The following is a 72,089-nucleotide window of genomic DNA, read 5'->3' as shown; positions in this document are numbered from 1 at the left end:
TCTAATAGAACTTCATTGTTTGCTGCCTCTTAGCTCATGCAGCTTTTCTGCTTATATACACTTGTCCTAACAGCAAGCTCCAGCAGCAACAGAGGGCAGCAGCCAGAAGTTACTCACTCATATATTGCCTTACCCTTTTTCAGCACTCCGGGTTTATACTAAGCTGAATGAAACATAATCTTAATAACTGAATCATGCAGTGCAAGATAATGTGAGGAGCAGGAACAAAGGGAGAAAAAACCCCGTCTGCATCTGGCTGACAAACTTCAGACCATGCTGGCCTAGTGTCTTTCATCATTGCAGAATCATACAGCAACTTCTCAGCCCTTTATAAGCATGCAGGCTTGTATTTGTGGTTGCAAAGAAAATCCTTTCAAGTGCAAACAGCATGTAGCTCCTTGCTGCATGTCTCTCAGAGGTACAAGCTGTCTCTATGCTTGCTGCCAGGGTGTTAGCTCTGAATCTTAGCACTGACACATAGCCAGAAGTACGGACATCTCTAAGAAGTGCATGCTAGCTGTACCTCTCAATTCTGGCCCTCAAGCTCTTCCAAACAAAACTGAACAAAGTGTGACATCTATTAGACTTGAAACATCCATAGGCCCTCACTGAGGAAAAACGTGTATGCCTGTGTATGTACTTTCCCAGCTGTGCATTTGTTTTTCAGAAGTGCTGAACATCCATAGTACAGGGAGGCTTCCCTCCAGGGTACAGCAAAGTGGGGGTTGCTCAGAAGGCTTTTGCTTCCTCATGAGCACCAGCCAAGTGCAGCATATGCTGCAGGCCAGGAGACAGCGAGCAGATGCTCCATGGCATGCTGCTCTGTCACCGACACTGTCGCTGTCCCAGAGCTCCTGTGACTGAGCTTTAGCAGGAGCAGCAGGTTCTCAGCATCCCCAAGCATCCAGGCACCTCGGTGGTCATGAGTGGCACTTGCTGGTAAAGAGGTGCACAGGCATCATTTCAGAATAGAGCTTTCACGGAGCTGCTTTTGGCACATCCGCAGTATAGCTTTCACCATGGGCAGCGGTCGAGCCTGAGACCATGATTTTGGGAAGAGAATCAATGAGATCTAGAAGGCAAGAAACCAAAACCTGTAGGACAGCTGATTGGTGTTCTGTTGACGTGCAATTTCATCAACGAGCGAGAGCAAAATACCGCTCTGTGTCACAGCAGGCTTGGATTGGGTTATGTTCATACTACCCCATAGAAAGCATTAATAATATTCCTGATCCGTTTCCACAGATGGTGTGTGAATCTGGTCTAAAACCTCATGCATTGGGAACAACTGATTTTTGGGCTAGATTTAAAACTGCATTCTGCCTTTTTGCATGTCTCAAACTCTCCTGCTGACGGTTGTTTAAAATGAAGGTGAGCCCAGTGTTTCTGGAGTTTTCTTGTGGGTGCTGCACTTAAGTCTCAGGTGTTTCTGTGCCCAGACTTCCCATGCTGTTTTTTTCAGAGGTGTCCACTTGTCCTTGGTGAGTTAAACAATCTTCTTCCCATCACCCCACTGAGTGTTTGGGATTTCTGGTGAAAGAGGGAGCAGCAATGTCAGTTACTATTATTAGAGTGACATTTTTATGTTTACTGACATTTCCTTCGGTTTATCAGTGTCCCAGAGCCAAGTCAAACAACCCCACCTCCTCTTGCCTTTCTTGCTGCTGACAGCTCTCCCTGGTTCACCTTGTGGTCACACATTTCCAGGCAGTGCTGTGCTTTAGCTTTGTGGGACAGTCATGCTCTAAGCCCCTGTTAGAGGAGCCACCCGGGCAGCTCCTCCACCCTGAACGCAGGATGCGCAGCCTCAATATTCCTCTTTCTCATCACTGTGTCCAGCTGTGGTTGGACTTTACCTTGCAGCTAGAGGAGCAGTCAGAAGATGTTTGCACCATCACAGCCATCCTTCTCAAAACATGCCTCCCTTACCACTCAACTGGAAGACACAGGGTCCTTGGGTGGTACAGGACAGCAAAGCTGACCTGAGAGTTCATTTAATGATGTCTACTTCTACTTCTTGGCAACATCTGAGACACTGACCCTTTCTCCCATCACAGGGGTGGAAAACCAGCCAGATTCCACCAGCCACATAGAATCATTTTAATTGGAAGAAACCCTCAGGATTACCTAGTCCAACCCTTAACCTTACACTCTAAGAGCCTCATCTGCACACCTTCTAAACACCTCCAGGGATGGTGATTCAACCACTTCCCTGGGCAACCTGTTACAATGCCTGACAAGCAGGCACATGTCAAAACTCATGCAGCACAACCTGGATGTTTGCACCCTGGCTTCCAGTGACCCAGCTGGATTAATCTGGTCTGACTGAAACATGAACTACTATTGGCACCCCGTGATTAAATTATTTCATAGCCTCACCTACATGTGCATGTTGCACAGAGGGAGAACTCCCAAATGTCCCAGATCTAGAGCCCCCAGCTTCCTTTGCCATGATTTACTCTCATGTATTTATTTTCTTACTATAAATGAGAATGTAGCCTTTGAAGCTGGATGTAGAAGAGTTATTTTCTATTGGATCCTATAGGACTTTTCTGTAGGAGGAACAATAAGGCACTGTACAAAACATGTAATTAGTTATATCACTCTGATTTATGTTGAAAACACATGTCTTAGTTGTAGCTACAGGAACTATAAAAGACAGTCTGAAATACTCTCAAGGCTTCCTTTCTTTCATGAGAATAAATGTTTCACAACAAAAATAAAAACCATGTATTTGCTTATATTTCACTGTGCATTTTCTAGAGAAGGAAGGAAGGTAGCATAAGATATTGTGCAAGAGGAAGCAAATGTATGCAGCTCTGGTTGTTGTCCAGAATTGTATTTTGTGCCAAATGGAAGGTTATTCTCTCCAGGACAACATTTTTTTGATTAAAAATACTGTACTGTACAAAACTATTAAAAAAAAAAAAAGGCTAATTAAAAAAAAAATCTATCTATATTTACTTCATTACTTTCTTTTACTTTTCCCTGTCCTGAACCTATTACTTGAGTCTTTATGGAGAAGTCCTATGCAACTGTTAAAAAATCTGTAGGAACCATTACAAGTGACTCTAATGTTAATACATAATACAGAGTGAGATGCATTTAATATCTTGTAAACCAATATCTTGTTACCTTCCACAATGTTATGGAAAGGCACATCTGTATTGAGCATTTAACCTCCATTGAAGCTCACAGAAATGTCTGAGGATTGGTGGTAGATTACTGATCATGACTCAGGAGACCTGTTCTTCCTCTAGGTTTTTTTCTCTAGGTTTTCACCAAGTCCTCATTGTCAGGCTTAAATTTGATTTAGCTGGACTATGGACAGGTTATCTAGAAAAGAAAACAAATCCTTTAGTAATGTTATTATACAGCTGTTACATGAGCAGGATCGATGGAGATGGCTGGAGAAGCAGAGGCAAGGGCAAAGTACAGAAATGGATGATGGGTAAGGAGAACATGACGCAGCAAGGCAAAATGCAAGAGGGAAATGGGGAGCCCAGGAGAAAAGTGCTGCCTTGGGCTGCTGAGTCTGCATTTGCCCACAGAGGGAAACCAGCGCCATGCTGGTAATGTATTTGTGATTCACTTGCAGACTCCGTCATGCTAGAAATGGTGCTGAGATGAGGCAGGCATGATTGACACTCTCTGTGAATACTGTGCCAGGGCTGGGGGTGGGTTAAGCAGCCACAGAGTAGTTAGGGAAAGAGGGTTGCACTGCTGTATGGCTGCCCCTGTAACAGGAGTTCCAGAGTGTGCATCATATACAGAGTGGGATGAACGTGGGGCAGGGGGGAAAATATAGTCCCTGCAAAACCACACTGGGACATGCTGTAAAGGTATAGATCCACAGAGACCTCATATATGTCAAGATGAAGGAGTGGGGCATCACTGAGCTTTGCATGGTGGGCAGCGAAATGCAGCTCACCTTGTGCCTTCCCGTGTTCAGCAAAGAGGACCTCCAGAGTGGGGAGCTCTGGGGCAGGGGAAGGCCACCTTGTCAAGTGCAGTCCTGCTCTGCCTTCATTTCTCCTTCTCTGAAAGAGATGCAAGAGAGGAAACAAAACGATGAATGTGAGGGAAACTACTTAGCTGTCAGGAAAACTTGGCCATTTGGCACAACGAAGATGGAGGTCAGTGTTACCGGAGCACCAACACACAGCCAAGTCATCACCAACCTTTGATGTTATGGTGGTGTGAACTCCAAAGGGGGGTGAGGCAGCCCCACTGGCAAGCCAGGACAAGAACTTTCCCATGGGAACTTGCAGAAGGGAAGGCTACAGCTGCTAGGGCCAGGGGTACAGCAGTAATCCAGCCTCAAGGTGACAAAGGCCTGGAGGAAAATCTTGGAATAAGAGGAGAGAGGAAAGGTTAAATCCTTAAAACAGTCTGGAGAACAAGGGGGTGTGCTAGGTCAAGGGCTGAGCCCTAACTGGCCCCAGGATTTGGGTCTTGCAGGCAGGATGGGCTCTGCTGTTTGTGGGGGGATGTGGGAGGACAGGGAGAGAAGTGGTGCAGAGGAGGTTGAGGGGTCCAGTGGTGGCCAGGTTGGGTGTCAGTCAGTATCAGCAAGGAGATGTCAGATGTCAATGTGAAATTAAGCTGCTGCAGGCCCAAGTAAATTTACCTTTGTTTAAAACTTAGGGTGGTGGCTTCACAGCTCCAGGAGTGCAACCAGAAAGCAGATGGTCCAGGTTGGCCCTTGGCCAACTCCTGTTCCCCATCTGAAGCCAAAGGCACATCTCCCTCTGTCTTCACTGGCAATCAGGGGTTTACTTCCAAGGAGGAAGAAGTGGAGTGCTTGGCTGCAGACAGACAGGCGTGCTGGGTGGTGCTGGAGGTGAACCTTTCACCCTCCCTGCCGCACTCCCCTCCCACCCACCCATGGGCTGGTGTTGGAGCTGCTCCTGGCTGAGCCCATGTAAGGTGCTGTCACTGTGACTTCAGCCGATGAGGTAGGAGGAGGCAGCAGGGGAGCAAGAGCAAACACAGCTTGAATAATAAGTCAGAGCTGTGAATGTGCATTTGCTCTTAGGTAACAGCCACAAAAGGCAGAGCCCCCTCTAAGGCTTTCTCTTGAGAAAACCACAAAAAGGGGACAGGCAAATTTGCATGGCTGCAGTTTCACTTTAGGATTTGCCATCATTAATTTGGGTGCAGCTACTTAGCCCACCTGCTGCAAATGGTCAGCGTTGTCCCACTTGCTGCCCGCCACAGGACAGGCAGAGGATGGGGCTACACTATGACTGTGACATTTTGATGAGGCATCATGGCATCTCTTCTCACCCTCTTACAGGATCTAGTCACTAAACATCTGGGTTTTCTGCCCAAGTGGCAAACAAGTCTTTGAATGTCCATTACTCCTATCTAAAGAGACAGTATTGCTTTTTCTGTCTTTAATCTCAGGAAGAAAGGAAACAATTACATGGTCCAAAGTTTTAAATAATAGCCCATAACTCAGATGGCCTTCTCAGTGATTGCAGCTAGTGTCACAGCCCTCTAGAAATACCCTCAAACACTTCATACACCACCAATCCACTTAGACGAGAAACAGGGCATCTGTTTAATTTTTACATCTCTCTATATAATATTATTTCTTGCATTTTTAATTCAAAGAACACACACAAGCCTCAGCTAGTTTCTTAAAAAGGCAACAACATCAAGTGGAGGCCAGAAGATAACCTTGCCAAGATGCTCCGTTATTACGAAAACTTCACATGCAACTCCTTCAAGGGCAAGAGACATGAGAGCACCTTTTGCTCTTGAGGGGCTGCAGCAGGGGTTAAAAAGAAGTCAATCAATGCACTGAGTTATAAATGGGCTTAGTAGAGGAGCTGGTTACGATCATGCAGGTGAGCCAGTCGCAGTAAACTCATCATTGCAAAACTGGACTGTCTGCAGAGTGGGACCTTCATCAGAGGTAACTCATTAATCAGTGCCTGCAGTCGGCTGGTACTCTATGTGCCTTCCACTGTGTGCTGGTCTGCTCACTGAGCAGGGATCTGCTCTTTCACATGCAGACACTATTCATGGGGCAATGGAAGATGTTTTTGCTCTTTAGAGAGACACCTGTTCTGTCTCTTGCACCCTGACTGTTTCCTGTAGTGATTATATTGCAGCCCTTTGTACTATTTTGAGCACTGCAATAATTTAGAGCCATGGTTGAATCTGGTACCTCGGTCAGGAAATACTGTTTTTTTATTAATTTCCATTGTGTAAATCTCTAAGCCTCCATTTTGCTGTTTGTACATATGACATCTTCAGTACAGAGGTGCATGCATAAGGAATATATGTGTACATATGCATCTCTATGTTCAAACAACCGAGACTTATATAATAACCCTAAGCAACCACTTAATCTAATGTTGCAAGCTTTTTTTTGTGTGTCTCTTTGTTTCTGTATTAGTGTTCTTTATGTACATGATATACACTAGATCTTTCCTGCCAGCTCTTCAAAGCCTGGAAACTGTGTCTGCTCCTATCCGCAAAAAAAAGCACCTACCATGTTTAAGAATCCCATGCCAACAAATAAATCAAATAACAGCTTGCACCAGAGATCTAGGACTCTCTACAATCTTTTTTATCTTCAAGTGAATGATGTGGTGGAGAAAGCTGCTGAGCTTGCAGCTGTGAAGATTGAAGCCCTTTATTTACCCACTGAACAGATAAAGCAAGGGTGACAGCAGAGCAAACTTCCCCACATTGCCCCATGCAGACAAGGGCAAACCCCTTCCAGTTACAATTCAATGTCCCAGTTCCGTCTTTGGTATCGTGCCAGCTGTGACAGCGGCTTTTTGTGACAGCAGCTTCTTATCACCAAGATCTGGCTACAAAAGAGTCTCTGTCCCAAAGGTCAACAAACAGATGTGCACAGAAAGGAAATTTTACAAATGTTTGAGTAGTTCCTGATGTTTAATGGTACCCGAGGGTTGCACCATTGGTGTCAAGCACATATTCCCTTTCTGACAGCAGCATGAGAGGATTAACCGTGCGAGGGCCACATGCAGCACCCTGACTGCAACAGGGCAACGTGATTAATGTCAGACTGTGCTTATTGAACATGTTGACCTGGATGCAACCACCAGCTCAGTAAGTCCCACAGTCACTGTGGCTGTGGCCTGGACACGTCACTTGCATAGACTATTTGTGTCCTCCATGTCTTCCCAAGGCACCTGTGCTTGGCCAGGTCATGGCCAGGAGATGGGGCTGGCTGTCCCTCTGCCCTGACCCAGGTCTGCTCTGCCCTGCAGGGAACAAGCTGGTGTGTCAAACCACTTCCATAATCTACAGAGCAACTTCCACTACTTCACGCTGAGTATAGCGAGGAGACACCTGGCTTCCTTTGCCTGTAATGCTTTTGGTGCAGTGACCTTGCTAAATCCAGCCCTCCAGATTGGCACAGGGTGTCTCGGTCAAGCTCGGGCAGTGTTGTGGCTTCACACCTGGAAGCACAATGCATGTTTGAGTGTTCCAGTGTGCAGGGAGGGACGGTACAGGGAGTTCAGACCTGGTTTCCAGCCAGCAGAGCAATAACATCAAGGCCAGTAAACAGAAGAGCGGCTGATAGAGAACAGACCTTTATTGAATAAAAGCATTTTGCAGAGAAAAACTGAATGATTTCAGTAAATTAGATGCAAGAACCTGCACAGTAAAAACAAAAACAACAACAAAAAGAAAATTGCTGAAGAACATTAATTTCCAGAGGAATGAAATTCTCCTTTTTGCCCTCTGATGATCAATGGTAAAGCCACAGTGTATTTCAGTGGGAACAGCAAAGCACACTTGAAGACCTTCCTGAGGTAAAACAATGATCTTTAACAATTTGCACTGCAGCAGCAGGAAAGGTCGCCCACTCTTTGTGCAGGCTGGGGATAATGTGAGGGTAGGTCAGGTACAGGTCATGGATTCTTCTTTAAACAGATCCAGCAGTCCCTATACCCTGCAAAACTGGTGGTGAATAACAGCCAAAATATCATATCTGTTATTCCAGCTCATACGTTCTAGTGAGCAAATACATGCATAATCTTCCTTCTCTGTCAGCTCTACAGTCTGTTCACCCCAAAGCCTGATTTTGTGGGTTCAGGAAATTTCCCACATTTGAGATGTACTCCAAACTCACCAGCATCAATGGGATTTTGGAGCTGATTTCAGCTTCGAATTAATGAGCTTTCTATTACAGATTGCTTCTGGTTCTTCTCTTCCGTTCATTTTAAAATGCCAGCGAAGTCAAGAACCAAAGCTAAGCTAACAAAAGGTTGAAATTTACCATTCTTACTGGATTTGCAATCCTTCTGAGAAGATTCATTGCAATTGTGCTGTATCTTTTCTGCATAATAACACATCTCACAGCTGCATATTGTGCTGTCTGACTATGGGACCATATAGTGGAGTCCACCCTCTCAGGCTTAACAAATTTATTCACAGAAAAAGATAAATCATGTGCAGAATAGCCCCTTTCTGAAATAAAGCTCCATAGAAGGAGGATTATGCATTTCTCTAAAGCTTCTTTTTGGAATTATGCTTAATACTATTTTTTTTTTTTTTGCTAGCAAGCAAGGTAAACTTCACCAATTTGACTTCTGGTGACAAATCTGATCTTGCAACTTTTTACGTCTTTAGAAGTGACAGCTTCTGCACTAGCCTAACTCAGTTTTCTGCTGTGATTGAACTTTTTCTTTTTCACGTAATTCAGTCACAGGGCTTTTTTAAACATTGGAACTTGGCATGTCCTCTGTTTTGAATCCTGTAGAATAAGTTGTGCTGTTTCTACATCCTCATGATCTTTGAACTCATATTCTTATTCCATACAGAGGCTAGGATGTTATTTTTCCTTCCCCACATTTTTAATGCAAACCTTTTATTTTGAAGTCTTTCTTGTGAAAATTAGGCATCTGTCTTTAGGTAAGAATGGATAAAGAGGGTGGGGGACATTCACACGAGTGTTCTTGTACACTTTGCCAGCCTGGTAAGGCTGAGCCTTGGTCTCCAACCCACAGCTCTGATTCTCTACCTGGGGCTGATCTAGCTGAGCCGTTGCAATCAGCCTTGTGCCCCTCCTGTCTGGCTCCCGAACTCACACTGTGCTTATGGAGCAGCCTCAGACCTTTACACATTGAGGTTACTTGGGGATCCATCCCCATTTCTCTCTTTATTAAAACAAAAATAAAACAACAAACAAACACCCTCCCCCCTGAAAAAAAAAAAAAAAAACCACAACCAAAAACCAAAAACCAAAAACCAAAAACCAAACAAAATTAGAATCAAATCCTCTAAGACATGCAGAACCATCAACCTTTAACTTGGGAAAAGTTTATTTTCAAGCAGTTATTCAGTCCTAGTGATCTAAAATGCTGTGTGGCTTACAACCTCGAAACCATGGAAATTTCTATTTGGATAATAGCCCAGATCAAACAATTTTCTGGCGGACACCTCACAGTTGAAGATTGTTTTGTTTCTAGTGAAATAATTAAAGGCTTTTTATCTTGTTTTACAACCAACAGCATTGTAAGAACAGGCTGTGCCTGTGCTGGACACTTACAAAGAACAGTGGTGCAGGGATGTGAAAGCTCCTCTGTGAAATTCTGGATTCTCAGTGCGAAGGAACAAGGTGTATTTTTAAGTGCAGCAGCCAGTACTTGGCATTTTTGCAGCTCTTTTTACAAGAAGTTGGTCAGCACTGAGCAGGATTGCCTAGGAGACACAGAGCAGCAGAACTACTGGGCTGGCTCTGTGTTGCTGGATGAGGGAGAGAAAAGGAATGGAACAAGCTCAGCAAAGAAATTTGTTTTCAAGTCTAACAATGAATAAAGGTCTCCAACTGCAAATCTTATGAGCCTCTGAACATGGGAACTGAAGCAGGGGAGAATATAGTATTTTTTTGCACTTCAGGGACTAGCAGAAAAATAAGAAATTTAAGGACTGGTCAAGTCAATGTGCATGTGTCTAGTATGCTTTTCTTTTCTCTGTCAGTCTACATGAAGGGACATTTCAGGCCTCAAATGCTCTTTGGACCCAATTAGGTAGTGGTAATTTACTTGCTGCCACTGCTGTCACTTTCATTTTGATGCTCTTGTAAATAAATTCCATAAAAAAAGGGGTAGTGACTATTTATTCAAGCCTGAAATTTTTAAAACTCTTGCTTTATGGCAAAATAATGAAATGTCAAACTCTGACCTGACTTGGCACTCCGCATAGTTACATACTGAAATACATGTGCACATATGTAGCATTAAAAACAGTTATCAGAGGAGGGGTCCAGGCATCATGCTGGCCCCTGGCAAGGTCAGGAAAATGTGACAAGAGGGGGTATCTTCCTCTGGAGCTGACACATCATCATCCCTGCTCAATGCTCTGAGAGGACACTAGCCAGAAGATGCAGTAAATACTGGGAGAAAAAGTCCTTTCTGACCCTACATTTGCTGAACATGTTTGTTTTGCCAACTCTTGCAGGTACTGAAGATGATAACAGCCTGTGACTTTGGTATTTGCTTTTTGGATGGGGAATTTAAGGTGAATCCTATTTCCACTGATGTATTAGTACCAGTTTTCAGAACTGAGGACCCCCATGAGACAGCTAGGACAGTGTTTTGAATACAGCCTGGGTCAACCATTTGTCATCTCAGATTGCTCTTATTTACTGATAAGTACCCACATCATAGTGGATCTAGGCATTTCACAGCTGTGTCACAGCTGTGTTCTTCCTGAAAGCACTGAATGAAATGAAATATTGTTTGTTTTCCAAGGAGGCACTGAGATGAAGCAGTTCTGAATATGCAGCAGTTGATAACTATGGGATGCTCACAACCCACTTCCCCATGGCCGTGGCTGCCTCACAACACTGTGATGTGAGATGCTCCAGCTGCATCCCCCAACTGCCCTGGCACTCACTTGCATGCTCCTGCTGTGTTCACACACCTGTGCAGCAAAGTTACCTGGGCTGGAGGGGGAGCAGAAGGCTCCTATGCCAACTCCTAAGCAAGGTGCATGACTGTGGTGTTGTCTTTCCACTCCTGAGTCCTGCCTCTGAACGCTAATGTTCTCTGAAACCTGGGTCCTACTTACAAAATGATGCACTACCTATGCGTCACGAACAGACGGGATGATTGAACAGTGGACGAACTGCATTCGTGGTAACACATCATATATAAAGGGCAGAAAGAGAAACCTGTCAGACATAAAAGGAAATACTTTGCAAGTGGCTTTTATTAACTGAAAGTGCCAACAAGCTTTTAAACAGAGTGACCTCACTCTGATGCCTTTGACATGGACTTTCATGCTGGCCAACATAGTTCTGGAGACATCCTTTAGGTGTCTAGTCATACCGCAGGGACGCTGGAATTAGGTTATTCAGGATGTTCCCAATTATCTCCATTATCTTTTTCTTTGCTATTTGGGCAGCTCTGGGAGCTCTACAAAAGTAGAACCAGGAAAAAAAAAAATTGGGGGCAAATTAATCACAGAAGATGCAGCTTTGTCCTTCAAGATGACCAATTAGAGGTTTCTGTTTTATCATTGCATTTTGATTTGCTTGCATATCTGTCTCATTTATCTTGTCCAGCTATCTAAATAAAAGATGCAGGCAACAAACAGTTGAGGAACACTTTTTTCTTTGAGGTACACAATGCCTTCTAGTGTGCTTTGGCTACTTTTATCATTTGATACACGTCCTGTTGTTGGAGATGACCTTCTACTCCTTGTGCTGCAGGGAGTTTAAAACCTAGGCCTGAAAGTGGGATCTCTCTCCATTATGAATGTTCATGGAAATGTGACCTGTAAATTTTGTAAAGTTGGAGAGTTTATGTAAGGTTTGTCTTTGTCTTTCTGGGACTGGGCAGTGCATATGGTTTATGTCAGTATTTGTAAGGTTATCACAAAGGTTATCTTGGCAAAATTATAGCCCTTTGTTTATCCATGTGGTTGGATATGGTGCAAACAGCTGCACTGTCAGTAAAATCTTTCTGCTGCCCTCACCCCTGACCTGGAGGTACCAGACTCGGAGAGCTTATGTGGCTTCATATGAAAGTAGCTTTGAAGGGGCTGTGAATTAAAGCTGACACTTTACCTGAAATACCTGCCCCCAAATTAGCTGTGAAAAATCAGGTAACCAACAGGAGATGCCAGTACGTCTTTGTCTAGCAGCTCACAGTGGTCAGTGAAGCTGCTTCTTGCCCTAGGAATTCATGTGTAACCTGTCCTAAAGATAAGAAAACTGCAGTTGAAATGGGATGACTGAAGAGGGCTGGCTGATAGGCCAAGAGGGTTGGAGAAAAAAAAGCTGTTCTGCAGTGTATGAATGTGATCTGGGCCTCTTGATGGCTAAGGACTGTGCTCTACCCTAGCAGTCCTGAAATCATGCCACAATTCTCTTGCCACAAAATACCTGCTATCCCTCCTTTTCATTCTCCTTCACTCTCTGTACACAAGTGTGAAACAAGAAAGTCCATGCTTGCAAATAACCACATTCAGTTTCAGATACGAAATTTCTGACTTGGACTTGCTCTTTCACTCTATTTATGAGGTTTTGTTCTGATCTTGTCTGTGCCAGTGTGCCTCAAGCATAAAATCACTGAAGTAAAGCAGTGCTAATCTGCTGTACATCCCAAATCTGGCTTGCTGCATGTGTGCGTATGTGCCTGTGAGCGCGCGTACACCCGAGCACGTGCACGTATGTGTGTAATCTAGCCAAAAAGAGATTCTAATTAGAGCTAACCAAATACTGGAAGCAATTTTTCTTTGAATAAATTATTCAATGCATTTTGTCTTTGTTCATCTCATAAATTATTCAATTAACAGTATTTGAATGGTGCTAGAGCTAGTAGGCTACTGCAGAAATGATTAGTCAAATAGCATATTCAGTAAAGAAGACCAACATTTGCGAAATAATGTATTTGGCAAATAATATTCCTCCAGCCCTGGCTCTAATTGATCCAACAAGAAATGCAGACAGCACATAGCACTCGTGGATGTCTTGACAAGTGCCTGGGGAGCTGATCCTTTCTGCTCTTCCTCCTTCTCCATCCATACAAATAAACACACAGGTTCCTGTTGGCATCAACATGCGAGACCCAGTTCTGCACACCCCTCACACACCTGGGATGCTGGTGCACCCCACACATGTGTGCACTTTCCCTTCCAAGTCACGGGCAAGGTGACAGCCTCTGGGCAAGTGTCCCACAGCTACAGACAGATATCCAGACCTCAGCACGCTGTGGTGGACTGACGACACGAGCCCGTTGTCTTGCAAGCTTGCAGACTCCTCACTCACTTTCTTGCGTGTAGTTAGTGTCAGGCTTGTGAGCAGAAGCTCTACCAACACAGAAGGCTGGCGCTTTTCCTGATACTTTGTCCTCAGGTTGTGTGAGGGCAAGGCCCATTGTTTTGAACTGGCATAGGAAGAAGAAAAAAACAAATAAACCCCCTTGTTGACTAGACCAGACAGTTGCAGGCATGCAAATAATTTATTGGAAAAGGAGGATAACCTTATTGGCTGCAGGAGCTGATTTCAGGGACATGAATTAATACAGTTTTTGTGGTAATTTCATGCCAGACATTATGGAGACGTGCTACATCTTTGTTAAATTTTAAGTTTGATTTTTCTTTTCCTTTCACCATCCTCACTTCTTCCTTTTTATTAAAATAAACCTCAAACAAATCCAAACTCCTCCTTTCCACATGACATTTCTTTCTGTGCAGCCTTTCATCAGAAAATAACTGTTTTTCTTGGAAATGTCGAGCTAAGCCTTTGAAAAAATTAGATGTCATTGGCTGTGTGAAATGTCTTCCTTCTTTTTCAAAGCCAACCTCAAGGATATCTTGTTTAGAAACTTCACATCTGATTTATTTAACAGTATCCAGGGCCATACAATTCAAATTAGATTTTTATTGTATTTTGATGGTACTATTATCAAACAGAAAAATAGAAGTCATCTAAAAGATCAGTGCAGAGTGCCAGACACTTTGCATTGCCACTTATTTCTGAAATAGATCTGTTGCCTGGGGTCCATTGTAGGCTCAGTACTACTCTTTGTGGCTTCCCATGTCAGGATCTGTCCCATTCTTTCTAAGCATTGCACACACATATACATGCATTTTGCATACACTTATACACACCTGACAGCTCAGCAGCGTGCCAGTGTTTGAAATTCTTTTGACTTTATTTATAAGGAAGGTTAGGAGTAGGAATTTTCAAGGCTAGGCTCTTTCTGTGTTTACTGTTGTAAAAAAACAGACATAGAAGGCAGGCAGATGCTTAAGCGGAGAAGTCGACTGAATAACAACCACACACTGATTTCTCATTTGCTAAAGAGAATTTGCTGGATTTTTCTATCTCCACCTGCAAGCAAAGCGTTGTGCCCTCACAGTCACTCCGATCTGGCTCAAGACTCCTCAACAATGTGAGCCAGGCTGCATTTTGCCATCTGAATGGCGAGGGCTGTGGCTGCCAGTGCCGTCACTGCTGTTCAACCATAAGTCAGATGGCTTTTGGTCTGAGGTCACTGCAGTTACTCATGATGAAAGTGAGCAGAAACGTGGTTTTGCAGCTAAAATCAGGTTGTAATCAATTTTATGCAGCATTAATCACTCTTGTTAATAAGCCCCTCCAGCCACATTTAAATCAAGCTCTAAGACCTGAACCAGCACAACAGAAGGCTCCATAAAATCAGTCCAAGTTATCCCCCCCATAGTGACTAATTAGGTTAATTAATTCAAAGCCTGATTAAACAAAATCATGCTGAAACAGAATCTTCTCTGTGAGTCTTCATCAATGCTGCTTTTACAAATAAGGAATACATCATTTGTTGCTGTGGAAATTTTTTGTACTTTTTTTTTTTTAATTTTATCTAAAATTTGCCTACTTAATTTCTGATTTCATAACAAATCCTGTGGCCTCAGGGCTTGCCCATCACATGTTGTGGTAATGGCAGGTTTATTTCTGAAATAGCACATAGCTGCCCTGGCCTTTCCTCGCAGGAATGACTGAACAGAAATTGCTTCAAATTGTGAGAACCAGAGATGACTTAGAGTAAAACCCTCAAGCCTGAAATTCCCCAGTTTCAGAAAGCTTGGCTAAGGCATCTTGACCACTGAGGCTTGGTCATCCAAGCTAAAAATAAACACCTTCATCTACCAGGGATCTACAGAACCATTTTTAACTCCCTCCAGTGAAAATTAAGAAACTTGTTTGGCTGTTGCCAAGGAGGCATCTGCGATGCTCTCCCAAGCCAGGCTAACGCAGCTCTACATCACTTTCCCATGAAATTTAGAGAGGCCTCACCAACACGGCCTGCATGGGAAGCCAGGGATCAGGTGCACCTCTCAATTGGGGCTGATTCTGGGAACAAGACAGCCTGATGGCAGGGACACTGCTGTCATGCCTGACCTGTGATGCCTCCAGGGAAGTTATGGGCCAGGGCTGTAAAGGGCCTGGCTGCCCACTGTACTAATGCTGAGCACTTCCCAGGTGCTGGAAGTCCCCCAGAAAACTGGGTGAAGGCTAATTTTATGCCAGTAATTCCAAAAAGGGGAGCAGATGAGTTGAGTCTCTCCATGCCAATTAGCCTGACATCAGTCTGGAGTTAAATAATGGAAAAGCTGATGTGTGATTCGGCTGATAAGAACAAAGGAGGGGAGTGTAATTCATGCCTCTCAACATGTGGGAAACCGGAACAGAAAAGTGTATACTTTTAGTGTGCATGCTTTAAAATCCATGTTGAAAAAATTAGAGTGTGGAGAAAGCAGTTATAAAATGATTCATTGTCCAGAGGAAATGCCTTGCAGAGAGACTCTTGGCGGATAACTTGTCAGAAAGGAGATGGAATGATGCCTGAATTAAAATTCCTAAGTAACTTCACATGGATAAAATGGCAGACCCTAAATGGTTACTTACCTTGGCAAAGAAAGACAAAATGAGAAACAATGGCTGCAAAGCAAAGCCAAATCAATGGACCTGACAGAAGGCTCACATTTTTAAAAGAGAAGATGATTGATGAATGTGATGGATTCTCCATGTTTTGATGGCTCCAGATCAAGACTGAACTACCTTTTGAATACACAATATCTTGGGTTCAGTGAAGATAAAAGTGGTTAAAATTAAATGACCTGTGATATATATGCAAGGTGTCAGACTAACAGTCTGTCTGGTAGTCCCTTCTGGCCTTATATGCCAATGGCCAATGCAAACCTGAAAGATAAATCTGGTTCCGTATTTTCTCTGCAGATAAGTGCCTTATTATTTTTCTTTTTAATCTCCTGTGAAAATAAAGATTGCAGAGGTTAGCAGTGTTCCCAGCTGGGCAGATGACCTATTTTGGGCAGGAAGGTGTGTGCCTAGGCACCTCCCTCATTGTGTGACCCATGACACATGGCACTCATGTGCAGGAGGGTCCATCCCTGCAGGCATGGGAGACCTGACACTGCATATTTTGCTGTGCTTATATGCACACAGAAGCCCCTTGCCTAAGCTGCCTCCAGGGAGGAATTCATTGACAAAATACTGAATCTACCCCATAATCCCTGTGGGTCTCCTGGGAAGGAAGGGCAGCTAGGGGCAGGTTTCAGTTTGATTAAGCTGTTTTAGCAGGCTGCTTCACCCCCAAGTAACTCCTAATCCATTGCAACCTCTTGCGTGGCTAAGAAATGTTTTAAAGACACCCTAGAAGTTGCACTGCAGTGTAAGAATCTTCCCCTATATCAAGCCAAAAGCATCTCTGAACCTTGATGCAGTGGAGAACCATTAGGCATTTCTTTTGGCCATAGGAAAAGGGAAGCAGAAGGAAGAATTACCCATACGTGTCCACCCTGTACCAGGTGGACAGAGAGCAGATGATGTTGGAGGATATCACAGCCCCAACAGGCCAGCTTCTGACTTCAGGCATTCTGTGGTCTGGAAAGATCCAGCTGATGTGAGTGGATCTGCGGAAGACACAGTATGTATGTATACACAGGCCCCTGGATACCACAGCCGCCCAGGCGTGCAACTAAAGTAACACTCAGTATCCTGCCGTTAACAACAGATAGCGTGTTGTCGCACTTTGTCTGCTCCCACCTAAGAGACTAAAAAGAAGCACTTTAATGGTCTTTTCAGACATTCTGCACTGCCAAAAAAAAAAAAAAGTCACTGCAAACTCATATGTAGCCTGTTGCTCAGCGCTGTGAACACTTTGCATGGTAAAAAGTGCCTGAGAGGGAAGATTATGTGAAATGAGTATTTGAGCAGAGGTGACTAATCCTTTCAATTGACAGTTGATAAGGGAGGTTAACTGCAAAATTTTATGTATCTAACGCAAAGTGCTCTGTATTTTGCAGTTTGCTGTTGCTACTGTTGCTAAAGTATTGCCTTTTTTTCCATTGTAATCCTGTGCTCTGTTGTTTGCTCATGTGTGAGACGTTTTCCTCAGCCTGAATTCTCTGCCTTTCTGAATCTCTTTAATATCACTTTACAAATGACATTCAGGGCTTCTTTTGGGTGTAGTATAACAAATATTATTTATTACTATTCTACTCTTCTAGGTACTATTCAAACATATATTGAACTAGTAGGAACATTGTTATGACATTTTCTCAGTCATATTCCAGCTACAATGCTAGAGGCAAGAGGCAGATTTTACAGAAATAACCTTCTCACAGTCTATTTTTCTTATTCTTTCCCCCGGATAGACTCTGTTTTGCACCTCTTGCAACCCATTTACACCTGACTGAAGAGAAAGGGAAGTGTAAAATGCCACCCACTTTGCACAGATGGAAGTGACTGCATATGGAGAAGGTGCTGAAGGAAGCAGGCCAGAGGGAGGGAGGTATCACCCATGTATAGTTTACCTAAAGAGCTGCACACCGAGATGTGCAGGTGTGGAAGTGCTAGTGAAGCCTTCTGGAGGAACAACTATCAAGACTGCAGGGCTCAAACTGTGCTTATGCAATTACGACCTGTCCAATTTCACCTCTGTGGTACTAGTTTTACGAGTTTCATAAACTCTCAGCCTGGAAGGGACAACTGTGATTTTCTTACTTTTTAATTGTGATATTACTCTTTTTCTCAGCAATTTTGATTCTGAACATGGAAATTACGTTAGAGGTACACTTTAAAGTTTTATGTCCTGGAAAGTTCCTCAGTCCTGATGCAAACTGACCAACTCATGATGCTTGCTGGTAACATAACCAGTGATCCTTGTTCTTAGGTGCAAAATCTCCTTTTACTTCACATTGTATTATTTTCAGTTTCCTAGATTCCAGCAATCGGCTTTTGTTAAGGTTTTGTTGGGTTCATTTAAGAATTATCCCCACTGCAATCTGAGATATTACTGTAGTTAAACTTAGTGTAATTCAGTAGTAAATCATGCCTGCAGAGCAAGACAGGATGTGTCTATCATGCTAATATTGTTTTCCTCTGTCAGTCACATGCCGCTTTAATGTTCCCTTCACATGTTGTTTAGATATCAGCATGTTTTTACAACATCACACTATTAATGCTAGAGGGAAGAATAAGATAGTGCACCCATTTTATAACTTGTTTAATTCCTCATTGAAGAGCTTGACATAATTGGGAATGACTTGCAGATCTGTTGTTATAATTAGAATTTGGTCTTTAGCCCTAGGCCTTTCCCCTTCAGGGGGGTTGATTGGAGGCCTGGGAGGCCTCACATCTCAGCATGCTATTTCCTGAAGCCTCTTTCATCCCTGCTGCTAAGTGTACACTGAGTGACTTGGAGGGTAAAGAATGAAGCTGTACAGGCTCTGCAGAAGCAAAGCAAATAAGTGATTTGTGCTGAGGTAGAGATAGACCAAACCAAGCTTTCCACAGGCAGTGGAGCAGCCAGGATTTTCTGTCACAGTGGCACTGGCAGTTTCTGCTGAACATTGCAGTAGACCTCTGGTTAGGACCTACTGGGCAAATACGATGGGAACAAGAGAGGGAGGCAAGGAAAACAGAAAATATTATGAGGAAAACACAGCCTTCTGGTGTCTGTGGGGAGGAGAGCTTTCTGTGCATGCAGATTTCTCAGACTCATTTTTCTAGGGCTGAACAAAGAAAATCCATGTGGGCCAAAGTACTGTCAGAATTACCAGCAGCACCTCAGCGTCACTGCACCAGGACCACAGCAGAGCAGAAGGCTGTAGCATAGCCATGCTGCCATGTTCTAGGCACCTTAGCAGGAGCATCAGTGCTGCGAGCCACCCGGCTAGTTCCTTCTTATAGGAACAGGGCTTTTTGCACTGCAGCTGAACTTGAGAAACTGTCTTTTTATAGACTCTTGGTTTGAGCTGGGAGACACCAAGGCAAATTCTCAGCTGCTGTAAATTAGCACCGCTGCACAGTCTTCTGTTACGCCAGCTGGGGGCTAGAACCTTATCAGAGTTTATTTACAGAAATGGGCATGATCTTTGAGAGCAGTCACACTGCTGGAGAAGGCAGCAGAATGACAAAAGACGTGGCTGGAAATGTGTTGTCGTCTCTCTTCTGTACTGAAGTACACTCAGGTGGTGCAGATAACCATCAGTCATCTCTGAATCGTCAGGTACCTCTGCATGCTGTCATTAGAAACATACAGCTGCAAAACCCATTTGTCCCAGGGACTTCAGTGGGTCCAAATGCTATTACAGGTGTGTGCAACAAACTCCCCACAGTGTGACATGCATGCCTATGTGCTTGCAACACAGGCTTATGCACATGTGCATCCAGTTTCATAAACCCACCCAACCTGGATTTGCAAAGCCTCTTAGCTTCACAGGAGTACAGTTGCATTGAAATTGGGGACCAGAAGCATTTACAGTGTGGTCTCTAGGATGTCTTGATCCAGAACAAACTCCTTCAGGCTCTTCAAAACATTTTTCTGGTTCAATGCATTACCCTTTCTCTGCTCCTCTTCTTTACCTCTTGCACAAACACATGCATAATTTTTTTTTGTGACTTTGCTATAAAAATCCTACCATTCCTCTCTGGGAAGTCTAGACTCTGCAGAGTTGGAATGTGCCTTATTGATCTGTCAGGCTGTTCTATCTGGCCATTAGATTCACATGTACTCTTCTGAGATTAGCTAAATTGCTCTGCAAACTGTTAATAGGCAATTCCACAGACGCAGCTGTCCAAAGATAGCAAGAAAAGTTCAGAAAACAGAGTTTAGGTAACTGATCTGTGACTGCTGAGGGCTTGTAAACCTTTCAAAATGGGCTACAACTGGAGGCAATTGGTGAGGAGCAGAGGCAAACCGAAATCTCTCAGGATATAGCCTTTACACCTATTCTGTTGATTATGTGTCACTCACTGCCATAACCTGGTATTATTTGCTTGACCTTTGTTCTTTGGCCAAAAGCAGGGGGTAAGCCTGGCAGGATCTTGTTTTGTACCTCCATGTGAAATTGCTGGATAAAGATGCATGAGGAGCTGCAGGGCTGAGCAAAATAACTTCACTTCCTGTGGTGAAGCCTAGAGGCTGAATTTCAGGGAATGACTGACATTTCCAGCAGTGCTCTGGGATCTCTGGGGATCCCTGGAAGCAAAAGTGTGCTGAGCCATATGCTCCTCCAGGAAGTGGCCCAGGTCATGGTCTGTTAAAGAGAGAAGCATTGTCCATTGTGATTACCTATGCTCTCAGCTGCACTTTGGAAACCGGCAGGAGTTAAAATGTTGAACTCAAGCACTGATGGGGAAACAGAAGCCTCTCCCCATTTATATATGAGATCATAGTCCCTCTGGGAGAACAATACGTGAATCTTTGAGAAACACATGCATCCAGAGATGGACCCTGAACTAGGACCTTGCTCTCTGCAGAGAACTCTGAGCAGGACTTGTTGAAGATGGCAAGGAGCAACAGAAGCCCCAGCCTGTCTGTGGCCAGGATGACTATGGGGCCATGTATGGAGTCAGGAAACTGTGCCACAGTGCAAAGGTATGCCCACAGTTCATCCAGATGCATGAAGGTTATGTATGAACTACCTGACAGGTACCTAAGAATTTCTGCATGGGTTTTGCAGCTGGCTTGGAGCTATCCTGCCAGGGATGGGGGTGCCTGTGCTACCTAATTTCACTCCAGCTGAGGATGCATGTATGAAATACAGTGATGCCTTTCAGACATGCCCCATTGCATGCCTGGGTGCTGCAGTGCCCACGCTTCGAATTTTGCCTCTGGGGTCAAGCAGATAGCAAACACGCTTGCTTATGACACAGATTTATAGATCTCAAGAATATGCCAAGCCTAAATGGAAGTCCAGGGTCACATAGCTCCACCTACCCTTTTATTCTCCAGGGACATCACAGAATCATAGAATCATGAAATGTCCTGAGTTGGAAGGGACCCATGATGATCGTTGAGTCCAACTCCTGTCCCTGCATAGGACAACTCCAAAATTCACACCATGTGTGTGAGGGCATTGTCCAGTCTCTTCTTGAAAACTGTCGGGCCTGGCGCTGTGACACCTCCCTGGGGAGCTTGTTCCAGTGCTCCAGCAACCTCTGGGTGAAGTCTGCTCACCTCTAACTATCATGGCCCCTGGACAGCTGCCAAAACATATTTCTTGGCAGAGCTTGGATCTTCCCACCAAAAGGTCATTATCTTTTCATAAGAATAAAAGGAGACACAAAATTCCCCAATTCCTTGGCAAATAAACAGGCTTCCCTCAGAGACTTACTTGTCATAGGACCAGAAATGAAGGCAAAGAAAAAGCCATGAAAGACTTTTTTCCACAACTTATGGGGCAATTAGTCTCCCAGGTCTCCTTTACCCATCAACAAAAGTTCAGAAGAGTGGCTAAAGCTAAAGAGAATGTTGTCTTGAGGCAGGACAGGCTCTATGGTATCCTGTCTTGTGTATATTTTCATGCTCCTGGGGGTCAAGCTAACCTCTGCAATTGCCCCTTTAGGTCAAATGGGGAGGTATCACTGGATGCTGGATTTTTCCCCATTCCCTTTGTAATGTGAGGCCTGGACAATTTCCAGACCTCATCTGGGAGTTTTACAGCAGGGACTGAGGACTCTGGAGGTGCCTGTGATAGCTACTGCTCCCTCCCTGTGGCACAGAAAAACTGTGGCTTTTGTTCTTTGCTGTTGGCCTCAAGCTTGTTATGAAGCCCTGGGGAGCATTTTGTGGCCACAGGCTAGGAGATGGATGCTCTGGAGACCTATCTGAACTAACTAACCATCTGCCTGTGGTTGTGGTGGACTGAGCTTGTCCTGGAACCCTTCTAGTTCCAGTTTTCCTGTCTGGCATGACTCCCGGTATAATGCAGACCCCAGTATTTCACCCAGTAATTCCCACCAGAAGGAACTACTCTTTGCTTTAGCAATGATCATACAGAGCCCCAACATAAGGGCTGCAAGTGAGTGTTTCCTTGCATTAAGTATTTTCTCCCCTTATTCATTAAGGAGATGAGAAGTGCAGGATGGTGGAGATCAGCCTTTCTCCCACTGCCTGGAGGAAACAAAGGTAGAAGCGAAACCCTGCTGGGGCCAGGGGAGAGGGCTGGGCTGTGCCAAGGGTTGCAGAGGACTGGTGGAGCTGTTTGGTACAGCTCACCCTAAATATTGTATGCGGGATCCTGGACGGGTTAGACTGCATGTGTGTCTTCTGGGAACTTTGCGGGCCAGGTGCTGGGGCCAAGTTTTCACACCTGCTGGGAGCTCTACAGAGTCACTGGCTTCTGCATGAGGCACAGGAGCCTGTGGTAAGTGGTGTGAATTTTGCTCCCATCAGCTCAGCTGTACTTCCTACAACCTCCTAATATCTAGCCTTCCCCAGGAACTGAGGGCTTAGAAAGTGGGGCAGGTGAATCCCTGCCAAGCAGAGATCCAGCCAGTGCTGTTTAATGCCTCACTATATCCTCCCTCATCTCCCTTCCTCCTCTGCCCTTCAGTTTGGGCTCCCTGTGAAGATGCCGAGGCCATGCAGGCTGCCCAGCCCACACAGCTCATCCCCACATTCCTCCCGCATGTATCGTCAGGATCTGACATCCAGCCTCTCAGGGCTTTCCCCTGTGGGCAGCAGAAGAGTAGATGAGCAGTGCGTAGTGGTGTTCGGAGAGGAACTGGCAACAACAAAACACAGGGGAATGCAGAATTAGGGGGCTGCAGCTCTGATCTTAACTCTTCCGAGCAGATGTCACTGTGTTAGCTGGAAACTGCTATTTTTAGAGCTGCTTTTTCATTTCCTGTGGTGTTTGAGTTCCAGCCTGGCACTACCACTGAGAGGTAAGACCACAGGCTGGGTGGCTCCTGAAAACTGGGAATCATTCTCAGAGCATCTATATCTTCAGCTAGCATCAGTCTCTGACTCATCACAATCACACCAGCTGAGGGTCTTGCCCAGCAACCTGGGTCAGAACCCCTGATCTGGGACTGGGTGTTAGGAGTTGGCCATTTCCATGGAGCGACAGCCGAAACTTCAGTCAGAATTTATTCCCATGTGCCCAAGCATGTGGGGCAAGGTGAAGGTAGCAGAAGGACACCTTTGTTCCCAGCCACCTCAGGTCCTGTTGTTGGATGAGGCTTGACTGAATCCAAGGAGCAAAACCAGCTGAGTAACATTAGTATACAGTAGTAGACTGTGCATGGGAAGGCAGGAAACTTTCCCCACTGTTGTATGAACAGAGGATAGGTAAGAACAGGGAGGAAGAACAGAAAAGAAAGGCTGAATAGATTTTCTTTTGCAGATTTTACCCTTCAGATGTCTTTGCATGACTCTGTCTTTGGCGGGAGTGGCAGGTGTGGTTTTGTGAGAAAAATTTGCATCATTAGGCATCATCTGAAATACCCTGGCAAAGTAAAGGCTGGTAAAAGCTAGCTGTTGTCCAAATAAACAATAGAAAGCCCAGGCCCTTGAGAAGAGACATGTACTTATACAGATTTGAGGATGTGGCCTTATTGTGCAGAAACAAGTTCTCTTCCCACTTAGCCTAATTAGGCATTTGGGAGTCAGTGTGTTACTCCACATATCTGCTTTTATGAGAATGGATAATTTCACTATCTGTCCTTTTAAGGAAGGTGCTGGAGGTGTGAAGACCAATTCTCCTCTCCCTTATGGTGGTCTCTATCATCTCCATTGGAGTTGGAAATATTAATGCCACTGACACAGGCTGAGAACCAAGGGCACGCTGTCATACCTACACAGCTTTGGACAGGCAAGATTTGTGGAAAGCGGTAGATTTTGAGACATGTTGGACCAGCTTGTAAGAAAGTGTGAGACAAAACACTTTGGAGACAAGAGCCTGGCCCCCTGCCAGCACCTTACTGCTCTTACAGGGAAATGTGTGCTCCGTGAACCTGACACCTCCACTCCTCTGTCAGCAGAAAGACCAGCTAGCCAGGTGCCCAGATCTACCTGCTCTCTCTGGTTCTACTTGGACTCTGTCTCCATGTGTGTGGACCCTGGTGGTCAGAAAACTGTCCTCCTCATTTCTCTGCGGACATCTGCATTGCCTCCTATAGGACCATTGCCTAGCAAAAACCCTTCAGAAAACGGAGATGCCAAAAAGAGAGAGGCATGCGCCCTTATGCTGCCAAAGTGCAAATGGCATCCTTGTGCCACATTGTACTTTTGTTGATTTTCTTTCTAGAGTGGTTGCAGATGCTGGAAAACAGAAAAATGCTTCCTTTGGGGAGCTGCCTAGAGTTGTCCCACAAAGCAACCTCTGGGAAGTGAAGTGGGAGGCAGGATGATGTGCAATCAACCCTTGATACCAGCCCACGGTGCACGTAGATGCAAACACTGGATGTGTTCTCTGGTTAATTCAACAAAAACACTATTGTGTGCTCACATGTGATCCACATCAAATCCAGGAGAGCTGGCAGGGCACAGATGTGAAAGGCTGCATAATAGTGGTAGCTTGGGGACCCTGACAGCTTTGAGGAATTGTGTGATGGCTGTGTTCTCAGTAAAAGGATTAACTATAATTAAATGACACTAGATTTATTAATTAAATAGCTCTGCTCATATGATCCTTTCACTGCTTTGGGGTAGGATTTTCAGAAGCACTGAGCCTTGCCTTGCCCTGACTCTGCTCTCATAAAAGGTAGTCTGGAATTGTACCAGCACCTTCAAGTAGAGGAAAAACCTTTTGAGAACTTCAGTCTGAAACCCTTTAGCTGCTGTGACAGGAAAATGCAATGGATCTTGGATGATCTTTACATGAAGCAAAGTCAGCTTTGGGGCACAGCTAGGCAGGAAAGCCCTAGGAAACAGCAGAGGTGCACAGGAGGATGGAGGTTTCTGTAGCTGCGGTGCTTCGCAGGGAGCCAGTGCTCCAGGAGGGCAGTATGGGAGGGACTCTCCAGCCTTAAGATGTACTGCATGACATTAAAGATCTTTTCATGCCTGCATCCTGTCCCTCTTCCAGTTTGCTTAATCCTGTCCTGCCTTTTCAAAATGTCACCTGCCATCTCAGTCAATGCACAGACTTCCCTCACTTCCTATCCCAAATTGCTCCAGAGCTTTGCTGTCCCCTGGTAAAGTGACACTGCGGTTTATCCCAAAGATCTAGAGGACCTTTCTTCTCTATCATTTCTTCCATGAGCAAAAGGTCAAAGCTATAACTTCTGTGCCTGGGCAGGAGCAACAGCTGTGAGTTGAGTCATCTCGCAGGCGTGTATGGCGCAGGGTGTCCTATAGATCCGCTATTGTCTCGGGAGGGCAGTGAAACCCAGCCCAGCAACCTCGGGCCTGAGGCAGCTTTTCCAGTGCTGTTGATATTTAAGACAAGTGATTATTATTTCAGAAAAGAGGAGGTGATTTTTACTCCCTCTGTGTATCAGAAATGTTGACATTAAAAAGCCAGAGTTGACTGGTGATTGTTCCTGAACTGGGAGCAGTCTTTCAAAATTACAGCTGAGTTATTCTCTGCCCTCCTTGCCACGTTATGGCACCCCATTGAATTCACTGTTTTTCAGGGTCAAATCTAGCCAGACAACCTTCCCACAAAGGCTATGGAGAAAACAGATCTGCCCCTTTTTTTTAGACTCTCACAACATAGGATCTTGATGAAGTTAACAGCTGGCAAATGCAGAACGTCGTCAAAAAGGAAATACTGCTTCAGGCAGCGCTGTCATTGTAACCCTCGGAATTCAGGGGTGCAGGAGGCTCTTGCAAATAGCTGTGTTTTCAAGGACAGCACTGCAACAAATGTGGTAGTCGGTAACAAAAGCTCGGGGAGGAAAGCAAGAGCCAGCAGGGGACAGGGAGCAATTGCCTTCAGGCATGGCACTGAGTGACTGATTTGGAAGGTTATCTTTTACTAAAGTACTCAGGAATCCTCTGGGAATGGAAGGCAACAGAAAATTGTCAATATATAATTTTGCATTATGTATCTGATCAAAACCCAGAGAGTATGGTTCTCTGGAGCCAAAAAGAGAATATGGGCCAATTTCTGATCCTTTTTATGCTCAGACTGAGATTTCTATCACACATGCAACTAATCCTACAGGGTCACACCCTCTGACAATATATGTCCTTATACTTTGGGTTATACCAGCTAAATAGGCAACTTTTTTTACTCTTGCCTGCTTCCTTAATGAAGAAAAGCTGATGTGATTTCATTTCTCTCCATACATTTGTGTCTTGAACTTCCCCCCTTCCGACAAGAAACTTTAAGCCCATTGACTAATGTAGCCAAATTTGACGTAGGGGTAGAGATCAAAAAGACATTCCTACAAGTTTTGTGGAAACGGATGGTTATTCAGAAGGCACTGAGTATTAAAATTGGTGCTTCTGCTAAAGGAAAAGCTGCACTGTGATTTCAACATTACCAGTTCTGCCTGCCAAGCAGATGTGGTCAGGGTCCATGCAGTCAACATGTGGCGTGGGATTGACCAGGGCCTTTGTCGCCCCAGGGCCTCTCAGTTGTTTGGGGTACATGCAAGATGCTGGAGAGGGGCTTGGGCTTGAGTGCGTGAGTGTGGCTGGGAAATGGAAGCATTTTGGTGGGAGAGATCAAAGAGAACTTAATGGAGGGGTTAGTGCAGTGAAAAAGTATGGTCACAAGGCATTAACCTGTAGGAAATTGGATTATGTCAGTTCTGCTGCTCACAGAGTGACTTGCTTTGTTTTCTGGATAACACAGCCCCCAGAAAAATTTTACCTCCATAGAGAAGTTGGTTCACTTCCTAACACATACACAACTCTTGACACCAAAGGGACATCTGTATGAGTGCCATAATCTTTGTCCTTTGCAGGGCTGTGTTTAATCACAAAGACCCAACGTAGATGTCAAGACGCATAGAATCAATGGGACACCATTTTGGTTCACTGGTAATTTGAGCTGTTGCTTCTGTCTGTTTGAGTACAATTCTGATGCACTGTTTAATTCTGATTTTAGATTTGCTTCCCATCCATATAATGCACTGATTTCAGTGAAATTGTCCCTGTATTGTACCTGGGACTCAGGGTCACTGTTCAGATGTTTCACTTTAAAGTCTTCTCAGTAGAAACCATATATAAGTTCCACTGAGTCTGTGGGCTGTTGCCTTTGGTCAGTGGTTGTTGCCTGCACACAAAGTAGGCAGGAGGCATCAGCTTTCTGAGTAGGGAGCATTTTGTATTTGTCACAGGCAGATACAAATAACAGGTTGTGGCAGCTTGAGGTCAGAATCAGGTCTGATATCTTTAACAAATACATGATTGTCATTTTACAGGAGGCATCACATACCGCTATACCAAGAACAAGAAACATGCATTAAGTGTCCAGGAGCTTAGGTCAGCTATTTGTTGGAACCCAGTCACCAAATTCAGTCCTTCCCTCTTGAGTAAGGGCACAGTTGGGCATTTCCAGAAGTGCTTCAAGATCACTAATCTCACTGTGCATAGCTGAGTTAGATGCATGACCAGCTTGGAGGTCTTGCGAAGCAGGTACTTTGTAGGCCCCGCAGCTTGCTTGGGCTGTGCTGCTTCTCAGAAAGTGCAGAAAAGGTTGAACTTGTAAGCTTAAAGACAGAATATTTCAGTTGTTGCTCTCACTGCAAAATCCGCATGTGAATATTTTGTATTTCTTAAAGAAGGCTATTTCCTGCCTAAAAATGGAGAACTGAATTTGATTTTGGATGTGACACTGTCATGTAACACAGTGGGACACAGAGAAAGGCTAGTTAGTTCATGTGCATGGCACAGTGCAGTACAGTGGTTGGGGTCCCAGAGCAGCGTATTTGAGTGGTCTTCCAGTTTGTTATGCCTTGCTTTGCAACAGGGCTCTTTCGGCCAAAGTGCAGGTCTGCAGTGGCATAGCTGTACCATTTACTTGGGGACCTGCTGTGGCTTTCCTGAGAGCGTGCGAGGGAGAGAGATGAGGAAGAAGGCAGCTCTGCCAGCCCTTACACTGTCGCTGTACACTATTGCATTGCACCACTTGTCTGAGAGACAACAAAAAGTAACATACACGGCACTTAACTGCCTTAAACATGGCTTGTGTTGAGCGCTCCGCTGTGCTTCCCAGCAGCGTGAGAATTGCCAAGTAGCCTGTAATTGTATATTTTTTTTTTATTACAGGAACCAGATAGAAATCGGTGATTACTCACAGAAGGTGGCTATCATTGCATTTGCTAACAAGTAAGGGCAGAAGCTGTTGCCTCTAGCTCCACTTTAAAAGGACAAAGCAAAGAGCAGTTGACAGGAGGAAGAGGTGGAGCCAGAGGAATTTCCCATAAAGAAGAGGTGTTCACTATTTGACAGGGTAATTGAATGTTTAGAGGAACAGACTGACATGAAAACTCATTTTCTTTTGTGTGGCTCAGAAAGGCCAATCTTTGAAAAGAGAAGAGGCAGGATGGGGAACTGGAAGGAAACGGCCAAGGGATATGGTGTAGCCAAAGCTCTCATTTTGATTTTGGAGTGCCACCTCTTCCCGAGGGGCTGAGATGCCCACCCAGAGCTCCCTGGCAAAGATGTCCAGGGCTCATAATAGGTGCCTTTTTATATCTGGATTATAAAATAAAATGAACATTGATGACCCTTTCCATAATGTTCCCTCCCAGCCTGCCTCCATTGTGTTCCATCCAATACCCTTTGTTTTGAGCAGTTTAGTGTCTTTGAATCACACAGTCCTGTTGAGCAATGAGATGTTCTGAATCCTTTCCTTCACATGGTTTCCAAAGAGCCTTGCTATTTGCTGTGCAGACACCATCATTGTTAGTAGACCATAGAGTGCAAGAAACACGTGTTAGAGGAGGAGTTTTGCATGCAAGAAGGACACCGGGCCGGCAGAGGTGGCTTCCCTTAGGCCACCTGGGGCACTTCTGTTCCCTTCAGGCAAGAAGGAAAGTTTTACATTTGAATCTTCCCATAATGGGTGGTTTTAAATCATGGTCTTGCCTCATTCCCTGCTCCTCTTCTCTCTTGGCACCTCCTCATCTCATGTCTTGTGGATTAAGGGATATTACTAAGTCCTGGCATTTAGACAAAATCCTTAAATTTGTCTCTTTCCAGCAGGTCTTTCAAATATTCCACCACCTCATAGCTCAGGCAGTGCCGGGTATTTAACATAAAGAGTCCACTAGCCCTGGAGAGAGGTTATGTCTTGCCAAGCTGCTTTTCTTTTGAATTTTGCATGGAGGGGGCCTGTATTGTCAACCCATTAATTGTCACAAAGTTAATGGCTTTGGATATAGAGGCCACAGGCTTAAATTTCTGGGAATGGGATTTGCTGCAGACTATCACATGAGGATACTGTGACAATCAAGCTGAGGCATAAGAAGAGCAATCCTATTAGCTGGAATTGCCGATAGGGATCAAAGCTCTCTTCCCTCTTACACAAATGCCTCGGAAGCAAACTGATCACTGTCCAGGTCTATCAGACCATGAAACTAGATTAGCAAACTGGTGTCTCTGTGGCCAAATGAGAGAGCAGCTGAGGCACTGCTGTACATGTAGGAAGAAAGAGGGAGAGGAAGTTATGTAAATACGTGGCAAATAACTCACTTTATAGAATATAATTAGATAAGACTGAAGGTACAGCAACACTACCAGCTGAATGCAAACTTTTTCCACTGTAGCAAAGGACACGTTCAATGTCATGGCCAGGAGAACCACCTCAGGGATGAACAGTATCCAAAAATTTGTCTTCACAGCTACAGGCTTTTGTACAGTGCTAGGGCACTTTATTTTAGTGTGCAAGGAGAAGAATGTAAACCCTTTCCTGCCAGCTATGTGCCATACAGACCTTGAAACAGCTGGCTTTATATTAGAGTTTAGGAAATAAACTGAGCTGGAGCGAGGAGAAAGAATGGTGATTGATGGGTTATATTGTTGGTGCTAGCCACATCACTAATATGACTCTGCAGTAGTCTGAATTATTGTTCGGGCTATGGGAGCAGGACTTTCTGGTGCTAGGTGCTGTGCAAGCAAAACAAACTGTGGGCTCAGTGCCAACAAATGTTCTAATTTAATCCCACACACCCTGAAGGATACTTCAAGCTGATAGCTGGCTGGTGGTTTCTGTGGAAGAAATGACGACTTGCATCCCCTTGGAGGAGGACAGGTATCTAGCATTCAGCTCTTCTGCCCCTGAATTAATATTGATTTACAGAAAATCCCAAGAGCCCTCAGTGTCCTCTCAGATGAACAGGGCGGGGCAAACTGTCCTGCTGGCCCCCACCTACTTGGACTGCAGTAGGTCACGGGCTTAGCAAGGGAACAAGGACCAAACAGACTTCAACAGTCAGTTAGAACCACTTTGGTTCCTCTGTAGATCAGGCTATGTCCAGAAACACGACCTAGTTAATGAAGTAAAGTATCAAATTAATACAGTTGCCAATTTTTGAAAGGTAGTGTTTGGGTAGCTATGTATAATAAGCCAAGTAAGATGAAATTCATTTGTTAGGTAGATGCTCCGAGGTTAAAATTGACCTTGCCCAGATTGTATTGATAAGTAGGATATTCCTGGTGAATATGAGCAGAGTATTCTCAAGAAGTCCATACCTCATTCTGCAAGGCAGAATTTTGCCCTGTGCTCCTTATTATTCCTTCTTGCAAATTTACCATAGACCACAGATTTTGATAAAAACTTTGGCTCCTTTTCTTATTCTATCAAATGCACTGTCTTTGCATGGAAGTATACAGAATGTACCACAAGATGGGTGAAAATTCTTCAACAGTTTTAGCCCCTTAAATCAGCTGAGCAGCATGATTGGCAGATCACAGGCATTTCTCCTTGGCGAGACAGTTTACTTACTTGATAATCCACTGGAGCTGGAATTTCCTTCCCTTCCAGGTCTCACCCACAGCCCAACCTCACAGCCACAGCATGTGCCCTTAGCAAAAGGAACTTTGCTCCTCATTTTCCTTCTGCTTTTTGATGTTTCTTACTGTGAGCCAAGAATATGAACTCTTTGGCACACACAGAAATGGGGGAGGTACTCAGAGAAAACTATATGTAAAAGTTAGCGGCCAAGACAAATGTGTAGAATTACTGGTCAATATCCTCTACAGAACAATCACAATTAACATAGTATTTATTGATTACATCTTATATGATGAATCCCTAAGTAGCATTAGTAAGATTTTCCAGTACAGTAGTTATTAGCCTCTCTTTCTTTCTCGTTTTTCGTTTTGATTTGTTTCTGATCTAATCTAATTCTGACTTGAAGTAAGCCTTATTCACAGCTCTGGCAGCAATTCCTGCCCACAAGAATTTGGAAATTTACACTATAATCTCAATATGAATTTGCCATTGATGATTTTACATTAAAATGTATCTGAATTGGAACCCGAAATTTGAACACCACATTACTCTGGGTAAATGCAGGTCCTGATTTTAATGCTAATCCAAATCTGTGTTTCAGGACTTGACAAGAAAAGTAGTAGTAGTAAATAGCATCTGAAACAGCAGGAACAATAATAACATCAATAAAAGCAACAAAACCAATCATATCCATACATTAGAGGTCCTGTGCTCATAAAGAATGCATTTATGAGTGCTTTTAAAACTCTATGTACAGAAATCTTTCATCTACAAGTGTAGCACATACACTTTTGGTGTTCAACACAGCAACAGCAGGATTCCAGGACAATCTTTTTTTTTTTTTTTTTGAGTCGGGGGGGAAGCAAAAAATAACATCAAATAGTGTCACAATTGAAAGACGAGAGCATTAAGGCAACATATAATTAACCCGGTTGGAATTTAGTCAGGATGTCCAGGTTAACACCTCATCCAGTTAGTGGGCTCTGTAGTAAATTGTTGAATATGGTTGTTTAAAAGTCAAATAATTTACTGAGCTCTTTTCGTGTGTGGAATATACAAGAAGGTCAACTGCCTTTTTAACATCTGGTAGCAGAACCCTGGTGATTTACCTGCATGCTGGTGATTGTAGATAGCCAAGTGATGGATGACTTTGCTAGAAAGCTCTTTCTATTAACTCATACAAGCCCACAAGGAGCCTGATAAGTCTGCTTTGTGGAAACATTAAAGGCTTTATCTGCAGCTTGTGTAGATTGACAAAGCACCATAGCTGTCAGTGGGACTCTACTGATTTATACATGCTTTGGATATATCTCTAAAACAGAAGGCCATTCATTACGCTTGCTTGGAAAAAAAAAAGGGGGGGGGAATAAGAAAAATAGAAAGTATGTTAAGTATCTTTATTAATTACTCACTTGTTTGAAAGCATTTTACTTTGACTTTCAAATTACCTTTCAGATAAAATCTAGGGTTTGTGCATGGCCTGGATGGGAAGAAGCCTGGATGGGACAGTGTCACACTTACACTGATTGCTTTGCTGCCTGACACTGGTGGCTACAGGAAAGCCAAAAAGAGAATTTCAGAAACACCAAGCAGAGTAGTAGGTGGTCTTAAGGACGATCAGAAAACTGATTAGGGGATAAATCTTCCCTCAGCCTAATGAACCATGCATAGGGGAGGCTACCTGCATCTCTCTATCCCTTTCTGGCTTCCTACAGCTCATGTCAGTTCAAGTGCAGCCAAACCACACCAGTTCTGCTGATCCTGTAGAGCTGACCTTCCTCTCTTACAGAGAGGCATCTTTTTGGTCAGTGTATCTGTACTCTGAGAGACTCTGAGTACTTTGCATTGACTGACAAAAACTAGTTTTCAGTCTTGCTGGCAAGAGGAGGCTAACATGGCTAGGGAAAAGCAAGGTGAGTTCACTCTATTTTCTGCCTGATCAGCAAAACTGTCAGTCTGCAGCCACAGGACTGCAGCTGCTGGAAACTGAGGAGGCAGCAAGGGCATAGCACTGCTTAATTTCTTCCATCTCTCCAGGCTGAATTTGTAGGGCTGGTAGTTTGAAAATTCATCTTATGGCTGGAAACTTTTGCTTCAGTTTCATCCCAGACTTTAACAGGTAAAGCGCTCAGCTGGGCTTCTCCACTGGGGTTGACTGGGAGGCAGTGTGGGGTGTCAGACGTTTCAAGGGCAACAGTTTCATAGCACAGTCCCCCTCCAGCCTGCTCTGAGTTTCCACAGATCTCCAGATCACCGGGGGATGCTCTGCCCCCATGTCCTGGCAAATATCATGCAGAGCACAATCTATGCTGTATGTTGCAACAAGGATAATGGCAGCTGAATGAGGGTAATGTTTGTAGTCAGGACTTTCCTTTACAAACACTGAATCATGTTGTTGTGAAACGAGGACAGAGTGATGAATAACTCACTGTTGGCAGCACACACTGCCCTATCAGTGGACTCTTTTCAGTGGAAGAGGGAGCTGGTGTTTGATATAACCTCTGTGCTCCCAGCTCCCAGCATGCTAACGAGTAACGCACACTGTGGCCTGTATTGATCCATGATTTGCTTATTCACAAGGCTCTGCACAAAGAGGCTCGGATTGCTGGAAGTCCTGTCATTCACCAACACAAAGATGTTGCTTTGGGGATGATTAAAAACATCTCTCTTGCTTGGCTGTGATGTTTTCAGCTTGGATGGGTCTTTTGTTTGTTTGTTTGTTGGTGTTGTTTTGTGGTTTGTTAGTTAGTTAGTTTGTTTGTTTTCAGGGTGAATAATTTGCAGCAATAAAATGCAAAGCTTCGTTAGTAAGGGACAGAAGAAGCATGCCTAGAAGATTCAAAGAAATGACAATAAGATACAGGCCCTTGGGCCAGTGGTTCAAAGTCAGCCCCTGCTGGTTATGCAATAAGGGACACATCTTCTTTTTGGGTGCAGGTGATTCTGTCTTACGACCCAATGCAGAGGCTGGAGTGGACCTACCTGTTGCGACAGGGTGGGAAATGGACAAACTGACAGGCTGTGGCTCAAGAAGGGGAGAGGAGAAAATACTGTCCTCAATGAAAGGGCATCAAGATGCTTGTTCAGCGGACTGTTTCTAAGCTATGGAACAGATTAACCTCCCAAAGACTACTTCAGGATGCGGGGAATGAAAGGGTCTGCATTCTGGGATACCCAGAATTGAGAAGGGTATTACAGGAGGTCTCTGTACTTAACATGAGATCCTAAATATCCCTGCTACTTAAACCAGCGCTGCAACTGGTTTTTACTGAGACTCTTACCACAAGGGCTGCAGTCCCAGAAAGTTGATAGATTGATCTGTCCTCTCAAGATGAAAGAAGGTGTTCACAGATCACCAGTGAGGCATGGGGAAGGTTGGCCTGTCCCTGCCAACTGCCTGTGAATAAGGCCGGGTTCACTCAAAAAACTGTGGAATTTAAAAGATGGTAGATAGCAGCTCTTCTCAGGATAGGGCAGGAGCAGACAGACTGGTTTCCCTCTCAGACATGTCCTGCACTAATAAGCGTTCAGTACTTGCACCAAGGATGAGTGAGGCAATCACGCAGTAGTACCCTCATGTTTGTGTGACTGCAGACCAAGCTTTAGAGAGTGACAGTCCTGTCTCTCCATTAAATAGCTGTGTGTTAGTTTAAGAGGGACAAGCCCCATTTTTCAACAAATAAGGTAGCTAAGTTAATCAAGGAGAAGACATATGCATCCAAGCTCTGAAGCAGCTTTTTCTGAATAAGTCCCCTCCCCGTGAATCTCTGCCATGTGGTGGTGTAAATATGGGCTAAACTACAGCTAAGACTGAGTGAACAACATGATTTCAAATGTAATTGCGAAAAGGAGCATGGAAATTGAATGAAACCCAGAAATATGTTCTGAATCCTCACCCCAATCACACTGCAGGATGAACTTGACATTACTGTAAATTGAAATGCATGCTTAAAACCTTTTTATAGTTTCTGCAGAGCATTCTCCCTAGGCTCAGGATGGCTGTTGATAGCCAAGAATGCATTACACTGAAGCATCACAGGTCCTGGAAAATCCTATCAAATTTTATGGAAAATGATAACATTCCTGCAAGCTTATTGAACCATCGTTTCGAGGTTCTTAGGAGTGATACGCCCACTACTGAAATGGATGGATGGTGCACACAATCTTGCAGAAGAGATAAAACCCTATAACAGTCCTGTGGTGTCAGCCAGGCTAAACTCCCTTTTATCTCCCACAACCATGCACCAATATTCACTCTGAACGTGGTCCCATAAATATTCCAAGCCTCTACAGAAACCTACTGGCTTCAGCCCCAGTCTGCTCTGTAGGGCTTTCCTAAAAGGCTTTATGGTTTTACTAATAAGGTAGACCACAGATTAACCCACATTCTCAGATTTTTTCCTTTAAAAAGCCCTGGCAATCCGTTTGGGAATGCAGGCAGCAAACTGATGACTAGCTTGAAACCTCCACCCTGCACAGAGGTCTCTGCCCAAACCACAGGCTCGTTTGTTTTGCTGGGGAACACACAGTCTCTGGGAAGGGGAGCTTTGGTGTGGAGCTGTTTTGGGAAGAGGTGAGTGTGGGTGTGAAGCCAGGCGGCTCAGGGGGAGAAGTGTCAGGCGGGCACAGAACCAGATAGAGATGGATGCCTGAGCAAGCATAGTGTGTGGCCCTGGGAAAAGCCCAGGGAGATGGGTATTTCGGATGTGGTGTTTGACCAAAACAGTGGGGGGAAGTTGGGAACAGAGAAATCCACTCCTGTGGCTTGACTCTTGCCATGTCATACAGGAGTTTGTCTCTCCTTTGTAAATAAACAAAGCTACTTCCAAAAAACTACCTAAACCCTGCACTGACTTTTCTTCCTGACTGGAATGACCTACAAGATTGTGAATTTTAGGTAGCCCCATGGGTGGAAGAGGAACAGCAGGGGTTTTGTGTAGACAGGCAACTTAGCAATACACACGAAGACACACATTTAAAGCAATGTGCAGCAGAAATGGGCAGAAGAGATGATGGGAGAAGGGGTAATATTCAGTAGGATTAATAAAGTCCTCTCCTTTCTTGAAGAAATGGTGTCTGATGTAGATAAATTCAAGTAGGATGTTTCCCAGTTTCAGTTCCTGACTGTAAGTACAGGCTAATGTTGCCTCATTTTCTTCTGTGCATGTACCAAGTTAATAGGGAAGTGTTTGTGTTTCTTTAAGTATTTAGGCAGTGGGTTACCACTAGCTTCCTTAATCCACGTACCTTGTTATCTTAATTAAAAAACAAAATCAGCTTTGATCTCCTACAACTTCATTGCATAACCAGTTTCATTTACTATTGTTTAGGCTCAGTTAGCTTTCCATGATGAAAAGAATTTGTATTTCACACTGGGCAGGAAGTCCTACTTAAATGTTTCCTGGTTTTGATCTCCTTAAGGGGAATTAAATTATGTTCCTGCTTCAGAAAATGCATGGCAAACAGATTACCGAGTCACTAGACTTGCCATACGATTAGCCAACGGGGCAGCAGGCTGGACACATGGAGGCTGAAGTTGCTTCATTCTCTTGTTTTGAATGCGAAAGGGGCTGTGGAGATGGTTCAAAGCCAGTTTTTGATCTCTTTTTGTTGCAATCCCTGCTGGCTGGCTGGTCTGGACCCTCAGATCAGCTAGAGACAAGTTCAAGTGGACCTTTATTCCTTCTCACCCCATGTTGGAAACACGAGCAGGCCTAATGGCAATGACTCTGGTCACAAGGGGAACTACCACCACCTCTTCCTTCTTCTTGACAAAATGAGTCTCCGGGGGCTCTTTGGACTGCTCTGATTGCTGCAACACAAAAGCTATTTTGAAATAGCAGGCTGGAGCAGACCCAGGGCTCTTGCCCCTCTCTGAGGGCAACCCTGGCTCCATGCCCTACTTGCCCTCAATCTCCTAAGTGCCAGCAGGCCCGGGAGCAGAATTGCAGGGCTCTGATCTGACCGATAAGGGTTTCCCACCGTCCTGCCGTCCTTCTGTGTGGGCAAGAGACCTGGGGTCTGATGGCTGCCATGCCTTGGTGGCACAGCTGGGCTTCTGCCAGAGGGGAACACGAACCTGTATTAAGCAGATCTACTGCTTTCCCCAGGAGACTGAAGGGAGTGAGTTTGCCCCTGATGATCCAGGAAAAAGCTTTCCAGGTTGCTGAGTGGGATTTTAGATCACTCAAGAACAATTCTCTTTACCCGGCTCTCCAAACACATGCGAGACTGTATCCCAGAAATTATATTTCATTTCAGATGGGATCTCGGAAGATTTACTTGTTGTGAGATAGTTGCACTAACAGTGTGGCAAAGCCCAGTAAAGCAAATAGGACTAACATACTTTCTCACTATACATACCACATAAATCCAAGGAACTGGCTGCCACATAAAACACTCAGTTGCCTGTCTTGGACAGCAGAGGGGATTGAATTGCCTCTTTGCCCTGAGGTACCGATCAGCTTTTGTGACTCTGGGAGATGCCTCTGGTTTCCTGCCACTGCCTAGCAAGAGCTTGTGGCATTTGTGGGGGTGACCCAGGCAGCGCCGGTGCAGGGGGAAGGCGAGCTGAGCTCTCAGGGTCTGAAGTGTTCTGGCTTCTCATCTTACCACTCAAAGGAAATGGGAAAGAAAATGGTGATACGTTTTCCCTACCGGCTGCCATACATGGAAAGAGTTATCTGCTTAAACAGTTACAGAGTGGATGAAGTTTGCAAGGGGTTGTCTGCAAGTTAATCCTCTGTGTCTCCCTGAGTTGGTGTTACGGGAGTTTACAAGAAGCCAGAAAGAGACAACGTGTAAAATCTAGCCACCTAAAATGGAAGTCAAACAAATGTCTATTTCGAATGTTATAATTTCAGAGGTTTTGCTTCCTTTATACACCCCCCACTTAGAATGTGATATTCGTTGCCTGCTGCTCCCCTTGTTTTTCACCCATCAGCAGCTTGGCTCTCACAATTTTCCCCAAAAGGGCTTTCCTCGTGCACATAGATTTTATTCTCTCTTCCCTGCAAAACCTCACATTTTCATGCTGTTTTACATGCAGTTAGGATAGCAGCACTCTTGAAGTAGCTCTGGCATTTCGGTGTGCCTGGAGATGCTCTGGGTTGTACAGAGATATATTAGTGCATGGCTGAGCTTTAGTGGGTTAACAAAGCTTAAAACTTATTTGTGGAGCAAGTTCTTCCTTAAATTACTGACTGATATTGCAGGCTGTTTGACCTCAGGGCAATTAATGGGGGTAACAAGGCACAAGCAGCTCCTTGGATGACCCTGGGAAGCCATGAGCCAGTCCTGTCTTAACCCTCATTTTGGCTGTTTTGGCCTGGTCCCTGCCTTACTCTAATGACACCCTGCAAGCCCTGAGGCCCTGTGCAAATGCCCTGAGTGCTCATCCTTGAAACCAGCCCTAAGCACAATTCGGAGCAGAGCTGGGCCCTTAGGAGCAAATATTTGGCTACTGTCTCTCTCCTGTGATGAATTCAGATGACGTGACTGCACACTTTAATCCCTTGAGAACAGTACAGTTCAGCACGCCTGAAAGAGTGAACTTTTGGCTAAATGAGGCAGGAAAAGCAAGAGCATATACAGCAATTATGTCTGCCTATACAGCCTACGCAAATGCTATGGGCCAGCTGGACAAGATTGCACACAAATAAGAAAGTTACACAGTTATCTACCTGGCTCGCGGACTCAGACAAGTATCTGCACGTACGAGTTCATGTGCATGTGGCAGACTGAGTCCAAGCCAAACATGAATTATTCCACTAACTCCAATGGGACAAGATTTGTTTGTGCAGTTTTAGAGGCCAATCTGAAAACTTGGAAAGAATATTTTCCAGGCATTTGACCAGTTTCTGGGTAATCTGAAAAATGATATATTTTACAGAGAATTATATAGCTATAGGCATGCTCTTGCATACGTACATGTATGTATTTGATAGCTTTTTGCTTGCTTTTTTAGTCTTTCTACTCCAACACCAGTCTAATTGTAAACGTACCCTGGAATGTGAGGATTAAGGAAAGTTAACCTGAGTATTTCAGAGGAGATTTTTTGGGCCACAAAATGAGTAGGAGGGTTTTTTGGGGAAGGGACGATGTATTTTGCTTCCTACATATACTTAGCGCCAGCAGTCTTTAGTTCTACTTAAATGTAAAGGAAATATGTTAGCTAGGAGGGAAGTGCCTTGCATTTTTTGAAGACTATTATTAAAATATAACAAAAATCAGACAAAAGTTTACTTTGTGATCCACGGAAAGATCCATGTCTTTTGGACTGCTATTGGCATGGAAAAGTAATTTCTCCCATATGGCTGGGGTAACTCCATAGTGCCAGAGCTCCTGAAGTGGTGGCTCACATTATGTGTGGGGTTTTTTTTCTTGTGGGATGGCAAATTGCCTGGCACCTGACAGCAGATGCGCCATCACCTGAGGGCTGGAGCCTGTGACTGTCACCAATAGTTATCCTGTGGCCACCTGAATGGCGAACTGAAAGAGCATCTGAGTTGCTGCTTGGAGGATGAAGGTGGGCATCTTTTCTCGTCACAAAACTCCTGTGGCCTTGGGCTGGACAACATGTGTGTGCCTGGGTGGTTTACCCTCTGTGTTGTGGGTGCTGGTTTTTTTCTTCCCACCCTTACCTGGCTAGCTGGTGTTCTTGGCTAACGGAAAACAGCAGAGGCCGTTTGAAGCAAGGCAGATTTTCATCAGCAAGGAAGCTGCCCTCCCAAGGTAATGTGGTAATATCCCAGCCATTGAAGAGTCCACACGCATGCCTGGTTTGCCTTTCTCACCCCACCTCCAGTTATCAAAGAAAACAGGACGTGACAGTACTGTGCACTCCTGTTGGAAATATCAGAGTAAAATCAAGGCTTCTGGAGACAGCTCCTCAAAAGGGAGATTTGAAAAAGCTTGTGCGCTCCCTTCCAGATGCTTTTATCTCTGACTCACCACATGAAAATGCCAGATACCATCGAAAAGAATCCTTCCCTCTTTTCATGCATTGTTTGCTTGTTTCTATGTGAAGAGGGTTAGGTTAGAGGGCTAGGTGACAGAGAACATCCATCCACTGTGCTCCACTGTGTCCCCAGCTCCTCTTGCTCCAGTGCATGGAGAAGGTGGATACAGCTCCTTGCTCATCCTGCTATTCATGTGTTAGAACTAACGCAGTCATCTTGACTTGAAAGCTGTGATATTAAAAAATCGATTGTAGGTGGAAAGCACAGCTTAATGGATTGACCAGCGACTTATGGGTCAGCGGTTGAACTCCAGCCGTGGTTACTCATGACTGACAGTTATCACCATCTGACTTGGCTTTTGGGCGCTGAGAAAGCAACACCTGGGGCTGGAGTGGCTTCCGGGCATGATGTTGAACACGGGGCAGTCTGCTGGCCCCAGCACTGCTTCCCCCACTGATGAACCACACCCAGAGCCCAGCAAAGCTGAATGTCAGTGCACATTGGTTATTTGAGCTAAAGCAGCAAAAGTAAGAAGGGAGTAGGCTGTAAAAAATCGCTTGAAAAACATGAGCAATACAGATTACTGGGGTTTTAATTAAGAAAAATCAGCAAATATATTGGGTGGATTCAAATCAATAAAAATACTGGGGAGGACGCTTTCTTTTTCTCCTCACTTTTGTGTTTATTATTTCCCTCTTTTTTCTTCTCTCAGCTCCATCTGGCAGAGTGGAAAAATAGATGAGTGACGTAACAAGAAAAAGAATGCACAAAGGATGCAAAATGAGAATTTTCTAAGGGAAGAAAGTATCAAAAGCTGGGGAGAGGGGAACTACTGAGAAACTAATTGTTTTAAAATAAGCACCATTCTTTAAAAAAAAAAAAAAAAGAAAAAACAGAAAAAAACCCCAACAAACATAAAAATTAGTTGCAGCCACAAAATGAGATAGCGGAGCGGTTTGGCTTTGCATGATGCCTTTTGCAGCCAGAAGCACATTCTTGGCCCAGAGGTATTCGAACCTGCCTGAGGAAGACAGAGCTGGTGGATGAACTGTCACTGGATTAGCATGCAGTTGTGGACACTGAGTCTCTCGTACCTGCACCAAGCACTCAGCAAGGCTACAGGAACTCATGGGATGCCATTCTTGCCACAGTGTCATAATATTAGCACTGATTTTCAGACAGCGTTTGCAGGTGAATGATGGGGTGGGTCTGTGACCCCTCTCCTGGGAGGTAACGCAAGTAGTGCTACATGCTTGCATCCACTCGGAGGACAGAGAGGATTTGGTGACCTCCTCCGGGCAGAATGACAGATAAGCTCCTTCAGCCAGAGGAGAGCCACCACTACGTCTCGCTGTCACAGCACGCCACCGAGCCACTCGCATCCCATCCTGCTGACAGCGAAGATACACAATGGCCAGTTAATTACTGTAGTAAAAGTGCCCTACAAAAGCTAGAGCAAAATAAATTAAAGCATTAGGGTCTCATTTTCTACAGCATTAGTGCTGTGATGAATGTGAAATCTAATCCCTACTGGCATCACCAGTACCAAAGGAGACAGTGCTATGTGTTAAGGGGGTGTTGTCAGAGTCCCTCAGGAATTGTATGCAGTGATCAGAAAATCTTGTATCCTCTTCCCCCTCCTCACCAGCTGTCTCTGCTTACAGGAGGTCACCTCAATTCCCATCCATGATGGAACAGAAGTACGGTGGCAGATGTATTCTGAAGAACCAAGCAAAGATTTTTCTTCAGAATTATTTTGGGAGTGAGCAGTTATTTGGAAGCAGAGAGAGATGCTCATATTAGAATAGCTGCTCCCAAAACAGCCACTCTGCTCAGATGGATTTATAATAGCCACTTTAGCCAGTGCCAGGAAGACACTGAACCATTTTTCCACAGCTGTGAACAGGTTAGGATGAACTTCAGGTACGCACTTTTTTGTTTGTTTGTTTTAGATATCACAACCGCAGCAAAGCCTTGAACCTCTCTATTTTTACCTACAGGGAGTGGCTATGCCCAACTTTCTTGAACAGATTTGCTTGAAACTTTCTGTATTCTGCATAGGAAAGGCTAAGAGATGTTATCTGGAGACCACTGTGTGTGAGTTTTCTGTCTCTGCACACCTCCCCCCCCAAATTCTACCCTGGTGTAAGGAAAAGCATTGCCATTGACAGGGGGTATCAGCACTGGACAGATGCAACGTGCAAGACATAACCTGGTGGATAGATGATGGCAGACCACTGGATGTGGTCTACCTTGACTTCAGTAAGGCATTTGACACAGTCTCCCACAGCATCGTTACAGCTAAACTGAGGGAGTGTGGTCTGGATGACCGGGTAGTGAAGTGGACTGAGAACTGGCTGAAGGAGAGAAGCCAGAGAGTCGTGGTCAATGGGGCAGAGTCCAGTTGGAGGCCTGTATCTAGTGGAGTACCTCAGGGGTCAGTACGGGGGCCTGTAATGTTCAATATATTCATAAACTATTTGGACGAGGGAATACCGAGTGCACTATCAGCAAGTTTGCTGATGACACTAAGCTGGGAGGAGTGGCTGACACGCCAGAAGGCTGTGCTGCCATCCAGCGGGACCTGGACAGGCTGGAGAGTTGGGTGGGGAATAACTTGATGAAATTTAACAAGGGCAAGTGTAGAGTATTGCATCTGGGCGGGAACAACCCCAGGTTCCAGTATAAGTTGGGGAATGACCTATTAGAGAGCAGTGTGGGGGAAAGGGACCTGGGGGTCCTGGTGGACAGCAGGATGACCATGAGCCAGCACTGTGCCCTTGTGGCCAGGAAGGCCAATGGCATCCTGGGGTGTATTACAAGACGGGTGGGCAGTAGGTGGAGAGAGGTTCTCCTCCCCCTCTACTCTGCCCTGGTGAGACCACACCTGGAATATTGTGTCCAGTTCTGGGCCCCTCAGTTCAAGAAGAACAGGGAACTGCTGGAGAGAGTTCAGCGCAGGGCAACAAAGATGATTAAGGGAGTGGAGCACCTCCCTTATGAGGAAAGGCTGAGGGAGCTGGGTCTCTGTAGCTTGGAGAAGAGGAGACTGAGGGGTGATCTCATTAATGTTTACAAATATATAAAGGGTGAGTGTCACAAGGATGGAGCCAGGCTCTTCTCAGTGACAACCAATGATAAGACAAGGGGCAATGGGTGCAAACTGGAACACAGAAGGTTCCATTTAAATTGGAGAAGAAACTTCACAGTGAGGGTGACAGAACACTGGAACAGGCTGCCCAGGGAGGTCGTGGAGCCTCCTTCTCTGGAGACATTCAAAACCCACCTGGACACCTTCCTGTGTAACCTCATCTAGGTGTTCCTGCTCTGGCAGGGGGATTGGACTAGATGATATTTTGAGGTCCCTTCCAATCCCTAACATCCTGTGATTCTGTGACTACATGTGCCATTGAGGCTAGCAGCCAAGCTTGCTGCACATAGCAAAGCCTTCTTGCAATCCATTTTTCTACCTATAATTTCTCCCATATGTGTACATGGGCTCTCTGTGACTCCAGCTGTTCCCGTCTCCATGCCTTTCCTCACATGCTTCCTTTGGCTAAAACTAACTGTTTTCTCCACGTCAAGGAGGAATTTGTCCTAAGGTACATCCCAATTTCCTCTACCTCTTCCCTTCCCTCTGAGTCTTTCTAATTTTTATTCTTCTTTCTTCATTCTTCTCCAGGGAGACAAAGTTTCAGGCAGTACTTGATCTGATGGGTATTGTCTGGGATGCGTGAGCCACCATCACCCAACAGCTAAGGAGGCTCTTATGTCTCTGTTATACCCACTGGGCTTTTGTAATTCCCACCAAAGCCAATGGTGGGGTAGAACAAGCCCTGACACTTTGGAAGCCAAGTGTTACAGTGTGTCGAAGCTGTGCCTTAATATGCAAACAGCACTGCCTGAGTGCAATGTTTTGCAAACTCTGACAAGCAGAACTCTAAGGTAGTAAAAATTGCACAGCTTTTGCTGAAGCTAGGAGATCTCTTTTCAGGTCAGTCCTTCTTGCCATGCGCTCAAAGAAATAACAAGCAAACTGGCTTAGCTAGAGCAAGAACCACTCTTAAACTGTTACTGAAGCTTTATTGTGGCCCACAGATTTTTTCCAATTATGTTTGGAAAAGCTGCTGTTAACTTTCACTGCCTTTTCTGGTTTCATACACCTGCGGCTTTGTTGTGCATCCTGAAGGATAAGGATCAAACTCTCAGTGGCAGTGCATTGCTTGTTACAGTTCAGGCCTGCCCCAGCACAGGTGAGGAGGAAACCTTCTGACAGAAACACTTTTTTGGTGAAGTACTTGTGCCTGTGGTTTAGCTTTTGGGCTTGGGGGTCAGCCTCTGGGTGCAGATCCCAGACTGTCTGGGGTGGTGTACACCAGGGAATGGAAACTGTCAGCACTAGGAAGCAAGAATGAAGAGATAATCTTCACCTCCCTGTTTCTGCCCTGGTTTGCCCATATTTTGCGGTCTATCTCTTTCTGATCTATACATTCCTGGTCGCATACCTCACTGGAAAAATACACCTTTGTTTGTTTTGTGCTGCGCTTTTGGGTAGAGGAGGATCCTCCTTGCTTACGGAGAGCAGCAGCTGCAGCCTGGCAGCACGGAGGGGCAGGCTGTGCTTTCCCTGCCGCCCAGCCTGGGCTGTTCCTGGGCTCCTGCCACGGCACACTTCGCTCCGCCAGCGCAGGGGCCAGGCTGCCGGCAGCCAGCGCCGGCGGAGCAAGAGGAGGCGTCACACCGTCCCAGCCACTGTAAATACGCCACACGCCTTTTTATTGTTGTGTCATAGTCACGGTGTTCCTTTAATGTAGTTTGTTTAAGTGGATGACTTCGGTGCTAAAAATAAATGGATCTTGCTGTTTCCAGGACAACCACTATCCCAACAGCTTATCTCGGCGCCTCTCCTCTGTCAAAAGGATGTTCCAAACAGAGCTGGCCATGAATATTAAAAATGAAGCATGCACACAATAAAGCATTCCCTCGGAAGAGCCCTGTGTTTTAACACTATACATTATGCTAATAGGACCATTGCCTCTCAGAGAGGTGCTTAATCCAAAGGCTGCACAGTGTGGGATCAGATTGCAAGTAAGCAGGAATGTAATGTGTCTTTTTTTTTTTTTTTTTTTAATTCAATCTCTGTCTGGTGGTTGGAGTGACTCAGTAGGCAGCACTTTCTGCCTCTAGGTCAGAAATCCATAAATTGAAACCTTGCATGTGTGTCCACAGTCCGCACAGCGGGATGGCTGCAGGGAGATGGAGAGTGGTGGCCTGGCAGGTGGCACAAGTGGCAGAGGATGACCTGGCTGGTCCCTCCTGCATTGAGCTGGGGAAGACACAGCTTGCCACAAGCAGTGATGGGTTTCTCTGAAACTTTGGCTGAGTGAAATTCAGCCACTCTTCCTGATTGAAGCAGAGATGGATTGCCATTTGGAGGAGTCAATGAGATTTAAAAAACCTGCCTAGCAAGGAAATGGTTGCACTAATAGATGTCTGCATTCCTCCAGCTTTTTATTCCCTATCCTTTTTTGTTTTTTTCTCTTTCCCTGTCAAACAAACAAAAATCTTTAAGAAAAAATTCAGAAGAAACCTTAGGAAACCAAAGGGATAATTTTTAGCTTCAAAAGGGAGGAGGCAGTAGGATTGTTTTTCCAGTACATGTTGAGCAGAGGCTGAGTGCTGAGCAGTAGTGCCCTCGCAAGAACTGATAAGATTCGTGTCCAGCTCATATGTTTTGAGTGAAGCAATGAATTCACTATTAATCAAGCTATTTGAATCCATGATTACAAAGAAATCTTTAGCGTTACTGATGCACTATAGCAAGATCTTGTACAAATACAGCAACCTCACTAAAAGCAGCTTCGCTTCATCTAATAATATTTACTGAAGGAAAATACAGAATGAGTTCAAATATATTGCCCACTTATTTCTATCTTTGTGGGTATATTTTTAACAAAACTTTCTGCTTAATTGAAGGCACATTTATGTAATACTTGGCATGAGTCCAGTGAGCAAGACCCTCAGATGTTATAAACTGGCTAGGTTTCATTGTCCAGAATTTAATTTTAATCAGATGAGGATCAGGCCCATTGGCAGGAGACCTTCTGAAAGCCATCAGTTGTTTGTGAGAGCTGACAGCAAATCTAACTGTTCAACCCTTATGCACTGAACCTAGAAATTTTCTAGGTGACTGGCTTGGCTACAGAGCAGCTGCCGTTCTGTGAAGTTGGTACAGGAGCCTTCAGAAAAGAAGTGGATCCTGAGCTCCTACTGAGGCTTATTGTCTACTTCTTAATATTTTGCTGTTCTAATTTTTTCTCTCAAAACTGATTCTGACTCCCCGTGGATATTTCATTTTGTTTATGAAAATACCTGCCCCTCTTTCGTCTGAAAATTTGGACTATGAATCTCATATAAAGAAACTGGCTTTTTTGGATATATTTCCACACTTTCCTGCCAGAGCTCAAAAAGCTGAGATGCATGAAAAATAATATTACCTGAATGCTTTAAAATCTCAGAAATGACTATTTTACTAGTCTTTGGAGTGTAAAATTCCAAGGAGGTGCAAAGTCCTCTGCAGGTAATGCATATCTCAGCTCACGGAATATATCTTATCTTGGCAGGCTCTGTCATGTCAGAGTAAATAATGCTGAAATTCATTAAAGAATCTGGAGACTGAATCTGTCTTCAATAAGGAAGATCTGTATCACAGTGCTATTTCCACTTATCTGCATTGCTGTATTAGAGGATAATTCTTACAAAAGCAGTTGCCTCAGAAATGTGTGTTTGGGGACCCTGAAAGAGGCAGTTCTGGGGAGAATGTCTCAAGGGGAGATGGCTGATACAGCCCAGGCTGAGCGGGAGCTCAGCTCTGCTCTCTGGCATGCCATTTCAGGTGGTTTGTGAGGGCACAGGGGAGAAAAGGTACTGACATGTCATGGGTGGCAGTGGTAGAAGGATACAACTCTGTGGGCACAAAATTGGTTTTTAATATGCAGGCAAAAATTTCTGGTGCCATTTCCATCACTTTCAGTGAACTTCTGTCACTTCAACATAAAGGGAAATTTGACCCTCTGGTTCTACTACAGCAGCGGGTCCACAGCAGAAAGAAGTATGTGCACATGCACACACACACACACCCCCCACCCATATACAAAACCCCGTATATATATATGTATGTATGAATATTTGTATATGCATACAGAGGGAGTCCCAGCCAGGCTGTAAGAGACAGCTTCACCAGGGACCAAGCAAATGAGAAAAAAGAAGGAAGGAGAAGACAAAGGAGGAGATAAGATTACAGCATGTTCTGGCCCTTCTGCCCCTTCCTGGGATTCAGACAGACTGGAGGCAGCCCATGTTCCCCCTGCACTGAATGAACACCCTGTTCCCTCAGCTGATGTATTAATAAAGCCAACTTGCCTTTTTTTGGAATTAAGAAAAGCAGATGTTGAGCTGAACTGACAACCCTTCAGGAGGTCTTAAAATTGCCCCAAATTTTTTATAGAGGAAACAAGGTTTGCAATTAGCGAATTACAGAAGGTTAAATGGTCCGATTGCTATTAATGCAATTATAGTTGAGGTTGTGATAGCTATAGTGCTTTCTTGAAAACTCAGGCCTCCATTTCATCAGGCCATTTGGTGCTTTTTAAATACTGCTTCTAGCATTTAGCAAAAGGAAATATGAATTGTGGATCGAAAATCCTGCAGGGATGGCCCACGTGCTCTAAAGTTTGAGTGTGTATGTGTCTGGGGTGGGACTAGAAGGTGTTTGAGGAACCTTTTGGTGTGTCCTGGACAGAACATAGCTTAATGCAACAAAGAAGCAGCTTCAGCGAAGTCATTGTAGGGACTTAGAGATTCTGCTTGGTGAATTAGTGCCTACATACAAATTCTGGGCTACTGCATCTGACAGGAATAGTCAACAAGAATACGACATTGTCTTAGTACTGGTGTCTCCACTGCTTCTGCTGCCAGAATGCACCTTGTCCCTCTGCGTCTTCCATACGGCAGGCACTTAAGGAAATACGGTAATTTAACAGGTTCCACTGTTTTCATCTAAATTCCCCTTCTCAAGGATAAGTGGTGACCCTTTGAATCTCTCAGCTTCAAGATTCCACCTTATGCTACAGCCTTACCCTCTGGCTGAGCAGGACTCTGTGTCCTTTCCATCCAGCTACCTCTTTCCACAAAACCCATAGGAGCTTACGCTCTCTGAGATCTGGGTCAAGCTGGGCTCAGGTGAGCCTGCATGTTCAATGTTTACAGGCAGAAAGACAGATGGACAGAAAATGGTGAGGTTTGCCAGCATTTGCTAGAACTATTGGCGTACAACAGCCTTGTGTCTCAGCCGTTGCCAGTATCGGGGTGTTCTGCTCCTTGTGATGTTTGGGCCAGGCCCACCATCCATTACTTCTGCACACCCACTCTCCTTTACAGCAAAATAAGCTCTGGGAAGCACTCTCAATGGGTGGCTAATATTTGGGCCTAGGACTCCAGTGCATTTGGGGTTTGGATCCTGACTGTGTTGCTGACATGATTTATGGCATTTGCTGTTCAGTTTGAAATGCCAAGGACATTCATCAAGCTGTACAAAAAGACCATTCCATCCTTTTCTCTCTCCAAAGCATGTCTGAAGAGGTATTTTTGGCCACTAAGTGTAACAACCAACACACCGTTTATCTAAAAAAACAAGGACTCCATACACGAAAGAGGGGATCATTGAGACCATTAAGATCACAGCACACACATCATAAATAGTAGGTTGCCTTTCTTACGACATGTGAAAGAAATGCCACATACACTTATTTTGTTTTATTAATCTCAGCTGAATTTTGTAATGAATTTTTGCTGTAGGGAGTGGAATTATTTTTTAATATCCTTTATTTTTTAAAATATTTTTTCAACTTGTGCAAACTTTTATCTTAGTACAGTTAGGCAGATGGGTAGAAAAAATAACTGACTTTTTTATCTTTTTTTTTCCTTTTTTTTTTTTTTCTGACTAGTAATTAAAGGCATGAATGGATAAAATCATCATTGCAATTGAGACACAAACAGCATTTCCCAAGCTAAGTGCAAAGACAAGCCGACACGTCTGCATTTCAAATATGTAAGGGAAATTACTGTGGAAGGACTGCGCTAATTCCCATTCCTGTGAAAGGGCAAAATGTAAATTGCTGTTTTGCTGTTCATGCACATCACCTAGCATAGCAGGATCTTGGTCCTTGCTTAGAGATTCTCGAAGGCTACGAAGCAAATAAATATTCTTTGCCATTTCTATTCATTTTCATGAAACGTCTTTTACCCAAAGGCTTTCGGGGGTTACATCCAAACTGCATAGCAGAAGCATCCTATAGGGAGGGTGCTCCAGGTGCCCAGTGCCTTGAACATCTGGGCCAGGAGATGGACAAATTGTGGAGCAGTTCTTTAACTGACGTGTGTCAGCCTGTGGTGGTGGGGTGATCTGGCCAACCTGTCTGCTCCTGCTGTGGCTGTCCAACTGGGACTGGTAGACACAAGGACCAACTTTGATTGTTCCTTGTTTAACTTGGCCTTTGGATGACTAACTCTTCCGAAAGTTGGCTTTTTAGGTAGATATTATACCTTAAAACATCTGACTCTCTTTCAGAGATGCAAGGTTCTCATTTATTATTTGATTTCTTTGTGCTGACAGCTTTGGGATGATCCTACCAGAGCTTTGGGACAGTCCTACCAGAGACGGGCATGTTTCTAACTGGCAGAAGACAGTAAAACCAACATTGACTAATCTGCTGGACAGACTTGGAGAAAAAAACCCAGAAATCCCAAAGGGTTCGTCTTCTCCTTTGGAGCCTGCAGATTTTAGCTGGAATTTGGAAGACAGTGGCAGAAGATTACAAAAATAACCCACACAGGAGAGTCCAGTTTCAGAACTGAGATCCAGATACTGATGCCTCAAAGACTCAAGTGTCAGGTGATATCCTTAGGGAAGGTTGTTTTGCAATGTTTTGGTGACCCTACAGAACAAGTAGTCTTGAATGTCATCAGCATCTAAGAAGTTATTTTCCCACACAAAATTATGTGACAAGAGTGAAGCTATTTCATTTTCATTGAGATTTTCCATCAATTTTATGGGGAGAGATTGTACTGAAAACAAGCAAAAAAGCACTTCCAGGAGCTCAGCACCACTACTTTGCTTTTCCCAGAGCAATCAGAGTCCTGTTTTCAGATTACCCAATTTTTTAACTGAGCAGAATAAAAACAAGGATGAACTTCATAGAGTAGCAAACTTGAAACTTGCATTGGATGTTGCAATTTTGGGAACAGTTTATCCTCTCCCTAGGCTAGCTGCTCAGGCTCGTGGATATCCATACCTGAGGAAAACCCACTAGTGCCTCAGATCAAGAGTGCTAAACTGCAGCTCTTGGAACTTGTGGTAGCGTGGACCACGCCACTCCACTGCCGCTGAGAGTTTGGGGCTTGGTTGACTGTGAACTGTTTGTCGCAGCTCAGTGGTGTCTGTCAGGTAGGTACTGACTTACATATAAGATGTCTTAGCTCTCTGCTACATGTCTTAATTTAAATTGCCATCGCAGTGAGAGGAGCAAACTTCGATCCACCTCGATCCTGGATCTAGAAACACCCCTGTCTTGATTTTTGTCAGCATGGTGGTGGGGCTCAAGGGTGCTTGGGGTGATCTTCAAGGCAGCCCTGCCTGCTGAGGTTAAGTCCTGTGCAGGAACCTGCTTCTCCCTCTGCCCTCATCAGGACAACTCTGGGCTGAAAGGTGGCTTAGGTTCTCCCCATGCAATATACTCCTTCCTTACAGGTCCAAGGTAGCCTTCCTGGCGAGAGCCAGGTGCAAGTAGTCCCCTTTGCTCTGGGACAAGGGGAGCATGGGAGCTGAGAGCCACCACTGTAAAAATGCACCAGTGGGTGAAACGCTGCCAGTCACCTCTCAATGTGCTTGTGGAGTAAGAAATAATGACAGCCCCTGTGCAGCCCCATTCTTCAGTCAGTGCTGGAAGGTTGTTTGCACATAACACTATCATTTTGGGAGGGCCAGCCTCTATCGTTCCTGTGGCAGGCAGTGTCCATCCTGGCTTGCAGCTAAACCTGTGAAAGGTGACATCATTCAGGAGGCACTTCAAGGTGCAGCCCCCTGGCAGTGCCTGGGATTAAGCTGATTACTGGCGAGAAGCGGCAGGAGCAGCAGAGGAGCCCCTGGGGCTGAGTCAATAAAGTGAAGAATACATTCCCCCATGATAAATGGAAAGCCCTCAGCCACCTTGAGCTTGGTGTCACAGAGCTCCATGCTGGAAATGACAGAAGAGTGAGATAAACTACAGCCACCCCAAGGGCTCTGTCAGAGCCTGCAGAACCCAGTCTGGAGGCTGCTGCCTCCCAGCCCTGGGGCAACCTGCTATTTATGCTTGGAGCAGACAGTGGTAGAAAGCACATAAAAACTCAGGACCATACTGGGGACTGTGGAGGAAGCAGTTGCCCCAGGCTGAGCCACCCTGTCTGTGGAGAATGGTGAGAATGCCCCCAGTCCTGCCCTGGTTCCTGATTTGTGCCATACTCTGCATGCAGCTCCCTTCTTCTGCCCTGCTCCCATGATGATTTCCAGATCCCTCTTTCTACTACTTATCAGCGTACGTGCTGCTCTTGGCTGGGAGGTCCCATCTACTGCAGGGTGTTCCTGTGGCCAGAAAGCTTGAGGACAGTGTCTCATTGCAGCCCTTCTCCAGTGTCACCTTCAGATCGCCCAGGCCATGTGATTTTCAGAGGATCACTGAGGACCAAGAAGGGCGAAGGGGTCAGCTGCTCTGCAAAGCAGGTCCAGCGCCTGTGATGGCTCTTTGACAGAGGAAGGACCCATGCCATGCTGTGGGGAGGCTGGCATGGGCACAGGAGTGAAAGAACAGCAGTGTCTCAGGCAGTCTGGGAGGCAGCAGTCCAAAAACCCAAGAATCAAACCAAAAGAAAACAAGTAAATAAAAAAACCATTGCTTTGGCTTCAGCCAGGAACCCAGGACAGTAAACAGAGGAGGCTGGAAAGCCAATATATTCTACCCTGGGGAAATTGGCTTTGCCTGAGCCAAAGTGGGAAGAAATGCATATAAAATAAAGAGCAAAGATGAAAGCTGTATACCCCAAGCACAAACCATCACAGACATGATTGGCAGTTTACATATTACATTTTATAACATTCCTCTTCCCCTCTCTCCATATTTTCTTTCTCCCCATTTATCTGCTGACAGATCATATGCACGCCTTGCGCTGCACAAATAAGCGCTCTGCTCCTCCCTCGCATCCTTCTCAGACTTTGAGCCAGTCCTTCCTGGGGTTCATACCCCACCCCACCACCCCGCTGCATGCAGAGGAGACGGCAGGTCAAGGACTGAGTTGTCACAAGTCCACCGAAAAGATTTCCTATCATGTGTAAAAAAGAAAAAAATAACAACACAGGCCCTCTCCTCTGGCTTATTTGCTTTTTATTGAATCGGGTCAAATCACGATTTCCCCCTCCTCTTTCTTTTCAATAAACAATCAGCTCCGTGTCGACTTGATTATGAGCTGCTGATGCAGCATTGTTGAATCCAAGCCCTGAGTGTGTGTTTTGGCAAAACCAGTGCTATTTTCAGTGAGGCGTACAAGCTGGCTTGCCAAGAGGCTCAGCTTTCTCAGCAGACCTGAGATAGGTTGGAGGCCGCACTCGCTCCCACCGGCTGCCCAAGCAACAGGACCTGGTCCCAGGTCTGCACAGCTCTCCTAGCAGGGCAGGCAGCACCTTGCTGCTCCTCCTATTGCTTTGCTTTCTTCTCCCCAAGTAATGGACTAACCCAGGTGGAGAGGTGTCTAGAAGAAACTGCCTTTCCTTAAGCAGGGCCCTGCTAGGAATCTGCTGAGGCTTCTTGATTCTAATAGCTAAAATTGCCTTGTTTTAAAATAATACTGCTGTGGTTTTGCAGCCTTGGTTAACTACAGGTACCAACAGACTGTGTTATGACTGTGTGTGTGTGTGTGTTGAGACACCTCTCCAAAGCAAGTCCTTCCATGTTAGATGTTGAACTGACCCGGAGCAGGGTATCAGCAGGATCAGACAGATGGAGCAGAGGGAGCTCTGGGGGCAGGCACTCAGCATGCTGGCTCCCAAGGAAGTTTGCTTTGTCCCCCTGCAACACACACAGCCCTTTCACCCCTGTGGCCAACATTTGTTCCTGGTGCAGGAGCTCTGCGAGCCCTGAGCTGTGGAGTAGCTGAGAAGCAGGGGTTTACACTAGTTCTGTACCAGGGCAGATGCCTTCCAAGTTGGCTTTTTTACACTCAGAAGACACAGTCTGCTCTGTTTAAAGGATATTTATTTCTTTCCAGAGCAATGGTGTATCCCGATCCCCCATTGTCCTCTTGGGCCACTTGTGCTTTTGGTGGCTATTTTTTCTCTCTCTCCTTTATTTTTGATGCTCTGTTTCCAATGGATTCAGAGGGTATGGGGGCAGGTGTGTGAAATACAACAGGGAATGCACAGACACAGAAATTAAGTGGGCTGCAGTTTTGGTAAAGTGATTTCCCACTTCTCCCATGACAGCCCTCTTGCAGAAGACTCTTTTCCCCAAGTGGAAGGAAAAGCTTACTCCTTAATATGCTGATAACATTCAGGATTAGCAAACTGATTGTCTATGTAATTCTTTTTGCTTTCTAACCAAATTTCTTCTCCTCCTCCTCACTCTCCCCAATTTTGCTACAGGGAGAGGGCACTGGGACAGTTTGCAGCGGGCAGGGCTGGCAGGTGTGGGCAATGGCAGACCATGCTGATGGAGGGGTGCTGCCATCAGCGGGGCTGTGCAGGGGTGACTGTGCACGTGTGTACCTGCGTGTGAGCATCTGGCTATGCCGGAGGCCGCCTGTGCCTGTGACTGCATCTCCTCTTGCTGAATTCCAGAGGTGTTACGTGTCCTGTGGAGAGGAGGAACTATTTATGCCACAGGCATAAATAGATCCACTGAGCATTCGCAATAACACAGGTTGCTCAGGGCCTGAGCTCAATCCTGCTCTGGACAGGGACAAAAACTCCCGCTATCTTTGGTGGGAGCTGGGTGGGGGCTTCAGTGCAGAGATGCCTCAGGGAGGGACACGAGGGCAAGCTGAGGGAAGCATGGTGGGGTGCTGTGGGGTTGTTCCCTGTGTGCCCCGCAGGCTCTTGGGAGCCCAGGGCAGGATAGGCTATTGGCAGGGCTGGGGGCCACCAAGCTGGGTGCGTACGTAGGCACATGACAAAAAGTGGCAGTACAGACTGCAACCCCTTATGCTCAGCAGCACTACCCTGCAGGGCTGATTCACCCAGGAGGGAGAAGTTACCTTCCCTGGCACACCCATGCTTGAGGACAGATGGACAGAGATCCGTGTCCTGACACAAGCCTGTTTGGCCACTCTCCCCTTGCATCTCTCTCTCGGAGCCCAGCAGAGGTGCTGGCTGGGAGAAAGATCCCCATGTCCTGTGGGGTTCAGACCCACCTCCTGAGAGGCCTCGCACCTCTGCTGCCCCCCTGGCACTGAGTGTGGCAGCCAGGCCGCCTTGCTGTGTGGGGCACTGCCTGGGATTTCTTTGCTTGGCCATCAGCACCTTGAGGACGAGTGGCTTTGCCTGCAGAACAGTGGCACAACTTGCCTTCACCATGGATGTGCCCATCAGCCTCCTGCTCCAGCTGCCTCCACCCAACATGAGCTTGTTCTGACATCCGCCCGGGCTTCTCTCTCTTCAGTGGCTGAACCACAAATGGAACTGCAAAGACCAAGGTTTGGAGGCAGTTTCAACTGAGCTGTGGTTTTCCATCCTGTGGATGTAATTCCTAATAACATGAGCTCACTTATTTCTTCTGATTTGCTTTCTGATTTCAAATACAGATCTGGGTGTGATAGCTCACAAGGAATGTTTTACTCACTGAATGCTGTCTCTTTTTCCTTTTGCAGGTTATTTTTAATAAATGTTGTCTCTTTCTTATTATGCAGCTCTGAATGCTGTTTCCATCTGTTTCCCTCTGACACTTGACTTCACATACCTGTGTTTCTCAGGTACACACCAGATGTCTGTCGTCTCCTTATTAAGTGATAGGTTATATTATTTGCTAGTAACTGCTGACACAAGCCAAAGGATTGTATTTCTGCTACCTGATCACACAAGAGGCTTGAGCCACTGGCACCTCTTCTGGTGTGCAAGCTTGACTCAGTAGGAAACAGTGGCTTATTGGTTCATGGGAGACATGTGGAGCAATTATGATCACTACCCAAATTAATTTTTAAAACATATTGTTACTAGACATTTAAAAATATACTTTTTCCCCCATATTTTAAAGGAAGGGTATGGCACCACTGCTTTTAACATGGATCACAGGATGCCACCAAGCAACACCTGCACAGAGCTGACATGACTTGGTAGGTGGCATCCTGTTTTAGAAAAATGTCCCTGGTATTCATTAACCTTTAGATACATATTGAGCTACAGTCAGTGAAGGGAAATGGGCGTTTCTGTGCGCAGGTCACCTCAAACCAGAAGACACCTCTAACATAGGCAGGTGAATTGTGCTTCACTGGTGTCTCCTTCTCTCTCCTGACACTGAAAGGACCCCTGAGGTCAAGCTCAGAAATAACATTGCCAATCTCAAAATGCAAGAGAAGTGATTTTATTCCTGGTTTTTCCTGGAAGACTTTGGATGATCCCAAACCCGTGGCATTCAAAACTTCCCTCATTTTTCAAATTTGCCCTTTTTTTCCTTCTTTGCTGGCTGAGCGACACTCTCATGTTCTGGGTGATTCACCACTCCCCTGGATGTTTCCCAGCATGAAATTTCTCTCAGCGAGTGATGAATGAGTGCTCTGCCTTAACTCTGCAAGAGCAAAGGGCATGGCTACCATATGCACCACAACTTTCAGAGCATGATGGATATGAGCTTTTACAGAAATCTTTATTACCTCACCTTCCTTGCCCTTGGAACTAAACCTCTCCTGAGCAGTTTTCAATTTAATTTACTCTCTTCAGGGAAAAAAAAAAAAAAAAAAAAGTGGTAAATCAAGTGTGATTCTGTTACAGTGATTCTAAGATGGTGTAAAACCCAGTAGTGGGGTGTGATGGGCTGCTGGGCCAGGCACAGTGTTGGAGCATCACTGGACAAGCAGGGAAGGCAAGGATGTTCCTGCACTTCTGGCAGTACCAGCCTTCAGACTGCTTTAGGTACAGCTGTAGGGCTACTTTCATGACAAAGGCTCTTCTGAAAATGAGCTGGTTTTACAATGTCTTCAAGCATTTGCTTTTCACTGGAATTTGGTGTACAAAATCTGATGTGACTTTTTAGAAACAAAACAAAACAAGAAAGAAGAAAGAAAGAAACTGGTCTTGGTTTTTGTTGTTGTAACAACAGCAGAACCTACTAAAAACAAAGGAAACCTTAGTCCTTTGTTGTTTAGTGACAACAGCTCCTGTATGGTAGGTGCAAAGGAAAAACATGACCAGGCTATAGCTTTTGAAGATCTTAGATCTGTTCTTGGCTCAGCTGTAAATGCTATATAGGACCATGGTTGTCACCTACAAAGGCGACACAAATTTTTAAGTTCTTTAGGGCTCCTGACCTGAAGTCAGAGACAGATCTGTGTGCATTTGCATGGAGGCAACCTGATCCTAGAGGAAGCTATTGTAATATAACAAGTAACTGTGGCTGAGGATGGGTACACAGGGCTTATGTCTGACATCAGCAAAAAGTGGCTCATGTGCTTCAAAATGTGTTTACAAAGGCTTTGTATGGGACATGTCTGAAAATACAGATGCCTTTTCACCTTTCTTCCCCCAAAAATGAACTGCAAAGGCCAGTCATGTGTGAGTGGGGGTTTTAATAGCCACAAGCAGCCAGGATTTGCGTCTACTTGTCGAGGGTTTAGATTGTGGGGTGACAATAAAACCCTGGCAGATGTATTGTTAACCTCCTCTTCCCCCCGCTTCCCCTATTTGCCCCTCCTTCTCCCCCGCTTCCCACTCAGGACAGGCGACTGGGAGGGAAAGAAGGACAGAGAGAAGAGGGTTGGAAAAATTAAAAATGTTTTACTAATGCTACTAATAAGAATAGAGAAAATAATACAAAATATACAAAACCAATCTTGTAAGTCTCAGCAACTGCAGAGCCAGCACCCAAAGTCCTGGATTGGACTCTGCAGCCAACTGGAGCTGGATTCAGTCTCTCACTAGGCCTCAGTTCGCAGGGACAACCAGCAAGGTCCTCTCCTAATGTCGGCCATAAGCAAAAGGGAAAAGAAGGAAAAGGGACGAGATCCTCGTGATCTCCCACTTTTATCTGAAGTATTCACATGAATGGAATGTTATACACAGTTGGTCAGTTTCTTGGTCACTTGTTTCTCATCCTCCCTCTCAGGAGATGTCCATCTGTGCTTACCAATAAATTTGCATTCCATTGCTAGGTTTACCAAAACATGTATCTGGTCCTCCAGGAAAATGCAGCTAATATGAAGGCTTTAGCTAACAGGCAAATTCACTAAAAGAGAAACTTGTTGTTTTGGTTTTTTTTAACAAAACCAGGACACTACTGCTGTAGAAATGGGAAAGAAGAGGAGGTTGGAGCAGGGGCAATGAATAACTATGAAGCTGAAAGCTGGTAGCATATTAAGATGATAATATAGTGATGTTAACAAAGCCCTGAAACCCATCCCCACCTTGTAACTGGGGCCAGATGTGTAAGGACAGGTCGATACTCCTGGCCAGGCTGTAGAGCTGATGCTGTACTTACTGCAGAAGGGTTTGCACAGGGGTTTGGGTCCAGGGGATCATGCCAGTGCTGCGGGAGCCAGGGCTGCCAGGGAACTGCCAAGGTGAGCAGGCGGTGGCACATGAGACAACACTGTCTCACTGCCGGAATGTCCCTCTGCTGCATTGGTGTGTCTGTGGGTCCTTGGTAGAAATTTTGGGTTCAGCACTGGCAAGACAAAGTACCATGAGTGGGTTAAGTTGTCAAGCTGCTCATTTATTTTCATACACACAATGGTGATCTTGAACAAGCCCCATCCTGTTTGTGCTCAGGGATTACACTGTTCATTCTCTGCCTTCAAACTAGATAGGCTGAGGAAGTCCCTGGCCTTCCAGTTAGCTAAAAGCTGAGCTTCTGGACAATGTGGCAGGTGCTACCACATCCTCAGCTGCACCACTGGATTTGCCAAAGCTTACATTCAGCAAAGAGTTCAAAAGTTCGCATCAGAGATGGGTGACATCGAGGAGGCTGGGCAAAGAGTTTGGAAGTGAAACTTTTCTGTGCTCCAAAACTCAGGGAGTGAGTCCAAGACATTACCTTGGGTCTTTATTCAGAGCCGTTCAAAATTCTTGGTCAAGAAATACAGCTCTTCATCACATCAAAGGGCTTTCTGTTCTTGGCTGTCCAGTGTTGGCAACTTTCAAGAATTTGGATATTCTGCAAATAGAGTTTCTGTATGAGAATGATGCCTTTCAGCTCACAGATGTGTCTGCTGTAGTGATGGGTTTGGAGAAATAATCAAGTGATGAGTAACCAAAGTAAACCTGGTAAGTTAGGTGAGTTTAGGTGAGGTAATGCACAACTAATGCACTGTCCGGCCCAGGCACATTAATATGAAGAGGTTCCCTGTAATGACTTTGGAAGCTTTGTTCTGTCCCTAATCAGTGGTGTGAACAAGTATATCTTCAAGCTGAATGCCAGCCACCAAGGACACAGTTTTGTCACCCCAAACCATCAGCTTCCTAAACAGCTGCCGGCTCTCCAGGGCTGGGCCTCTAAGGGTTGCTTGTGAAGGGAGCAAAAAAGAGCATCAATATCTTATGCCAGCCTTGCTACTCGTTGGAACTCATATATTTTTGTTTTAATTGGGGCTGAGCTGTGTCTAATCAATACCCTTGTTTAAACAAAGACAGGGGACAGGGGAGGAAAATTTTGTAAAAAGCCCTGTTTAACAAAGAGCGTTGATGGACCAGCTAAGCACTCATCTCTTGAAAACAAGTCAACAAATGAGCAAACAAGACCAGAGCAACAATCTGATTTTCATGCAAATGCTTTCCCTTCAAGAGGACTCCATGAGCACAAACAGAAATTAGTGGCTAATGTTCATTTGCCTATCCTAAACCACCTCAAGCACTTTTGAAACACTTTTGCAAAGCATTTTGCTAACCAGCACTTGTCCCTTCCCTTGCACTCTTTCCTGTACAGGCAAGTGCTATTTGTCTGCAGAAAGGGAAATTGAAGATTACAGTCTCTATTGAATTAAGACTCACAGCCTCCAGAGGGGAGCATCAAATGGTCTCATTGCCACACAGCCTTTGACGCGAGCAAGGAAAGTCGTAAATTACTTGCTAGATATGGTACAGGGAAATAGCAGAAAGCTTTTAAATAGTACCTGATGCCCTATGCCCCTCTCAAATGCATCTTAAAGCTGGTCTAAGGGCATCTTCTGAAGAGCTCAGTGGGTATATTTGCTTGTTCTGAGATGAGAGGGTGGTACAGCTTCATGGCTCCAGAGCTTCAGTGTTTGGAGGCCAGGTTTGGCATTTCTGTTGTGCCAAGTCCACCCATCGACCCTGTGCATGACTCCAGCTGTGACTTCCTTCCCTCTCCCACACAGCCTGCATACTGTTTGCTACTCTCCCAAAAGCAGCCAAGTCAGGGTGCAATACTTGCTAGATTGGTGAAAATCCATAACAAACTCCCATTTCAGTTGCTTGAGAAATGTGCTGCTTTTCAAGACTCTCAAACTGGTTTTTAAACATCTTACTGGGAAATGTGAAAGGTATGTACACTGAAAAAAGCTACATGAAGTTGCTGGAGGTGCTAAATGGTAATGATGCCATATTTAAGTCTTATTGAGGGAAGCAGGAAGCTACTCCAAAGAGGTGTTTTCCAGGCCTCTGGTTCATCTGCTTGTTTCCAAATAAAATTTGCTGCCCAAACATGTGTTTTCCTATTGCAGAAGAATTTTTACCATGTGCATAATAGAGATGTAATTAAACAGTCACAGGAACAGGCACAGTAGTGATGATGGCCTCAGCCAGCCCTAGATCTGACAGCTCCTCTGGGCCTTGTGCCAGCAGAGTGGCAGGGAAGAAACGGCTCCCCAGAATGGCTCATGGCACTGCAGGCTGGCTGGGTGGTATGGGGACAGCATGAAGATGTCATTCGTGGGGTGCCATGAGTGGTTTTGTCCCGGAAATCAGTATTAGAACTGTAACACTGTCCATGAGCAATCATGGCAATGGCTTTGATCCACTTGTCCTGGGTTTCAACTAGTGCAACCAGCGGATCAGGAATACCAGGACTGCAATGTGCAAGCAGAGGCAGGGCCCCTGTAGCCAAAGGGGGAATTTTTTTCTTGGCCTTTGCTCATTACATCCCCAAGGACCTCCTGGAAACTGAGGGCAGCAATTCCTCCCCTTCTCTTCATCCCTGGCTGCAGCTCCGAGGTCATAAGAAAGAAGGACTGGCTGTGGGCAGGGTTTTTAATAGGTTTGCTGCCAATGCAGAGCCCTGTGCTTGAATGTTCCCTTCTTCTCCTGCAGATGACATCATCTGGTGTCATGAAGGGGCTTTTCTGTCTTCATGGTGGCAGTGGCTGGATCCAATCCCCGGGGAAGCAGGTGCTTGCTCAGAACCCTGCATCCACAAGCCAGGGTGCCCGCAGCCAGCGGCATTGTGCTGTGCTTCCCTCTGTGTCTCAATGAACACCGCAGGTCGTAAGGGGCAAGTGGGATGCATTGATTACTTGGGTGCTTTCTATTTCTGGGCATGACAAGCAGTTCATTTCTCCTTCTTCTTTCATGTTCACTCAGTGCTCTACACCAATTTACACTGCACAGGTTTATCTGCCAGGCAGGGTAATAGAGCAGCGTATGGGAGGGTCTCTGGGGCTTTTGTAGGGGCTTGATACTGCTGAGCTGTGAATGTGGAGAAAGGCAGCCTGTGTAGCTAATCCTGCAATAAAATAAGCAGTCCTTCATAGTGGATGTTGAATTTGCTAAATATATGATTGTTTATTGTTTGCATGTGTAATGATGTGCATGAATTTGGCAATATTAATAAACATGACAGCATTTCAGTAATGCACCAGATAAAATCCTCCTATCACTCCCAGGAACACTAACACAATACATTCATAAACTGAATGAAAGGGAGTTTTCTTCCAAAATTTACAAAAAGAGCTTTCTGTTATCTAAGCTAAATAGCAAAAGAGCTCACTAGATTAATCGCACTGGTACACTCCAACTGCAGGTGAGTTCATAAGCTTCTCTCTGATGCAGCAAAATCAGATCAATGTAAGGGGCAAGGGAACAGACATTAACCTGTGCTGTCACTGAGGGGAAAGCTCTTCTGTGAGGAGTGGACTGGTAATTCTGAGGCCTTTCAGCTGAGGCAAAACTGAGCTTTCAGTTTTATCTCAGCCTCTTCTCCCTGTGGACCAGGAGCCTTTTGGTCATGGCTCTTTTATTCCTCTTATATTCCTATTTTGTTCCTCCCCTGCAGTGATACATGTGTGTTACCAGCACTGCAGAGGGGAATATTCAAAAGTAACTGTGTATGAATGTTTATTTTCCCAAATCAGAATATTTGACCTGCCTTCCAGTTTGCAGTCTGTGGCACCACAACTTTTTGGTAATGGCCTATTAGTCACCTGCTGCCTGACCTCATTAATCCTGTCTGATGTCCTCCTGGATAGTTCATCATCTGCAAGCAGGACTTGGACCAGGCAGTGATGCCTCCGTCCAAGCTCCTGCAGATGCCGAGGCTTCAAGCCTTGCCATTGGACTGGGATGATGCACGGCTTGGCTGGGAGTGCAAACTGGTGAAAACCTGGCTGCCAGTCCTGGTGAGTGAGCATCCTTGCTGCTGTGCAGAGCTGCCATCTGGCAGGTTGGCCCCTGCTGTCCTCGCTGCTCCAGTTTCTCAAGCTAGTGGCTTTTTTGTTTGTTCTTAGATGGAAGCAAATGTTAACCTCGGCCTGTGGATGATGCAGCCCATAGCTACCAGTAACATAACTTTGCATGGGGATTGCTGGGATGAAGGGCCTTAACTGAAAACCACACGGTAACCAAAACCAGCCCCAGTGAATGAGCAATGCAGCCTCTTATCAGCCTCAAGGGCAAACCCCATCTTACAATACCTCAGGGAGCAACCAGGCTGCTGTTTGCAGTGCAAAGCTCATTAGAAAGTGTGGTCAATGCCAGTGGGTGCAGGGAGAGGCAGAGTCTGTATGTACTGGTAGCACCGCTGGAACCATCCCGGAGAGTGGTGCAGGGTTGCCATTCTCCCTGCTTCCCCATCTGCAAGACGTGCACTGTGAGGACTTTCATGAGGCATTAATAAGATGCAGCTCATTTCTTGTTTTGAGTGGCTTCTTGGGGAAAATATACTAGGAGAATCCAGTTGGGTACAACTGAACAAAATTTGGATGGGGTTTGTTCAATTGTAGTGACAATTTTTCCCCACTATCATCTGGTCCAGTCTCCTGTGTTCCTTCTCTATCCCTTCCTTGCAAGCTGGAGAAAACTTGGAGAGAGGACATGTGCCTGGGAGCAACCCTAAACTGTGCCATAGGATGGGTATGGCAGGACATAAGAAGATTTGAGCTTGAACTCAAATTGCTGGTAACAAGAGTGACGTCTTCGTCTGTCTCCCCCACTCCATCTCCCTTCAAGATACACGTGCTGTTCTGGCTGGTAGAAATGTAGAAGGATTACAGTTGTTGATTTTGCATTCGGGTAGTGAAGAACTCAGAAAAAGCCCATGCCCAGGTTTTCAGAGGGATCACAGAGAAGCGAGGTGGTCCCAAGGGCGGTGGCTGTGCTTGCACAGCCTGGGGGCTTCCTTGCAGCAAGGCAGTGAGTTTGAGTAGCTTCGCCCACTGCAACTCCTCCTTGAGAAATGCTTGTGATTCAGGGGACACAATGGCTCCTTCCTTCTCACCCTGGCACTGATCAGGCTTGCAGGGATGCACTTTTCAGGTTGGAGACTGCAGTCTCCCTCTGGCAGTTTGCTGCAGCGTTTCATCAGCTTTCTGATTGTCCTGACACAACCATATCTGCCTCTTCAGCACTTCCACCAAGGGCCCCATTGGTCCTTTTCTGGTTTCATCATTTTGGAGGTTCACACTGTGTTGTTTTTCTGTGAGGAAGGCAAAGTTCAGGCTACAGGTCTGTACACAGTAGGTACAACTGTCTTCCTACTTGCACAACATGCTTTTGTAAATGTATTGAAGGGCATTTTGGCTGAATGACTTCAGTTTCCTAATTGTCTTCATGGTCTTGACTCATCAAAACTCCTTGACAGGCTGCCAGTCCCATGGTTGGCTGCAAATTCTGTTTCTTCTTCCGAATCACTGGAGGAAGAAGCTGTAAAGTGTCAGGCCTGGAGGAGGTCTCCACAGAGCACCACCAGAAGTGCTCCCATGTGTGTCACCTCCATTAGTGCCTGTCAGCCAGCCGGCCCCTCAACCATTTCACATGTTGTCTGGAGCTGTTGCAAAATGCTCATTCTCCCCCAAAAGTGCTGTCTGGTGCCTAGTGATGTCTCACCCAGGCATCGCCTCCAGGCAGCTACTGTTACCAGTCTCATTTACAAACTCACCAGAAAATTAAATGAGGCTTGTTTTCCATGAAACTCTGTCAACTGGCGCTGATGCTCTCTCTATTTTTGTTGTACTCAAATCCCATGTCAGCTTCTGTGTTGTCTGGTCTGGAATTGATGTCAGATATTTCCACGCTGCCTTTTTTTAAACACTGGCACACAGTTAAACCTTTTCCAGCCCACTGGAACTTAGCTGGCACCCCTGGGGTTATTAAAAATGAATGCCAACAGGCCAAACATCTCTGAGACAACTCTTTAAAGACTTCAGGGTATGAGTTATCTAGGCTTTGCAATTTAGAATTGTTTGTCCCTAACAGCTGTTGTCTGTCATTCCTCTCAGCCATGCACTGGAGAGCACTTTATCATCCTTGTGTCATCTTTTTCTTTTCAAGTACAGAACAAAAATATTCATCAAACTCTTCTGCATTATGATTTGTTCTTCTTTGGGTGCCACGTTGCCATCCGCACTTGGACCATCTCGTTTAATTGCGATTCTTTTAGCTTGAAATTAATTGAAAAGTTGTTGAAGACACAGCAAGGACTTTTGGGCAAGAAAACAGAATTGTTGCTTGTTGATCTTTTAATGAACTACCTCCCCAGAGAGTGGAGTTTAGACCTTAACAAATTCCACTCTTCACTCCCTGAAAGGTAAGGAGTGGAGTAAGTGGAAAGCTGAAACCGGGAGGGGTCTGGATCCAATACATGATTTGTTCCTTGTGCAAAGACCAGCTTTGGTTCAAACCACTCCAGCTGGTAAAACTTTCACTCCGTAAATTCAGTGTGAAACCAAATGTGTTTCTTGAAACAGATCCTTGGAGGACTTTCAAAGACACCGGTAGGTCAGATGTATCCAATTAGTAAGGGCCTGTGACAGCAGGCGAGGGCCCTGGGGGGCAGGGAGGGGAATCTTCCCAGAATGTCTTGCCTGCACCAAGCTGAACTTCACTGAGGTCACCCCATGGGTTAGGGCGTGGGGAGTTCACAGTGGGGCTTTGGTGGCAGAGACTTCTTTGAGCAGGGCTGGCAGAGACAGTGTGGGGATGAAGGGTGGCATGGGTTATTCTGTGGCTGTGGCAGCACGCAGGGGCTCGCCTTGCTATTGATTATGCATATATGGTGTCTGTTGTCACCACCACCTATGCATCTAACTGCGTGGCTTGGCATGTAGTTGTGAAATGGGAATAGAGGTACACATCTGTTCTTGCCTTTTTAAAACTTCTGTCTTTGCTTGTTACTGTTTCGTGAGCATGTCTCCTCACCAAATTTTCAGTTTGACTTCTCCTTAGCCATGCTCTGTATCACCTGGGAAGGTTTCACCTTGCATAGTATATCCCAGCTTTTTCAGGAGAGCTCAAAACCAGGGTTGCTCCTGTTCAGAGTCCCTACAGGCTATGAGTCCATGACCTTGTCTTGGCTCCCAGTGCTACTGGGGGAGCAGCCCTCATACTTGACCCTAGGTACAAAATTGTCTCTAAACCTGGGATCTTTGTGTCTGCTGTCATTACTCTGCAAGGACAGTTCCAAACTTACTCTATGATGGCTGATCACATCCAGGGGCTTGAAATGTGGCCTCTATTCATTACTTGCAGCTTCCACGCTGGAGGCACTCTGTGGGTAAATTAAGTAAATTTTCCCGTAGAGTGGTAGCACCCAGGGCCTTTTACCTGAAAGGGGCACTTCACAACTCACATGGTTACACCACTGCTGTGCAGAGGCAAAGGGCAGCCCAAGGCACTGCACAGGAGAAGAGGATGCTATTGCAATGGGCATCTGGGCACAACTCTCCCTGCTATAGGGCCTGGTAACAGCCACACAGAAGCAGAGATAGGCTTAGCTCCAAATGAGAACCAATTAAGGGGAAGGTGGCCTGGGTTTAGGGGCTGCGACAGAGCTCTCAGGCATCATTGCTTTCCAATGTTGCTATAGGTGATCCATGGTGTGGTCATTTTCCAAACTGGAAAGAGGAAAACTGACTCATCCCTACTGACTTCCAAAGGACACTGGGGTGCCAGGTGGCATATGAAAGGACCTAGCCTTCCAGAGTGTGGATCAGGCTGAAAACTGTGTTAGGAACAAAACAACCCACGTGTACCATCTACGTCCCGATTATCAGATCCTCACTGTCATCAAGCACAAAATGTTCAGTTGCAAAAATGTTGGCCAGCCAGTTCCTTGCTCCTGTTCACGCACAGAGCTTTGGTGTCAACAAACACGGGTGTACCTGTGCTGTCAGTGGGACGTCTTTAACAGCAGTATTAATTTTGCAACGGCTGCCAGTGACGTAGGAAGTAGTCCAGATGTTGAGTGTTCATGAGCTGATTTATGAACAAGAGGAGGATCACAGCAGCTACCTATGGTATTGGTAAGTATACAGATATAGTATCTGCCTCCATCTTCTGCCCCTGCAGATGCACTGTGCTTTGCAGCAGTGTCTGTCAGCAGTGGGGAGGAGGAGGAATCAAAGTGCAGGAGCCCTTGAGGAAAGGATGAACAAGGCTTTGCATTTTAGATGGGCTTTAGGTTAGAAAAATAATAAACCCCAAACATTTAAATAGAAATATTAGCTCTAGAATTGGTAATCTAGCCAGACAGCAGTGGGATGAGGAGAGACATAGGGAATGTTTGATGTAAAATCAAGGTCATGCCCTGAAAATCAGACACAGACGTGGAGAGAGGTATGTGAACCATTAAATGAAAGGAAACCTGAGACGGCTGCTCCACCAGCTGCCAAAGACACTGGCTTTCTGTTTGTGCATGCTGGAGCCCACTCTCCTCCACATTTGGCAGTGCAGCAGATGCCGCATTGTGGTACCATCAGAGGAGAGGAAACCCAGAGGATGAACCCAAAGTGAGCTGGGGACATACTTAAAAAATTCCTTTCTGCTCATTAATCTAATGTGAGAGAGGCGATCCAAAACTCTCAGTGGAGGGAAAAGCTTTGGCCCAGGAGCCCAGTGTCTGAAACCGTTTGCTCACTTGCTGAGCTCACACGGGGAGCACAGCCTTCCTCTACCTCCTCCTCCTCCCCTGGCCAGAAGCACCAGTGGGCAAGAAAGAGCTGCTCCATCCTCAGGTGTGACCAGGCAGCAACATCTCCACGGATGCTGACAAAATCAGCAGTGGTTGTTCCTGGGAGCACCAAGGTGCTGGAGAGAGACCAATGAACTCTTTACATGTGAATTTGCACATCTCTGGAGGAACCTGGAAGCTCTACTCCTTCTCACTTATATATGCCTAGGCTGTGACTGAGGGACCCTGAAGTCAATAGCCAATTTACTGCTGGTTTCACTGAGTGCTGTGGCTTATCCATCATCCTTGCAATGTCTGTTGCTGCAGCACTGGCTTTCACTGAGCTTTCTGCTCTCAACTCCCAATGCAGGAAACTGGTTCCTCTGGCTCAACATTTCCACACAGCCTTCCACCCATCCCTTGCCCAGCATGCATCTCTGCCTTGGCAGTCAAGGGTGACAGGCTTCTGACAAGGACAAAGCAGATGCTTAGGAGGGTGCGCCGGAACCCAAGAGACACATCAATTTTTCCCACAGCTCAGGCACTTTAGGTGCAGGAGCACAAGCTGCATTTTCTGTTGCACCAGTCCTGGAAATCCTCTCTCCTTTCATTCCCTCAGGACTTGCATAAAAATATTAGCTTTGCAGATAAACAGAGCCCTGCACACAACGCTTTTATCACACCCCACCCTCAGTGCAGTTCAAGCCAACCTTTTGTTCTGAATCAATATTTTCTGCCTTTTTTTTTCTTCTTTTTTTCTTCCAGAGAAGACAACAAAGTAATCCAAAATCATCCCTGGAAAGCCCAGCAGAGCTGATTTCAAGGTCCCCGAGGCAGCCACAGAGCTGGAGACAGCTCACCAGCAGTGTAAGCTAAGATGTAATGAGCTCACAAAATCCGTTTGTCTTGGTTGTCACCCACCTGACCTGGGCTTGCACCAGCTGGTAGCAATGTGACAAACAGCTGCAACTGGCACAGACCCCATCACCACAAGGACAGTATTAGCCCAACACTCTGGAATAGGGGCACAAGCCACCCACTAAGAGAAAGCCCAAACTGTTTATGTTTACACCTGGTTGCTGCAGGGATCACCCATTGCTGTCTTTGAATGCCAAGTTGCTCAAAGAGCACCAGGGTGGCCAAGCCTGGGGCTGTTGCTTGTGCCACTGTCTCACATAACACAGTGTCGTGTGACAGGATGACAGACTGACACCATATCCTAACAACACATGTGGCTACCAGATCCTGAGCAGCTGGGGTAGAATAAGGATTCTGTGCCCAACTTCCAGACCAGAAAAGCCAAAACCACAGGTGAATGGCTGGAGCATGAGAGCAGAGGCTTTTGCTCACCACAGTGTAGCTGGACACAGCTGAGGTACTCCTGACATGCTGAGCAAATCACAGAGAGTCATAAGGGGTGGAGAGATACTCCACACCAGCCGGGACCATGCAAATATTGCCTTTGGCATGTTTTGGCTGGATCAGGCCCTTTGGTACCCAGGGCCAGGAGGCAGGAAGGTGGGAGGTGGGGACGGTACCAAACTGCCCTTGCACCTTCACAACTTCCCAAGCTCCCTGTGTGTCCCCATGTGTCACCTGTTGCACCAGGGCCACTGGCTGCCTGCAGCCTCAGGCTATCTCCTCCACCTGCAGCCATCCAGGAGTTCTGCCTACAGTTGAGGGATAGGATTTTCCAAGGAGAACCAGTATGGGGTTTCTTCCTCTTTGTACTTGGTCATCTAAACAACATCTCTGATTAAAACCAGGAGCTGTTGTATGCTCACCACACATGGAGATTAGCCCAGCTATTTGGTCAACAACATAAAAATGAACATACTTATGTCTGAGCATCTGTTTTTTTGCTTTATTCTTTTTTTTTTTTTTTTAAATTTTGGATGTGTTCTTGTGAGATTGGACCATTTTCCTGACAGGTCAGCACAACTAGATGCCTTAAAGTTTTCTAAAGATTGATTCTTTTATTAGATGATGACCCAGAAAGCCACTGGGGATGTACAGTCAGCATCCGCCCTTTATGAGAAGGGGAGAGGATGGAAGCAGAAAGGCCGTGGTTCTGATTTGCTTGGCTCGGTGCTCAGGCTCGCCGAGTTTTGTTGTGTGCCGAAGCCATCTGATTTGTGTAGCTGTGACACAAAATCATAAATCAATCCAGTTGGGCTAGGAAAGTTCACGAACCCTTATTGAACTTTTGGACGAACCTGGGTTGAGTTTCGAGCTCATAAGGAAATTCGAAACCAGGCAGGCTTCAGAGGGATTTGCATTTCATTGCAAACCTTTTGTAGAGCTTCACTAAAAAGGCAGTGACCAGGAAAACACTGGACTTGGTTAAGAAAGCTGGTGTTGGCTTCAGAGCATTTAAATAGAGCAACGCTGACTTTATAAAGTAGTCCTACTGTAGTTTGTGAAAAACAATTACTTTTGAAAACTACCTCTTGCATGGCACTGTAAGGAGTTGTTTCCATTTCACAGAATTGTCCACCATGGCTAAAACACCTGCTGGGAAGATTCTCATTTCCCATCAGATTTTGAAGATTTTCAGAGTGGTTTCAAACCTTTTAGTTTAAAACCTATTAAATTCTACTAATCTGTTTGAAAATTCCTGCATTTTTCTTGAAAACAGCTTAATGAAATGTTTGTAAAAGATTTCAAAGAGCATGTTAATTTTCAGACAGCCTCTTTATCCTTCCCTGGAATCTGAATGCAGAAATGGCTTCCTTGTAAGGTTCACGATTGGTTTTCTAGCTGAAGGGGATTGGTCTCTCCTGCTGCATCCCACAAGATGGCAGAGACTTCTATAGCGGTTTAGTTTGAGTCCAGACTTTGGACAAGCCTTTGCAGTGCTGCTTATTGCAAGTGAGTCAAGGCCAATAATCAGGAGTTTAAAGATAACAAGATTCCAGGTCCTTTTTATTTGCTCCCTTCTCTTTGAATGTTCAGGCTTCATATTTGCAGCCTTTTCTTTCCAATGCACAGGAGTCAGCTGAGATCCTTGAGGCAGTAGATTAAGTCTCTTAGGAAAGCTGTAAAAAAGCCACAGGTCTTTCAGGAAAATCTGAAGATTTGGCATCTGTGTCTCCAGATGACCAAATGAGCCTCTGACTCCTCTGAGCTTTGTTTTTTCACCCAATCACAATACAAATTAGTAGAAGATGTACTTTATCTGTTAGACTTTACAATTTATATTTAAAATATACATATTGCATACTAAGAAAACGCTACAGGTATCCAAGCTGATGGTGTAGTTTAAAACTGAACCTGGAGCTGCTCCCAAATTAACAAAAACAAAAGAAAAGCATAGGATTTCAGGCATTTTAGACAGCAGAGCTACGCAATAAATACTGAAGCTTGAGCAGTAATTTGCAGAGATCTGTGTCTCTCAAAGAGAAAACTCTGCTGATGGAAACAACTGACCTGTGTAGAAAATACCATAAAGCTCCGGTGTTGTTCTTATTGACAATGAGACTGTGGTGATTTAGAATAAAGGTCTAAAAAAGGGAGGATGGTGAAGTGCCTTGCTCGGCAAGGAATAATGTGACACTCAAATTCTGAGCAATGAATTTTATTTGGCCTGGGCAAAATTCAATTTGGAAGTCAAAGGGAATAATGAACTGTAAATCTCTCAGCTATGTACAGCTGTCCCAACAAAACCAACACTCTGCGCCAACTTCTGCTTCAAGGGAGATGGATACACCTTGTGTAGGCTGCTGAGGGACTGGGCCCCCAGGCCTGAGAGCAGCATCTCGAGGTGCACTGGATCTTGCTGGACCATATCTGCATTCTTGAAAATCTTCCCTTCGACGAGTGAGTCCTGTGGGCCTCCCCTTCTGACCTTCACCTGGTGCATACAAGTCCTGAGGGTCCAAGGGAAATCACACTGGGCTTATAGACTTACAGTGAGTTTGGAAGCTGATTCGTGGCTTTAAAATACGAGGCCTCAAATACAGAAACTATTTTACTCTGTGTGTTGGGGCACTGGATTCAAGTCTGTTTGCCAGTGGGACCCCATGACTAAGGCTGGAAAAGAATGCAGAGAAGGCAGCGGAACAGAACTGGACTTGATATACTAGATAATAGATGGCAGAAAGGCACTATCAGTCCCAAAGAGGACAGAGAACACAATTCTAAATGTCAGGAGGTATGGGACCAAGAAGGCCTGGAAAAAAAGCAACAGAAGATATTTCAGCTAGTTATTAGGAAAACTTTTCTTACCAAGCCAGGGAAGTTGCAAGTTGCTAAGAGTGCCACGGAGATGGAGCGGGCTCAGGAGTGGCATCTAGCAGAGAGCCCCACTGCCACGGTAGCACTGCTACTGACACCTGGTCCAGCTTGCTGTGGGTTCCAGCTTGCCATGGGTCTCAGCTAGTCATAACTGTGTATAGTACTCTCTTATGATCCACAGCCACAATGCCAACTCGAAGGGACTATGTACTGCATCCGAAAATCTGCAAGCCATTGAAGCATTGGGGATTTTCTGGAGTAGATATTGAGCTGTTCTGTCACCAAGGAAAATTAATGTCAGTGGTGTCACAGAATTGATCACAGAAGGGTTGAGGTTGGAAGATACCTCCAGAAGTCATCTTGTTCAACACCTCCTGCTTAAGCAGGGCCACCTAGAGTCAGTTGCTCTGGACTGTGTCCAAATGGCTTTCAAATATCTCCAAGGATGGAGACTCCACAGCCTCTCTGGGCAACCTGCAAATCAGCGATACAAATGAGGTTTCCTGCCTGCCATATTCCCCTTGCTCACTTTTCTCTTGGACAAGCTCTCCACATGAGAGATCAGCGCTTGATCCAAGCAGAGCCAAAGTGGGTAACTCGTTGAATGCCACTTTCATCCCAAAACATCCACGCTGTAACATGTTTCAGCATGGCTGCCTGGCTAGGAGCTGCCACTGTAATTCACCATTTTCCAGACTTGAGGTCTTCCAAGTAAAGGCAATTATTTAATTTCCTTCTGTGCATGAAGGAGTCAGAGCTGTACTTTCAACATTCAGGTGACCTTCTTCGCCACTACAGCAGCTGGATAAGGAGGACCATTTCAAAGATCCTTCCACTGGGAAGGATTTAATGTGGAACAAATTGCTCCCAGGAAGCTGGACAAGCAGGAATTGTGCCATGAGCAGTTGGGTGAAGAGTTACTCATTTTCCAGGTTAAAATCTTAGTGAAAAGTAAACACCCACTTGTGCTATAGCTGATAGCAACAGCAGCAGGAGCAGGAACAAGCTGAAGTTAAATGCTGCATTTCTTAATCAGAGATGTTCTGCCCCTGAAAATTCCGAGTCTTGCTCACACAGGACTTTCTGAGTACATGCGTGTGGTCTGCAGGTCTTTGTT

The sequence above is a fragment of the Patagioenas fasciata genome, chromosome 3, assembly GCF_037038585.1.
Source record: "Patagioenas fasciata isolate bPatFas1 chromosome 3, bPatFas1.hap1, whole genome shotgun sequence".
NCBI classification, from domain to species: Eukaryota; Metazoa; Chordata; class Aves; order Columbiformes; family Columbidae; genus Patagioenas; species Patagioenas fasciata.
This window is presented reverse-complemented; position numbering follows the sequence as displayed.